Here is a 72,089-nt window from a genome sequence, read left to right as displayed (position 1 = left end):
GCAAGGCTTTATGTGATGTGCATTACCGAGAGGGCCCAGAGATACCTCTCCGACAATCAGAGTGACAAATCCTAATCTCGAAATACGCCAACCCAACATGTACCTTTGGAGACACCTGTAGAGCACCTTTATAATCACCCAGTTACGTTGTGACGTTTGGTAGCACACAAAGTGTTCCTCCGGCAAACGGGAGTTGCATAATCTCATAGTCATAGGAACATGTATAAGTCATGAAGAAAGCAATAGCAACATACAAAACGATCGGGTGCTAAGCTAATGGAATGGGTCATGTCAATCAGATCATTCACCTAATGATGTGATCCCGTTAATCAAATAACAACTCTTTGTCCATGGTTAGGAAAGATATCCATCTTTGATTAACGAGCTAGTCAAGTAGAGGCATACTAATGACACTCTGTTTTTCTATGTATTCACACATGTATTATGTTTCCGGTTAATACAATTCTAGCATGAATAATAAACATTTATCATGATATAAGGAAATAAACAATAACTTTATTATTGCCTCTAGGGCATATTTCCTTCAATACTTTCGTCCGCCCATATAAAGGGATAAGGATTCACCTTTTCATCCACGCCTTCTTCCTCCTTTGCTCATCCGTTTTCGCACACTCGAGCTCTAACGCCCAAGTCCGCACTTCCCACCTCAACCTTCTCCAGCCATGTCCGGAGGGGGAGGCAGGTGGATGGTCTCCTCCATCACGGAGGGAAACATCAAGAAGCTGAGGAGAGCCAGATACCTGCCCGACGACATCGCGCACCGGCTCCCAGATGAGGGGCAGCTCATTCCCACCCCCGGGCCCCATGAGAGGGTAGTGTTCCTTACCCATTTCCTCCGCGGACTGGGATTCCCTCTCCACCCATTCATTCGCGGGCTCATGTTCTACTACGGCCTGGATTTCCATGATCTGGCCCCGAACTTCATCCTCAACATCTCGACGTTTATCGTCGTGTGCGAGGCCTTCCTCCGCATCAAGCCCCACTTCGGCTTATGGCTGAAGACCTTCAATGTCAAGCCGAAGGTAGTGGGCGGCCGCCAGGCGGAGTGCGGAGGCGCCATGGTGGGCAAGATGCCCAACATTACATGGCTCGAGGGCTCCTTTGTGGAAACCATAAAGGGGTGGCAATCGGGGTGGTTCTACATCACCGAGCCGCGTGACCCTGCATGGGCCGCGGCCCCCGAGTTCCGATCTGGCATCCCCACGCGGCTCACCTCCTGGAAAGAGAAGGGCCTGTCCTGGGGTAGTTCAGGAGAGCTGACCGGACTCCAAACACGTATCCAAAATATGGTGAACAAGAAGCTCAAACTCGTCAACGTAGTCCAGGTCATGCTCATCCGCCGGATCCTCCCGTGTCAACAACGGGCCTTCAACTTGTGGGAGTTCGACCTGGCCCAGCACCAAACTCTGAACAGGCTCTTCGATACAACACACGAGGATGCCTGGAAGGTGCTTTTCAATGGCGCCGAGGTCCCCCCACCCATTACTGAGGATCGAGGATTCAGCGCGAAGCGCCAAGCCAGTGCGGTAAGCTGCTGTACCTCTTACAGGATACTTATTTTTCATAGATTGACTCCATGCGGGATCTAAACTCCCGTACCTTTGACAGGACTGGCAGGAGACGGCCGGACAAATCGACTGTCCGGCTCCTTTGCCCGAAGGCCCAGAAGACGCTCTTCTGACGAAGATGCTGACTTCGGCTCCTTATACGGTGCCGGAGAAAACCAAGAAGGCCAAGGGAACCCGAAAGAGTTCCCGACGGGGGAGACAAGAAAAGGAAGGTCGCCCCAACTGGGGAGGCCGAAGGGTCCAAGAAGGGGAAGACTCTCCTTCCGGACAGCTCTACCACCGCCGCCGACGGCGAAGACGAGTGGCTATCCAGGGCCAAGCCCCTGGGGAAGTCGTAAGTATTCGGATACCAGAGTAACTCATAGTATTCCTTTGTCGCACTACTTCACCTAACACTGAAATATGATTATGCAGGCCACCCCAAGCCCGTATTGATGTATCATCGGACGGCTCCCTGGGTTCGTCAGATATGGATAGCGATCCAGTCCCGACCGCCACCTCCCCTCATCCTGCGGACGACGCCGAGGTGCTGTCTCACGAGGCACCGGGTCAAGGGGAGACAGTCCCGGAGGCGCCTCAAGGTGGCCTCCCGGACTCCGAGAGCCGAGGGAACAAGCCCCCCTAGAGCTTCGAGTTCGGCACTCAGCCGAACCCCGCGCCGGAACCTCCAGTGGTTCCAGACTCGGGCAGGCGACCTCCTTCTAAGAGGGGCAGGACGCCTGTGCCGGTGACCTCTGTCCATCCAGAGGCGCCAGGCAATCTGCTGGAAGCGCTTCGCAGCGCTTCCATCGACAAGGAGCACCGTACTATCATGAGTGCGGTGATCTAGAAGGTTCAGTCCGCCAAGAGCGGATTGACTGAAGCCTATGCCAGCCTTCTAACAGGCTTTGAGGTAAGTGTTTAAAATATAGTAAAAATATTACCGCATAGACAGTAGCCCCTGATGCTCTGTTCGGTGTTCACAAAGAAAAGCCGAACAGAGGATCAAAAAATATCGCAGGAGTCTAATATGAGTATGTCAATATGCATATGCAGGCTTCACTGCTAGCGTCCGCCGCACTGACTGCGGAGGTCGCCGTACTGAAGCAGGACCTTAAAGGGTCCCAGGACGAGCTCGACCTTGTCAAGAGGTAGCTCGAGGAGAACAAAGGTAAGTAGTACCTAGTCTGCGGATATGTATAAAAAGAGTGCGATTGCAAAATGATAGGATCATCGTGAATTTGCCAGGGGCCACGACCGAAGTGGCGACCCTAAAGCAAGCGCTCTCCGAGGCTGAAGATAAAGCGGCCAAGGAGCGCACTGAGCGAGAAAAGCAAGAGGCTCGGGTGGGCGAGGTGAAGCAAGAGCTCCAGGCTCTCGTGACGAAGCACGAGGCGTTGGAGCTTGACTCGAAGACGCAAGAGTCTGAGCTTGCCGCGGCCCTCGAGAGCGCAAAAAGTGCCAAGGCCGAAGCCCAAAAGGCCCTCCAGGAGATCGACGCAATGAAGAAGATAGCGGTGGGTAAGGCATTCTATGTGCAAAGCAAGCATGTAAAAGTAAATTACCGATTACTTACCCGAATTCGGAGCTCTCCGGGAGCATTCGCAGATTTGGCCCGCAACGTGTTGGATGCCGCACAGTTTTACCAGGCCGAGGAGGGAAGCTCAACGGAGAAGCTGTTCTGGTCTCAGTATACTGGGACCGAACACCCGATGCCTCTGAGCGACCAGCTAAAGCAGTCGGTCGAGCTGCACAAGGCGGCCGAACAGGCCATGAAGGGCTTTATAGTCCGGATGTGGCCTGGCGACACCCTTCCGAACAGCTACTTCGGCCTGGTGAGGCGGCTCATGGATGCCTGCCCACGGCTGGAGGTCGTCAAGCGGTCCGTCTGCATCGAAGGTGCACGCCAGGCTTTCGCCCGTGTGAAGGTGCAGTGGGCCAAGCTAGACGCCATGAAGCTGATCAAGGAAGGGCCGCCGCAGGGCAAGGAGCATCGCACCCCCGAAATTTATTATGAGGGTGTCCTGAAGGGTGCCCGTCTTGTAGCGGACGAATGTTCAAAGGATGTAATATTTGAGTAAACTTGCTCGTGTGATCCTGTATGATGAAAACTTGTTTCTTATGCGCTATGAAACGCTTGTGTGAATTTAAAATATTACCTTCTGTTTGGCCGCTTATCCAATCTGAGAGATGGCTAGTCCTCGGCTTCTGCCCCCATGCCACGAGTGCTGGGGTGTTCGGGATAAACTTGATCACTCTTGTTCCCATGTTTGGGTCCTTCGAGGGAGGTGCTCAGCACAACGAATAAGGCAACCAGACTAATAATGCTTTATCACTCTCACTTAGCCATAGAATCCTATAATTTTAAATTTCGGCGAAGCCCCTGGTATTCGGAAGGCCAAATTCGGGCGTGATACACGCCTTTAAGCCGGACAGGGCCGGCCCCTCACTCTAAGCGGCATAAGTCTTTAGGGACTCGAAAACCTCGCCGAACAGCGACCAGTCTCTCGCCTTATCATGACAGTCAGTTTTAGCTTTCTCTACTGAGGTGCTCAGCCCAGCAGAACCGGGGCACAATCACAGTAGTTCTCCTAGCGCTACCTTAGCCGATAGAGCGGAACGTAAGGTACCAAAACATAGGAGCCGGGCAAACCCAACATTTGACCAAAGACATGATTCAGAGCTGATGCATATAATGCTATAAGTTTGGGGTGCCGCACTTGTGAAAGTGTTCGGACTTTTCACACCATATTGTGGGGTACATAAGCCCCTGGTGTATTGGCCGTACCAAAGTGTACGGTTGCAAGGCGTCATTGATGAACACACACACACACATATATATATAACAAGAATTGCAATAATAATCATAATGTTATGCATTGATTATTCAGAAAGGTGCGTTTAAAGCAGAATGATATAGATGGTGCGATAGGCAAAGAGTAGGACTATGTCCCTTCCAAGGGCAAGCTGAGGAATAGTATTAAATCAAATATTTCACTCGTTAATGTAATCCACCTGGGAATTCCGTGGTGTGACGTAGCTTTCTGCCTCCTTGGTTGCTGCATCATGTGTTCGACAATAGTGCTGCCGGACAGGGTTTCCAGAGATTAAGGTCCTGAAAAAGAGAAGAATAACCAAACAGGAAGCCCCTAGTGCGGTTTAAGCCGCGTCTTGGTGTGTGCCGCAGTTGTGCCCCCCTCCCCACCTGTGCCCATGGCATTTTTAATGCGTAATTATGTACGCGTGGCACGAGTTTCGCCGTTTGGCTGAGACTGGGGTGGGGGCCGCATTGCTACTCGAGTTCAGATCATGCGAGGCGGTCTAGTTGCCGATTGCTTCGAGCGCGCTTGAAGATGTCCGGGTCTTGAAATGCCGAACTGGTGGATTGCCTTAAGAGGCTGCTTTGCGCTTCTGCTGCGAGGGCCGCGGTGTGCTCCTCTGTTTGGAGAGAGCGCTCTGTGTTTCCATTGACTGTAATAACCCCGCTAGGTCTTGGCATCTTGAGCTTGAGGTATGCATAATGCGGTACCACATTGAATCTCGCAAATGCGGTTCGCCCGAGCAGTGCATGATAACCACTACGAAACGGGACTATATCGAAGATTAACTCTTCGCTTCGGAAGTTATTCGGGGATCTGAAGACCACTTCCAGTGTAATTGAGCCTGTGCAATGGGCCTCTACGCCTGGAATGACGCCCTTAAAGGTCGTTTTTGTGGGTTTGATCCTTGAGGGATCTATACCCATTTTGCGCACTGTGTCCTGATAAAGCAGGTTCAGGCTGCTGCCACCATCCATAAGGACTCGAGTGAGGTGAAATCCGTCAATGATTGGGTCCAGAACCAGTGCGGCGAATCCGCCATGACGGATACCAGTGGGATGGTCCCTGTGATCGAAAGTTATCAGATAGGAGGACCATGGGTTGAACTTTGGGGTGACTGGCTCCAACGCATATACGTCCCTGAGCGCACGCTTCCGCTCCCTTTTGGGAATGTGGGTTGCGTATATCATGTTCACCGTCCGCACTTGTGGGGGAAACCTCTTCTGTCCTCCGGTGTGTGGCTGTCGGGGCTCCTCCTCGTCATCATTATGTGGCCCCTTGTCCTTGTTTTCGGCAATTAACTTGCTGGCCTGCTTGAACACCCAACAATCCCTGTTGGTGTGATTGGCTGGCTTATCTGGGGTGTCGTGTATTTGACACGAGCGATCGAGTATACGGTCCAAGCTGAACGGGCCCGGCGTACTTTGTTTGAATGACTTTTTCCGCTGACCGGGTTTAGAGCCTTTGAATCCGGCATTGACTGCCGTATCCTCGATATTATTGCTGTTAATGCGGGCGCTTATGTTTGTTGCGACGTGACCTGCTATTGCCGTCCTTGGTATCCAAAGTACCATGGTCCTTTGATATGTTATTACTGCGAGCCAACCAGCTGTCTTCTCCCGCACAAAAGCGGGTCATGAGTGTTGTGAGGGCTGCCATAGATTTCGGCTTTTCCTGACCAAGGTGCTGGGCTAGCCATTCGTCATGGATGTTTTGTTTGAAAGCCGCTAGGGCCTCTACATCCGGACAGTCGACGATTTGATTTTTCTTTCTTAGGAACCGAGTCCAGAATTGCCTGGCCGATTCTTCTGGCTGCTGAATTATGTGGCTCAAGTCATCGGCATCTGGTGGCCGCACATAAGTGCCCTGAAAGTTGTCGAGGAATGCGGCTTCCAGATCTTCCCAACAGCTGATGGACTCTGCTGGCAAGCTGTTAATCCAATGCCGCGCTGGTCCCTTCAGCTTTAGTGGTAGGTATTTGATGGCGTGTAAGTCATCACCGCGGGCCATGTGGATATGGAGGAGGAAATCCTCGATCCATACCACGGGATCTGTTGTGCTGTCGTATGATTCAATATTTACAGGTTTGAAACCTTCTGGGATTTGATGATCCATTACTTCGTCTGTGAAGCATAAGGGATGTGCAGCGCCTCTGTATTGGGCTATATCGCGACGCAACTCGAATGGGTCTTGCCCGCTGTGTTCGGCCCGGCCAGATTTACTTTTACTGTATCCGGCGTGACATTTATCGTCTCGCATAGTGGCGCGCCCTCGTGATCCATAGATCGATCTTGCATGCTTTGCTTTGTCCTCCAATATGTCTCGCAGGTCTGGCGCATCTCCCCATGCCTTTTTATTTGAATGGCGTTGGGGTGCAGGCTGAGTTTTTGGCTGGAATGCCTCTCTATCGCGGCCACGAGGTGGCCGATCAGCCACGTCATACGCTTCTTCCTCCTGCCGGGGTAGCAACCTGCTTTTTGGGTAACTCTTGGAGGGGCGCTCGAGTTTATATTCCTCGGCCGCGAGGACTTCAGTTCATCTGTCAGCTAGCAGATCTTGATGAGCTTGAAGCTGCTGCTGCTTTTTCTTAAGGCTATTTGCCGTGGCTATAAGCCGGCGTTTGAAGCGCTCTTGTTCGACGGGATCCTCTGGTATGGCGAATTCGTCGTCGCCGAGGCTTGCCTCGTCTTCAGAGGGGGGCATGTAATTATCATCCTCCGCCTCTCCATCTGCCGCTCTCTTAGGAGGGCTGGCTCCTCCATCCTCCTGCTCTAAATCTTGCTGGAGGGGATTGTTGTTGTCTTCGGCACTATCCGAAGTGTTATTATCTCTTGTGCCGGTATCACCACTTTTGCATTGGCGGGACTTAGAGCGGCGCCGCTGACGTTGGCGCTTGGGTTGCTTCTTGGAGGGGTCATCCTCCGGTATCTCGTCGCCCTTGCCTTCTTTGGGTGTATCCACCATGTATATATCATATGATGAGGTGGTTGTCCAGTGCCCTGTGGGTAGTGGTTCCTCTTTGTCTCCCGCATCGTCGTCCATACCGTCGATGTCTTCAGAGTCGAAGTCGAGCATGTCGGTTAAGTCATCGACAATGGCTACTAAGTGGGTGGTGGGTGGGCCACGAATTTCTTCGTCGTCCGCATCCTAGTCCTGCCGGACATAGTTCGGCCAGGATCCTTCTGACAAGGAGAGAGACCTTAATGAGTTCAGTATGTTGCCAAAGGACGAGTGCTGAAAAATATCCGTGGAGGTAAACTCCATGATCGGCGCCCAATCGGATTCGATAGGAACGGGCGCAGGCGGCTCGGAGTCCGTGGCTGGAGAAGGATCCGACAGTTTAACAACACGGCTCTTGTGCAAGGTAAGGTCGATGTTTGGCTCGATCGCCGCTGAGGGTAAGGCCTCCGTGGCGGGGTCCATCCACCCATCCATGGAAGGCGCAACTGGCTCCGAATTGAGGGTCAGAGCGACTGCCTGTGCGATCTCCTGAACACTGTCCGAAGGTAGAGCTAAATCGTACTCAACGTGACCGCGTGACGCACAAGGCAGAGGCTCGAATCCGTCGAAGATCAAGTCTCCACGGATATCGACCGTGTAGTTTAAGCTTCCAAACCTGACCTGGTGGCCAGGGGCGTAACTTTCAATCTGCTCCAGATGGCCAAGCAAATTGGCCCGCAGTGCAAAGCCGCCGAACACGAAGATCTATCCGGGGAGAAAAGTCTCACCCTGGACTGTATCGCTGTCGATGATAGTAGGAGCCATCAAGCCTGACGGTGACGACACACAGGAACTCTCAATGAAAGCACCAATGTCGGTGTCAAAACCGGCGGATCTCGGGTAGGGAGTCCCGAACTGTGCGTCTAAGGCGGATGGTAACAGGAGGCAGGGAACACGATGTTTTACCCAGGTTCGGGCCCTCTTGATGGAGGTAAAACCCTGCGTCCTGCTTGATTAATATTGATGATATGGGTAGTACAAGAGTAGATCTACCACGAGATCAGAGAGGCTAAACCCTAGAAGCTAGCCTATGGTATGATTGTATGTTGTAGTTGTTGTGTCCTACGGACTAAAACCCTCCGGTTTATATAGACACCGGAGAGGGTTAGGGTTACACAAGGTCGGTTACAAAGGAGGAGATACACATATCCGTATTGCCTAGCTTACCTTCCACGCCAAGTAGAGTCCCATCCGGACACGAGACGAAGTCTTCAATCTTGTATCTTCATAGTCTAACAGTCCGACCAATGGAGATAGTCCAGCTGTCCGGAGACCCCCTAATCCAGGACTCCCTCAGACCTCCACCTCTGAGTTCAAATCCGGGCCTCCAATGCGGCTCACATCGTGGATCAAAAAGGGCCTGGACTGAGTGATGTCTGACGAGGTGATGACGCTGCAGAAGCGGGTCAAGAGTATGATAAATAAGGATACCAGTCTTGCCGATGTGATCCAGGTGATGCCTTTTCGCCGGATTCTCCCCTGCCAGCGCCGGACTGGCCATATGTGGGAGTTCAATCTGGCTCGCCCTCAGACCCTGCAGCAATTCTTTGGCATGATGCACGAAGAGATCTGGAAGCTGCTTTTCAAGGCCCAGAAGTCATGATCGGGAACGACTGAAGACCTCGGCCTCGACTACGCTCATCCAGCTACTCCAGTAAGTTTTCAGATTTCCGAACATAACCCCAACTTGTAGATCCAAGGAGTATGCTAAGCCTTCCCCTCATTCTTTAGGGCTGGACGAAGAAGGCGGAGCGAATCCAGTGTCCGGCTCCGAAGACCCAGCTATTCCTCTACTAATGAAGATGCTGGTTCCGGTGCCATACCAGGCGCCACAGAAGAAGGCCAAGAAGAAGGGCGAGGAGGCCAGAAGTGACCTTCGCCGTAAAGGTACTTCGGACATGGTGTCCGAAGATATCGAAGCTCTCTCCTCCCATGAGGGAGATGAAGACGAAGAGGAGGAGGAGGAGGAGGGCAGTTCTCCCCTTAAGGGAGGAGAGAAGAAAAGGGCGGCGCTAGTAGACCTAGAGGCGGAGGCGTCCAAGAAGGGGAAGATCCCCCTTTCGGACGATTCGGATTCGGACACCGAAGTCATCCCCGAGCGGCGCCTCAGGCCGAAGCCCCCATCCGAATCATAAGTATTCAAAGATACTTTACATATATCTGGCTTTTTACAAATTGTAGGATAACATATCATTTACGTATTTCAGTCCAGCCCGTGATCTCCCCCAACAATCATCGTCTTCGGGGAACTCGTTGGCGCCGGAGATGATGGAGAGAGAAACGCCTCCGCAGGCCTCTCCACCACATGCCGCAGATGACACTGAGGTGTTGTCCCAAAGGACCTCCCCAGGCCAGGGAGATGTGTGGGAGACCACTGAAACGACACTAGAGGGTAATGCCTCGGCTGCTGAAAACATGGGGGCGCAGCCCCCATGGAAACTGATGACGGGAGCCTAGATCTGTCCGCCCCCCTAGCCGAATCTAACTCCAGAGACCCTCGGGGCTCCGGAGTCGAGCGAGCAGCCCCCTTTAAGAGAGGGGTAGTGCGGACTCCACCGGCGACCTCTAACAATCCGGAGGTGCCGGATACATTGAGGGAAGCACTTCAATGTGCTTCTGTTGTGGAAGAGCACCGTACCTTGATGGGTACGGTAGTTGAGAAGGTTCAGTCTGCCAAAAGTGGACTGAATGAAGCTTTCACTAGCCTGTTAATAGGCTTTGAGGTATGTGATATAATATACTTAGCCATTTTTCTTATTGGAAGAATATGACTGTATATAGATAGCAGCCCCTGAGACTCTGTTCGGCTCTTTGGAAGGTGGAGCCAGACAGAGGATCAAATATTCGCCGGGGATAACGTGTTTATCTGTTGTGATACATAGGCATCACTGTTGGCACTTCAGCCAAGGATGCTGAAGTTTCCAAACTCCAGCGAAAATTGAAGCTGGCTGATGATGAGATCGACCATATTAACAAGCGGTTCGAGGAGGCCCAAGGTGTGCTTTTAAAAGACCCGTTATAAGCTAAATTATAATACGAACTCAGAGTTCAAGCTCATGCGCTGCTATGTATATGTTTATAGGCAACGCGACCGAGGTCGAGGCCCTCAAGAATGTCCTTGCCGGAGCCTAGGAGGAGGTGAGGACAAGCAAAGCGGCTGCAAACAAAGCGGTTGCGGATGTGGAGGCCGAAAAGGTCGCCCGCCATGAAAGTGCAACTATCCTTGGGTGGTTTTGGTAATTACTAATAACATATAGCTCATTGAACTAATGCTATTTTAAGATGATCATTTCAGAATGTTCAATGTTGGCATGGCATGGATTAGGAATGTGGATCCCTCAAAATGCTAAGGAGACATATTGGCTCAAGCTCAAGACTCCACATTTCCATTTTAGTGATCCAAGATCACATTGAGTCCATAGGAAAAGCCAATACTATTAAAAGGGGATGAGGTGTTGCTTAATTGCTTGCTTGCTCAAAATGCTTAGTGATATGCTCCAAAAGCCCTCAACCACTTTCTCATATCCACATATGTCCCAAACCAAAACTCAAACTCGGCCCTACCGATTTGATCTATCTGGTGCCACCGAGTTCACTTGACATAGCCACTGCCAGAAACCGTAGTCACTTCGGTCTCACCGATAGGGATCTCGGTCTCACCGATATGGTATTGCAAACTCTTTGTTTCCCTTCGTAACGTTTCGGTCCAACCAAGATGAGCGATCAGTCCCACCAAGTTCGCAATGCACACTCTCTGTTTCCCTTTAGTAACAACTTGGTCTAACCGAAATGAGCGAATCGGTCCCACCGAGTTTGCCTGACCAACTCTCTATTTGCCTATTACAGAAATCGGTCCTACCGAGTTTATGTGATCGGTCTCACTAAGATTACGTTATGCCCTAACCCTAATGAAATCGGTCCTACCGAGTTGACATGTCGGTCCCACCGAAAATCCTAACGTTCACATTTTGAACTAAATCAGTGTGACCGAGTTTCATGATTCGGTCCCACCGAGTTTGGTGATTTGTGTGTAATGGTTAGATTTTGTGTGGAGGCTATATATACCCCTCCACCCTTCCTTCTTAGTAAGGAGAGCCATCAGAACGTGCCTACACTTCCAACATACATTCTCTAAGAGAGAACCACCTATTCATGTGTTGAGACCAAGATATTCCATTCCAACCATATGAATCTTGATCTCTAGCCTTCCCCAAGTTGCTTTCCACTCAAATCATCTTTTCCACCAAATCCAAATCTGTGTGAGAGAGAGTTGAGTGTTGGGGAGACTATCATTTGAAGCACAAGAGCAAGGAGTTCATCATCAACACACCATCTATTACCTTTTGGAGAGTGGTGTCTCCTAGATTGGTTAGGTGTTACTTCAGAGCCTCCGACAAGATTGTGGAGTTGAACCAAGGAGTTTGTATGAGCAAGGAGATCGCCTACTTCGTGAAGATCTACCCTAGTGAGGCAAGTCCTTCGTGGGTGATGGCCATGGTGGGATAGACAAGGCTGCTTCTTCGTGGACTGAGGGAGTCCAGGATTACGGGGTCCTCAGGCGTCCGGGCTATTTGATATGGGTCGGACTGATGGGTCGTGGAGATACAAGATAGAAGACTTTCCCCGTGTCCGGATGGGACTCTCCTTGGCGTGGACGGCAAGCTTAGCGTGCGGATACGAAGATTCCTTTCTTTGTAAACCGAGCATGTACAAACCCTTGCCCCCTCCGGTGTCTATATAAACCAGAGGGTTTAGTCCGTAGAGGAGAGGATAGTCATAATCATACAAGCTAGACAATTAGGGTTTAGCCATTATGATCTCGTGGTAGATCAACTCTTGTAACCCCTATATTCATCAAAGTCAATCAAGCAGGACGTAGGGTATTACCTCCATCAAGAGGGCTCGAACCTGGGTAAACATCGTGTCCCCTGTCTCCTGTTACCTTCGATCCTTAGACGCACAGTTCGGGACCCCCTACCCGAGATCTGCTGGTTTTGACACTGACATTGTTGCTTTCATTAAGAGTTCCACTATGTTGTCGTCGAAAGGCTCAATGGCTCCATCAATCATCTACAACAACGCTGCCGCAAAGGAGATTTTCCTCCCCGTCCAGATCTTTGTATTCGGCGGCTTCGCACTGCGGGCTAACTCGGTTGGCCATCTGGAGCAGATCGACAGCTATGCCCCTGGTCACCAGGCCAGTTTTGGAAATCTTAACTATGTCGTGGATATCCGAGGAAACTTGATCTTACAAGGGCTCGCGGCCTCAACCACTGCTCCGGCCTCAGATGCAGAGCGCGTCATCAGGTCCGAAGACGGGAGTCTATAGCCCACCGGACTCTCTGCGGCCTTAGAGCTCAACACCGGAAAACCGGTGAGAGTAGCGTCTCCGGCAACCATTGCAAAGCTGAACTCTTCTCCGGACACTAATTCTGAACCCAGGAGGCCCGCGTCATGTGAGCTCGGCCCACAAACTTCCGACCCCGTCCGAACCCTGCTCTTAAACGAGGCTCTGGACTTAATGCGATCCCTCATCATCACAGAGGAACCGCTTCTGAATTACGCCCAGCCCGGACTAGGGGCTGGAAATAGGGAATTTTACTTCCCACCCACCACCCACTTTATAACCACTATCGAGGACCTAGCCGAATGCTTGATTATGCCTCCGAAGACATCGACGGTATGTACAACGATACCAGAGAGGGGTGATAACCCACAAGTATAGGGGATCGCAACCGTTTTCGAGGGTAGAGTATTCAACCCAAATTTATTGATTCGACACAAGGGGAGCCAAAGAATATTCTCAAGTATTAACAGTTGAGTTATCAATTCAACTGCACCTAAAAGACTTAGTATCTGCAGCAGAGTGTTTAGTAGCAAGGTAATATGATAGTAGCGGTAACGGTAGCAAAAGTAACAGTAGCAGTTTTGTAGTGATTATAACAGTGGCAACGATAAAGTAACTAAGAAGAGATCAATATGTGAAAATCTTGTAGGCATTGGATCAGTGATGGATAATTATGTCGGATGCGATTCCTCATGCAATAGTTATAACCTAGGGTGACACAGAACTAGCTCCAGTTCATCAATGTAATGTAGGCATGTATTCCGAATATAGTCATACATGCTTATGGAAAATAACTTGCATGACATCTATTGTCCTACCCTCCCGTGGCAGCGGGGTCCTATTGGAAACTAAGGGATATTAAGGCCTCCTTTTAATAGAGTACCGGACCAAAGCATTAACACTTAGTGAATACATGAACTCCTCAAACTACGGTCATCACCGGTAAGTATCCCGATTATTGTCACTTCGGGGTTAACGGATCATAACACATAATAGGTGACTATAGACTTGCAAGAGAGGATCAAGAACTCACATATATTCATGAAAACATAATAGGTTTAGATATGAAATCATGGCACTCGGTCCCTAGTGACAAGCATTAAGCATAGCAAAGTCATAGCAACATCAATCTCAGAACATAATGGATACTAGGGATCAAACCCTAACAAAACTAACTTGATTGCATGATAAATCTCATCCAACCCATCACCGTCCAGCAAGCATACGATGGAATTACTCATGCACGGCGGTGAGCATCATGAAATTGGTGATGGAGGAAGGTTGATGATGACGATGGCGACGGATTCCCCTCTCCGGAGCCCCGAACGGACTCCAGATCAGCCCTCCTGAGAGAGATTAGGGCTTGGCGGCGGTTCCGTATCGTAAAATGTGATGAATATTTCTCTCTAATTTTTCTCTCCCCGAACGTGAATATATAGAGTTGGAGTTGAGGTCGGTGGAGCTCCAGGGGCCCACGAGGCAGGGGGGCACGCCCAGGGAGGTAGGCGCGCCCCCACCCTCGTGGACAAGGTGTGGGCCCACTGGTGTTGATTCTTTCGCCAGTATTTTTTATATATTCCAAAAATATTCTCCATGAAGTTTCAGGTCATTTCTATAACTTTTATTTCTGCACAAAAATAACACCATGGAAATTCTGCTGAAACAGCGTCAGCCCGGGTTAGTTCTATTCAAATCATGCAAGTTAGAGTCCAAAACAAGGGCAAAAGTATTTGGAAAAGTAGATACGTTGGAGATGCATCAACTCCCCCAAGCTTAAACCTTTGCTTGTCCCCAAGCAATTCAGTTGACAGACTAAAAGTGATAAAGAAAAAAAAATTACAAACTCTGTTTGCTCTTGTTGTTGTAAATATGTAAAGCCAGCATTCAAGTTTTCAACAAAGATTATGAACTAACCATATTCACAATAACACTTAGGTCTCATGTTTACTCATATCAATGGCATAATCAACTAGCGAGCAATAATAATAAATCTTGGATGACAACACTTTCTCAAACAATCATAATATGATATAAGAAGATGGTATCTCACTAGCTCTTTCCGAGACCGCAAAACATAAATGCAGAGCACCTTTGAAGTTCAAGGACTAACTAAACATTGTAATTCATGGTAAAAGAGATCCAGTCATAGTCATACTCAATGTAAACTAATAATAATACATGCAAATGACAGCGGTGCTCTCCAACTGGTGCTTTTTAATAAGAGGATGATGACTCAACATAAAAGTAAATAGATAGGCCCTTCACAAAGGGAACTAGGGATTTGTAGAGGTGCCAGAGCTCGGTTTTGAAATAGAGATGAATAATATTTTGAGTGGTATACTTTCATTGTCAACATAACAACCGAGAGATCTCGATATCTTCCATGCTACACACATTATAGGCGGTTCCCAAGCAGAATGGTAAAGTTTATACCCCCTACCACCAACAAACATCAATCCATGGCTTGTTCGAACAACGGGTGCCTCCAACTTTCAACAATCCCGTGAGAGTTTTGTTTGCAATTAATTTAATTTGATTTGAGCATGGGACTGGGCATCCCGGTTACCATCCATTTTCTCGCGAGTGAGGAGCGGAGTCCACTCCACTTGAGAATAACCCGCCTAGCATGGAAGATATAGATAACCCTAGTTGATACATGAGCTATTCGAGCATACAAAACAGAATTTCATTTGAAGGTTTAGAGTTTGGCACATACAAATTTACTTGGAACGGCAGGTAGATACCGCATATAGGAAGGTATGGTGGACTCATATGGAATAACTTTTGGGGTTTATGGAAGTAGATGCACAAGCAGTATTCCCGCTTAGTACAAGTGAAGGCTAGAAAGAGACTGGGAAGCGACCAGCTAGAGAGCGACAATAGTCATGAACATGCATTAAAATTAATCAACACTGAATGCAAGCATGAGTAGGATATAATTCACCATGAACATGAATATCGTGGAGACTATGTTGATTTTGTTTCAACTACATGCATGAACATGTGCCAAGTCAAGCCGCTCGAATCGTTCAAAGGAGGATACCACCCTATCATACCATATCACAACCATTTTAATAGCATGTTAGCACGCAAGGTAAACCATTATAAACTCCTAGCCAATTAAGCATGGCATGAACAACTATAATCTCTAATTGTCATTGCAAACATGTTTAATTCATAATAGGCTGAATCAGGAACGATGAACTATTCATATTTACAAAAATAAGATAGGTCGAGTTCATACCAGCTTTTCTCATCTCAATCAGTCCATCATATATCGTCATTATTGCCTTTCACTTTCACAACCGAATAGTGTGGATAATAATAATAGTGCACGTGCATTGGACTAAGCTTGAAGCTGCAAGCATTCAATACAAGGGAGAAGGCAAGGTAATATGGGCTCTTGGTTAAATCAACAATAATGCATATGAGAGCCAATTCAACATTTTCATCATGGTCTTCTCCTCTCGACCCCCAAATAAAAGAAAAGAAACAAAACTATTTACACGGGAAAGCTCCCAACAAACAAAAGAAGAACGAGAAATATTTTGGGGTTTTCTTTTAATTATTACTACTACAGGCATGGAAAGTAAACTAGCTAAAAGCTACAACTATTTTTTTGGTTTTTCTTAAGGTTTTTCAAACACACAAGAAGAAAGCTTAAAAAGAAAATAAACTAGCATGGATAGTACAATGAAAAAGTATGAGCACCGACAACTGGCATGAGTGTGTGAACATGAATGTAATGTCGGTGAGAAATACGTACTCCCCCAAGCTTAGGCTTTTGGCCTAAGTTGGTCTATGCCCATGGATCAAAATGACCCTCTCCGGTGTGCGGAGGAGTGTTGTCTGGGTGCCACTAGTTAGCGATCTCCTCCGGGTTCCTCTGATAAACAGACTGTCGATAAGGGTCAAGTGGTGGTTCTGGCTCAGGTTCTGGAGCTGGTGTCAGGCTCCAGTATGCATAAACGGCCTACGGCAAAATGAGGTACGTGCCTGAAAATATGTTAAACAAAGAGGGCGCAGGCAAGGTAATAATCTCACAATATTTTTATCAAATATCAATCTATATTTAAGCATCTTCTTCTTATCCTTAACAATAAAATCATGTGCTACAATACTCTTATAATCTAGAAAAATAGGAGGCAACAACTTTTCTTCTTTCTCATAATGCCTAATAGGTATGTTAAAGTGTGCAGCAAGGTGTGAAGCAAAGATGCCTCCAAAGATGGGACCCTTCGCATGGTTCAGATTTAACCATTTAGCAATAATAGCACCTAAACTGAAAGTAGCATCACGAAACAAGGCATGGCGCAAAATAACAATATCAGGGGCACTAAGGTTTCCAATGTTCCCACGACCAATCAAGCATCTACTAGCAAATATTGCAAAGTAACATAGAACGGGAAAAATGTATGCTAGTAATTCTTGCATCGGAAACTTTCCTCGTTTCCCCTACAGCAATCATATCAATAAATCCTTCCACATCATTACGATGTGGTTCCTCTATGCTGCCCACAAAGGGTAACTTGCAAACCGCACAAAAATCATAAAGTGACATCTCCTTAAACTCATCATATAAATAAAAATCCACCGAAGGTGGCGATCTCCTAGCATGGAAATGAAAATTTTGCACAAAAAAATTAGTGAGTAGGAGATACTGTTCGCGCTGGTCGAGGAGGAAGTCGATGAGGCCCGCATTCTCAACCAAATAATAAAAGTCATCATGAATCCCGGCTGCTCTCAAGAATTCATCACAAGGCCATTCACACAGCCGAACCTCCGCAGTGCGAGGGAGATTATATTTGGGCTTCTTTCTTCACTTTGCTTATCCTCCGAGCTTCGGCTCGAAGAGCCCCTCAACAATCTCTTCATCATTTCCTCTGAAGAATTTCTGAAATTTTTAGTGACTCAAAATAAAAGTGAATCAAACTCAAAAAGATTGATAGCAACTACTCCCACAAGTTCCTAGAGGCCATATCATGCATTAAAACTAATTTTGACCACATAAATTTGACATGCAAGCTCAAGAACAGGGTCACCTAAGCAGCAAAAATTTGCAATGAATAAAGCACTAGAACAAAAACTAACTGGACCATTGGAGGAGTCACAAACCAAAGAACAATCCCCCAAAGCAGTTTTGTGAATGGAGCTTTGAGCTAGGAGATCAAAAATGGCAGCAAGATGAGCTAGAACTCAGGTTTGAGCTGGAGGAGGATTTTTTTCTGGAGGAAGACGAAGTGTGTGGGTGCAAGACTAAGTGGAGGGGGCCCATGTGGGATCCACGAGGTAGGGGGCGCGCCGCAGGCGGGTGGGCGCACCCTCCACCCTCGTGGGAACATGGTGGGTCCTCCTGGTGTGTTCTCAGCGCCAAATATTCTTAAATATTCTAGAAAAAATCATATTAATTTTTCAGGACATTTGGAGAACTTTTATTTTTGGGGTATTTTTTATTACAAGGATAATTCAGAAAACAGACAGAAGATACTGTTTTTGCTTTATTTAATCTAAATTACAGAAAGTAAAAAGAGGGTACAGAGAGTTGTCCTTCCTAACTTCATCCATCTCATGCTCATCAAAAGGAATCCACTAACAAGGTTGATCAAGTCTTGTTAACAAACTCTTTCCGAATAACATGAAACCAGAGAATTTTCGAATAACACTAGGTTACCTCAATGGGGATATGCACATCCCCAACAATAATAATATCATATTTCTTCTTGATAATCGAAAGAGGAAATTCAAAACCTCCAATAGTAATTGTTGGAATTTTTCCAATAGAATTGATACTGTGGACTTGAGGTTGTTTCCTCGGAAAGTGTACCGTATGCTCATTACCATTAACATGAAAAGTGACATTGCCTTTGTTGCAATCAATAACAGCCCCTGCAGTATTCAAAAAGGGTCTTCCAAGAATAATGGACATACTATCGTCCTCGGAAATATCAAGAATAACAAAGTCTGTTAAAATAGTAACGTTTGCAACCACAACAGGCACATCCTCACAAATACCGACAGGTATATCAGTTGATTTATTAGCCATTTGCAAAGATATTTCAGTAGGTGTCAACTTATTCAAATCAAGTCTACGATATAAAGAGAGAGGCATAACACTAACACCAACACCAAGATCACATAAAGCAGTTTTAACATAGTTTCTTTTAATGGAGCATGGTATAGTTGGTACTCCGGGATTTCCTAGTTTCTTTGGTTTTCCACCTTGAAAAGTATAATTAGCAAGCATGGTGGAAATTTCAGCTTTTGGTATCTTTTTTATTTGTAACAATATCTTTCATGTACTTAGCATAAGGATTCATTTTAAGCATATCAGTCAAACGCATACGCAAAAAGATAGGTCTAATCATTTCAGCAAAGCGCTCAAAATCCTCATCATCCTTTTTCTTGGATGGTTTAGGAGGAAAATGCATGGGTTTCTGAACCCATGGTTCTCTTTCTTTACCGTGCTTCCTAGCAACAAAGTCTCTCTTATCATAACGTTGATTCTTTGATTGTGGGTTATCAAGATCAACAGCAGGTTCAATCTCTACATCATTGTCATTGCTAGGTTGAGCATCAACATGAACATCATCATGAACATTATCACTAGGTTCATGTTCATTACCAGATTGTGTTTCAGCATCAGAAATAGAAATATCATTGGGATTCTCAGGTGTGTCAACAATAGGTTCACTAGAAGCATGCAAAGTCCTATCATTTTTCTTTTTCTTCTTCTTAGAAGAACTAGGTGCATCAATATTAATTATGTGAGAATCTTGCTTAATTCTCTTAGGGTGGCCCTTAGGATATAAAGGTTCGTGAGTCATTTTACCCCCTCTAGTCACAACTCTAACAACATTATCATTTCTCTTATTATTTAATTCATTGAGAAAATCATTCTGAGCTTTAAGTACTTGTTCTACTTGAGTGGTAACCATAGAAGCATGTTTACTAATAAGTTTAAGTTCACCTTTAAATCTAGACATATAATCACTCAAGTGTTCAATCATATAAGCATTACGTTTCAATTGTCTACCAACATAAGCATTGAAGTTTTCTTGTTTAACCATAAAGTCATCAAACTCATCCAAGCATTGGCTAGCAATTTTAGTAGACGGGATTTCACATTTATCAAATCTATAGAGAGAATTTACCTTTACTACCTATGTCGGGTTATCAAGACCATGTATTTCTTCAATAGATGGTAAATTCTTAACATCTTCAGCTTTAATAGATTTTTTCTTTCATAGATTTCTTTGCCTCTTGCATATCTTCAGGACTGAGAAATAGAATACCCCTTTTCTTCGGAGTTGGCTTAGGAGTTGGTTTAGGAAGTGTCCAATCATTTTCATTAATCAACATATTATTAGATAGCAATTCATCTTGATCAACAGTTCTTTCCCTGAAAACACAACCAACACAACTATCCAGGTGGTCTCTTGAAGCATCGGTTAGTCCATTATAAAAGATATCAAGTATTTCATTTTTCTTGAGAGGATGATTAGGCAAAGCATTAAGTAATCGGAGAAGCCTCCCCCAATCTTGTGGGAGACTCTCTTCTTCAATTTGCACAAAGTTATATATTTCCCTTAAGGCAGCGTGTTTCTTATGAGCGGAGAAATATTTAGCAGAGAAGTGATAAATCATATCCTGGGGACTACGCACACAACAAGGATCAAGGGAATTAAACCATGTTTTAGCATAACCCTTTAATTAGAACGGAAATAACTTAAGGATATAATAGTAGCGAGTTTTCTCATCATTAGTGAATGGGATGGCTATATCATTTAATTTAGTAAGATGTGCCACAACAGTTTCAGATTCATAGCCATAGAAAGGATCAGATTCAACCAAAGTAATTATCTCAGGATCTACAGAGAAATCATAACCCTTATCGGAAATACAGATAGGTGAAGTAGCAAAAGCAGGGTCATATTTCATTCTAGCATTCAAAGATTTTTCTTTAAGCTTAGCTAATAATTTCTTAAGATCATATTTATCATTGCAAACTAAAAAGTCTCTAGCAGTTTCTTCATCCATAACATAACCCTCAGGCACAACAGGCAATTCATATCTAGGGGGAGAATCTTCATCATCACTTTCATCAATATTGTCAGTTTCAATAATTTCATTCTCTCTAACCCTAGCAAGTTGTTCATCAAGAAATTCACCTAGTGGCACAATATTATCAAGCATAGAAGTAGTTTCATCATAAGTATCATGCAAAGAAGAAGTGGCATCATCAATAACATGTGACATATCAGAATGAATAGCAGGAGTAGGTGTCGCAAGTTTACTTATAACAGAAGGTGAATCAAGTGCAGAGCTAGATGGCAATGCCTTACCTCCCCTCGTAGTTGAGGGATAAATCTTGGTTCTTCCATCTTTCAAGTTCTTCATAGTGATCAATAGATATAAATCCCAAGTGGCTCAAAGAATAGAGCTATGCTCCCTGGCAATGGCACCAGAAAATAGTGTTGATAACCCACAAGTATAGGAGATCGCAACAGTTTTCGAGGGTAGAGTATTCAACCCAAATTTATTGATTCGACACAAGGGGATCCAAAGAATATTCTCAAGTATTAACATTTGAGTTGTCAATTCAACCGCACCTGAAAGACTTAATATCTGCAGCAGAGTATTTAGTAGCAAGGTAATATGATAGTACATGTAACAGTAGAAAAAGTAACAGTAGCAGTTTTGTAGTGATTGTAACAGTGGCAACAGTAAAGTAACTAAGCGGAGATCAATATGTGAAAAGCTCGTAGGCATTAGATCAGTGATGGATAATTATGTCGGATGCAATTCCTCATGCAACAGTTATAACCTAGGGTGACACAGAACTAGCTCCAGTTCATCAATGTAATGTAGGCATGTATTCCAAATATAGTCATACGTACTTATGGAAAAGAACTTGCATGACAGCTTTTGTCCCACCCTCCCGTGGCAGCGGGATCCTATTGGAAACTAAGGGATATTAAGGCCTCCTTTTAATAGAGTACCGGACCAAAGCATTAACACTTAGTGAATACACGAACTCCTCAAACTATGATCATCATTAGTAAGTATCCCGATTATTGTCACTTCAGGGTTAACGGATCATAACACATAATGACTATAGACTTGCAAGATAGGATCAAGAACTCACATATATTCATGAAAACATAATAGGTTCAGATATGAAATCATGGCACTTGGGCCCTAGTGACAAGCATTAAGCATAGCAAAGTCATAGCAACATCAATCTCAGAACATAATGGATACTAGGGATCAAACCCTAACAAAACTAACTCGATTACATGATAAATCTCATCCAACCCATCACCATCCAGCAAGCCTATGATGGAATTACTCATACACGGCGGTGAGCATCTTGAAATTGGTGATGGAGGAAGGTTGATGACGACGGATTCCCCTCTCCAGAGCCCCGAACGGACTCCAGATCAGCCCTCCCGAGAGAGATTAGGGCTTGGCGGCGGTTCCATATTGTAAAATGTGATGAATATTTCTCTCTGATTTCTTTCTCCCCGAACGTGAATATATAGAGTTGGAGTTGACGTCGGTGGAGCTCCAGGGGGCCCACGAGGCAGGGTGGCGCGCCCAGGGGGTAGGCGTGCCCCCACCCTCGTGGACAGGGTGTGGGCCCCTGGCCTTGATGAAAGTGCGTTATATCGACTAGAGGGGGGGTGAATAGGAATTTTTTATGAAATTCTTCACTGAGGAATTTGCTGGTGAGGAAATTCCTTAGCAAAGAACTACTAGCAGCGGAATAAGTACTCAAAAGTAAACACAACAGAATACAAGCATAGTCATCATGATGAAATGAAGACATGCACAGAGTACATGAAGCGTAATCACAGGATAACTCAGGATGAAGACAAACAGACTGAAGAAATTGAACTGAGGAAATTGAGAAAGTCTTCATTCAAAGTCTTCAAACACAGATATGAACAAACATACAACACAGTTATGAGGAAATGAAAGAGTTGAGGAAATAAAACCAGTAAGCTCAGCGAAGACAATGATTTGTTAGACCAGTTCCAACTGCTGCCTCAGTTGTATGTCTGGTTGGAGCGGCTGAGTATTTAAACTCGAGGACACACAGTCCCGGACACCCAGTCAAGGACAGTTAGTCAAAGACACCCAGTCCTCACCGTATTCTCCTTGAACTAAGGTCACACAGATCTCATCCAATCACTCGTGGTAAATCTTCAGGCGACTTCCAAACCTTCACAAACTTGGTCACTCGGCGATCCACTATTCCTCTTGGATGCTCTAGACCATGACGCCTAACCGTCTGGAAGAAGCACAGTCTTCAAAGGTAACAAGCGTCGGATCCACTCAGGATCAATCTCTTCAGTGATGCTCAATCACTTGGGGTTTGTAGGTGTTTGGGTTTTGGGTTTTTGGTTTTTCCTCACTTGATGATTTTCGCTCAAAGTCCTCGGAGGATGGGTTGCTCTCAAATGACAAGTGTCAGTTTCTCTCGGAGCAGCCAACCAGCTAGTGGTTGTAGGGGGCGGCTATTTATAGCCTAGGGAGCAGCCCGACATGATAAGACATAAATGCCCTTCAATGATATGACCGTTAGGTGGATAGATATTTGGACAGCTGGTGCATAGCACAGCAACGGTCGGAATTTTGAGTAGTAAAATCCTCAGGGCTATCATGTTCCTCACTGTGTAGGCAATCCGCACTGGCGAATTCCTAACTCCTCAGTCAGGACAAATTCCTCAGAGACCAGAAGAACTTCGTCTCTGTCACTGAAGAAATTGACTGAACTGTATGAGATTTCCAATGGCTTCACTCGAAGGGATTGGTAGGTGTAGGATTTTGAGTTGAGCATCACATGGAAATTTTTCCTTAGTATTTCCTCGACCCCCTTTAACAGTACGGTGTTTCCTATGACTCAAGAAAGAGAAAAACAAAACTATGAAAACGAAAGTCTTCAAGCTTCATATTTCTCGCATGAATATCAAGTCTTCACGGACACACCAATTTCTTCACTTTCAAAGTCTTCATGAAAGTCTTCAGAAATACCAAAATCTTCAGTCGAAGATATTCATTTTTAGGGGTCGACTTTTCCTATAAATATCAAACTCCTCATAGACTTATAGACCTGTGTACACTCACACACGCATTAGTCCCTTAACCTATAAGTCTTCAATACACCACAATCACTAAGGGGCACTAGATGCACTTACAATCTCCCCCTTTTTGGTGATTGATGACAATATAGGTTAAGTTTTCAACGGGGATAAACATATGAAGTGTAAATACTGATATTGAGGAATTTGATTGCAAGATATAGAAGAACTCCCCCTGAAGATGTGCATAGTGAGGAATTTGCTTTTGAAGCAATGCACACTTGAAGAGTTGAATCATGGAGATCTCCCCCTATATCTTGTAATTCATACATGTATTTAACATATAATATGAAGAATTTGAAATGCATGATGAAATATGGTGCCTGATGAAATTCAGCATGCATGCAATAATATTAACAAGGAATAAGCATGCAGAATAGTGCATCAAGAGTATCAGAGCACAGTGCATCAAAAGTATCAGAGCACCATCGGGTTTAAGATTACAACTCGATCCAATAAAGTTTCAGAAGAACGAGAGTTGTAACTTAGCAAAAAAAACGCCCATATAGTAGACCCGCTTGAAGACTAACTCATATTTCTCCCCCTTTGTCATCGAATGACCAAAAGGATCGAAAATGAGGACTAACGCCCCTGAAGATAATCATGTTGATGAAGGAGCGCCAGCGTTGTTGGGGTCGTTTGTTGATGTAGGGCCTGCCACAGTGTCGTCCAAATCTTCATGTTCATCAGTGTCGCACGATGAAGAATATGAGCTGGCCACCAAAGAAGGAACCTTGACCTTCTTGAATTTCTTTGGTGGAGGTGCAGACCAGTCAAAATCTTCATTAAGACCCATGTTCTTTAGATCTTCTTCACCATACAGATGTGACAGGATTGCCCAGGTGCGACCGAAGACTTGATGGAGGTAGTAGTGGTTTTTCTTCACTGCATTGTGTGTGGCAGTCATGTTGTGAAGAAGTGAACCAAACTGACGCTTAACCCATTTGTGATTTCGATCCACCTTCTGGTGAAGACTAAGCAGAAGTTCACGGTCAGTAATCATGCGCGGAGCAGTGGCTTGAGGAGTGGACTTAGGTGCATTGGCAGAGTCATGTGTGGCAGAGTCATCATTGGTGGAATAAGATGCAGCTTTGCGAAACTGACCATCCAATGGACGAATGCCTTCATCAATTACAGCTGGTGCCTTGCCCTTTCCATCAACTGAGGAATATGTCTGCTTGAGGACTTCAATTGGGGGCAAGTAGCTGAGATGATTCTGGAAATCAGCTTTGTAGTTGAGTGAAGACCTTGTCCTGAGGAATCTCATGATCCAAGGTGCATAAGGCTTCAGCTCAAACGGAGACAGTGCAACATTGGCCATAGTCCTCATGAAGAAATCGTGATAATTGACAGGAATGCCATGAACGATGTTGAATACCAGATTCTTCATGATGCCAACAATTTCCTCATCAGATGAGTCATGGCCTTTGATAGGACTGATTGTCCTCGTAAGAATACGATAGACAGTTCTGGGCATGTACAACAATTCCTTCACGAGGAATTTGGTTCTTGGTGCTTGACCTGGCTTCAAAGGTTTCATCAGCACCTGCATGTAATGATGTGTGAGCTCAGGTTCACTGTAGATGCAGCGAGCTTCTTCAAGGGGAGGACTGAGTGGTAGAGCACGAAGCAATTCAGAGGCTGGTGCAGTGTAGTGAGTGTTTTCAGACATCCAGTCCAGCACCCATGAATTCACATCTTCAGCATCTCCGGTGATGTGCAGCGTTGCATAGAATTGAAGAATCAGTTCTTCATTCCAATCGCAGATGTCAGAGCAAAAGTTGAGCAGCCCAGCATCGTGAAGAACACTGAGGACTGGTGCGAAGCACGGCAGAGATTCCATATCCACGTGAGGAATATGCTCATGGTAGAAAATCTTCTCCTTGTTGAACAACACTGAGGAATAGAAATTTGCTTGACTAGCAGTCCAGAAACGCCTCTTCCTAATGCGAGCAGAGTCATATGGGTTGTAATCTTCGAAGAATACGTGCTCGCCGAAGAAATCATCAGCCTTGAACTTTTGCTTGCGTGAGAATGGATCCTTTGGCTTCGGCAGAGGAGTGTCAGTGAGTTGCATCACGACTTCAGGAATCTCAATCGCAGGTTCTTCAGGCTGAGGAATTTCTGGTTCCTCCTCAGTGGCAGTCTGCGTAGTTGGTTGTGCAGCAGCAGTAGTTTCATCAGCGCTAGTGGCTGGAATTTCCTCATGGACAAATGCAGTGGGATGAGTTTCTTCAGAGCCCATGTGAACAGTTTGTGTGGGGGACTAAGGAATTTGTTGTAGAGGAGTGAACATTGGAGAGTTTGGATGCTGACTTTCTCAGAATTCATCACTGATTACGGGTGTGGAGCAGCCAATGTCCACATCTTCATATTCCATTTCTTCAACGCCATCCTCTTCAGCTGTGAACTAAGGCATAGGCGAGGAGATGATAGGTGTTGAAGGGATCGCATCCACTTCAATTTCTTCATCCAACGGTTCAGACGAAGCAGCAGAATGAGTTTCTTCATCAGATCCGCTGGGTATCACATATTCTTCATCAAAAGGAACAAGGTCCTTTGATGGCCTGGTTGAGATGGGAACATCATCAATCAGATGTGCAAATGAACTTGTCATAGGCTTGATTTTCTTCGGAGCTGAAGAATCTGAAGCAGCTGATGCTTTCCTTTTCTTCACTGCAGCACGCTCTGCAGCCTTGGTCTTCTTCACATCTGATGCAGATGGAAGGATTGGAGTTGAAGTTGGTGCAGGAGCAGCTGAGGAATCTGGTTGATTTTCTTCAGGCACAACTGATGCAGTTGCCCTGATTTCTTCAGTTTCTTCAGGCGCACCACAAGTGGATGCCCTGGCAATTTCTTCAGTGGCTGGAGTGCAGTCATCAGCCCTGGAACTCACATTTTCTTCAGTAGCCTAATTTTCATCAGCGGTGCTGGCATGTTCTTCAGTCGGCTGAGCAGATGCTTCAGCCTGAGGAATTTCCTGTTGCGTTGGGGAAGCAACATTTGAAGTGAACTGTTCAGTTATCTTTACAAATCTAACTTTGGCTCCTTGCCAATCAGCATGGTAGGCTTTGAAGTCATCGCTGAGGGTTTTGATTTCAGATTGGATTTTTACAAGTTCATCAGTTGTCATAGTGACAACGTTGTTCTTCAGAAATTTCTCCTTCTTGTACTGCGCTTTCTTGATCTGCCTGGCCTTCTCAAATTTCCACTTTTCTTCTTGAATAAAGTGGGTCAACATGTGACTTTGGCCAGGAGTCAGCTTGAAGTCAGGCAAGGGAGTGTTGGGGTCCTTGTGCCAATCATCAATGTAGTCGAGGATCAGCTTGGGATCCAAAAGCAGTGGCACCTCTGATCCTTTGGCTCTAGCGGCCCTGACTTGCCTGTCTCTGATGATTTCTGCAAGTTCATCATCATCAGCTTCGTCTTCATCAGACGGCACTTGGAAAGCGACTTGCTTCTTTTGAGGACTTGGGCGTGGACCTCGTCCAGCAGTGGCCTTTGTCTTCAGTAGTGAGGGGCCAGCTGAGGAACTTGGTGCAGCTGAGGAACTAGCTGAGACACCTGAGGCAATGGAGATGCCGGCAGTCCTTTGGCACGAAGCGAGATGCACAGGTGCTGAGGATTTGGTCGGAACAGCTGAAGGCTTCGGCGGAGGAGCTGAGGACTTTGGAGGAATAGGAGCAGCATGAGGAATTGGCCGTGAGGGCTTTGATGATTCTGGCCGTGAGGGCATTGCTGAGGAACTTGGCCTTGAGGGCATTGTTGGTGAAGCACTTGGCTTGCGCGCAGGCTTCTTTGACATAGCCTTCTTTGGCTTGACAGCAAAGGCCTCAGCAGAGGCAGCAGCAGCAGCAGCAGAGTCTTCATTAAATTTCCTCACTGCTTCTCTGGCTTGCTTAGCCAGCTTGGCTTGGCGCTTGGCCCATTCATTAGGATAGTCCTCACCTCGCTTGAGGCTTGTGGGATCAGCAATTTGGCTAGGTGCCAATGGAGCTCTTGGGCATGGAGGATTGAGTGCGAATTTCTTCATATACTTAGGAGTGACATATCTGTACTCCCTCCATTCTCTTGCCCATCTCCTCTCTATTTTCTGAATGCGCACTTTGCGCTCATTCTTGGTTTCCTTAGTAGGTGTGCAGTACCCAGCATATATGTCATCAGGGATCTCAAACGCTGTATTTACCTCAGGCCTCTTTCCTCCCTTCTGTGGCCTTTTACCATCAGCCATTTTCTTCAGTTGAGGAATTTGAACAATCGAATTCTCTGAAGAAGTATGCAACTTTTCTTCGAGGAATGCTGCAAATGAGTTAAGTTGATGAGAACCTAGTGATTCAGCAGCTGACATGTGTACCTGTGAACAGAGTATAGTTGCGAGGAATTTGGAGAGGTCATATGCGTTCTCAGAAGGTTTTTCAAAATGAACAGGTTTGAGGAATTTGACCAGATGAGTCTTGAAGATTTTCACTAAGCGTTCTTTGTCTTAGGTTCCAGAGTTGTATAGATCGAAGATCCACACAATTGAGGAATCTTGAAGAAAAATGATGCTTAGAGAAACGAATCAAGAATAGATGACTTGTGAGGTGTTTAGTGTGTGAAGATATGAAGAAAAACACCTTTGAAGATTTTGTAGATAATCAGTCAAATCAACGAGGGCAGTAAAAGTAACTTTTATTTACCCTGGATGAAGAACACGACGAACTGGAGTGAGGAGATGTGAAGTTTGTCTGTGCAGATCTTCCACGCCCTAACTTGGCGGAGGAAGACGGCTATGGCGACGGCGGAGTGAAGATGTCCGCGGTCGGCGCGAGTACGTCGGCGACGAGGTCGAGGCAGTGAAGCTCTTCCTCACCGGCGGCGATGAAGTAGCGGCGGCGCTAGGGTTTGAGAAGCTCGAGCTAGAGAGAGAGGTCGAGCGGAGTAAAATAAGTGAGGAAGGGAAGGAGGGGTATTTATAGCCATGGTGAAAAACTGCCCGCCCAAAGAAATTGGACGAACGTGCCCCTGACCCTTCTCATTCGCATGACATGTGTCACCCACGTAGTGAGAGGTGGAGATCGTGTTAGATCGTGGGTGAGTGGATAAGTGTATCGAGGGATGTGGAACGGTTTGAGCGGCAAAATCGAAAATTTCGATAAGATAGGTTTTAAAGTTCCGTTCGCAATTTCTTCAGCTGACAAGGACACAGTGAAGATTTTGAACGAGTTTCAAATAGAACGCACATGAAGAATTTGTGAACAGATTGGGTTGAGTATAGCATAGAGGGGAAGGGTCCGATCACATTCACTTAGCAGAAAACCAACTTGAAGAAATAGCAATAAGTGAATGCTATAGAGGACATAAACTCATATATATATATATATATATATATCCAATGAAGAAAAACGACGGAACCAGTGAAGACTATGCAAAGTTGAAGAATATGAATAATTTGAGGAATTTCAACTTTTGGTGGTGGCGTGACCCACCGTATAAGAATGATGATTTCAGACACCGCGTACAATTATCGTAGGGTTCTGAGAATCAAATTCTTCGTTAATTTCTTCACACTAAGAGTGTTATTCTTCATTGATTGAGGAAAAATGTTTCTTCATGTGTTGCACATCTAAGTCATCAATTTTGCATAAGTGTTAGGATGAGTGTCCTTTTCAAAGAACATTCGAAGATTCTAGGATATTTAGCTCACACCGCAACTTGCTAAATATCTTCTCATCCAAGGGCTTTGTGAAGATATTGGCTAGCTGTTCTTCAGTCTTCACATGCTCAATAGAAATGTCGCCCTTCAACACATGATCACGAAGAAAATGATGATGAATCTGAATGTGCTTTGTCTTCGAGTGCTGAACTGGGTTGTGAGCAATCTTGATGGCACTCTCATTGTCACAGAAGAGAGGTACATTCTCCATGTTGACACCGTAGTCCTTGAGAGTTTGCTTCATCCGTAGCAATTGGGCACAGCAAGAACCAGCGGCAATGTACTTAGCTTCAGCAGTAGATAGTGATACACAGTTCTGTTTCTTCGAGGACCAACAGACCAAAGATCGTCCGAGGAAATGACATGTACCAGATGTTGACTTGCGATCCACATGATCACCAGCATAGTCAGAGTTAGAATATCCAACAAGATCAAAAGCCGAGCCCTTGGGGTACCATAATCCAAGTGTTGGTGTGTGAGCTAGATATCGAAGAATATGCTTCACAGCCTTATGGTGTGATTCCTTCGGTGCAACTTGAAATCGGGCACACATGCAAACACTAAGCATTATATCTAGCCTAGATGCACATAAGTATAATAAGGAACCTATGATGGAGCGGTATACCTTACGATCGAAGTCAATACCATTTTCATCAGTGCGCAGATGGCCATTTGTGGGCATAGGAATTTTGACGCCTTTGCAATCTTGCATGCCGAATTTCCTCAGTACATCCTTGAGGTATTTCTCCTGAGATATGAATATGCCATTGTGTTGTTGACAAATTTGAAGACCTAAGAAGAATTTCAACTCTCCCATCCTAGACATTTGATATTCTTCACTCATCATATAGGCAAATTCATCACAAGCCCATGGGGCCTGCTTGAGGCCATAGAGGGCCTTGTTGAGTCTGAAGACTTTGTCAGGATTCTTTGGATCTTCAAAACCTGGGGGTTGAGCAACATACACTTCTTCCTCAAGCTTACCATTGAGGAATGCACTTTTCACATCCATTTGATATAGAGTGATATCATGATGGTTAGCATAAGCAAGTAATATGCGAATATCCTCAAGTCTAGCAACAGGTGCAAAAGTTTCATCGAAATCAATTCCTTCAACCTGTGTGTAGCCTTGAGCTAGAAGCCATGCCTTATTCCTCACCACAAGGCCATTTTCATCTTGCTTGTTGCGGTAGATCCACTTTGTGCCGATGATATTGTGCTTGCGAGGATCTGGAGGTTTGACCAGTTCCCAGACATTGTTGAGCTCAAACTGATGTAATTCTTCTTGCATGGCCGGAATCCACTCAGGCTCCAGAAATGCTTCATCTACCTTAGTGGGCTCTGTAATAGAGACAAAAGCATACTGCCCACAAAAGTTAGACAAATGTGAAGCTTTTGAGCATGTGAGAGGACCTGGCGCTTTGATGTCATTGATGATCTTTTCAAATTGCACTTCTTTTGCAATGCGAGGATGAGCTGGTTGTCGTTGAATAATTTGATCAGTGTTTTCTTCAGCACCATTTTCTTCAGCATTTTCTTCAGGTGCATTAGCTCGACATTCTTCATGTTCCGGAATGAATTCTTCAGCAGATTCTTCAGTAGGAATGACATCCTCAGTAGCCTTGAACTTGATAGTTTCCTCAGGTGCTGGTTCATATATCACAGTAGGTAGGTGCTCTCTTTGCGAGCCATTAGTTTCATCGAACCGAACATCTACAATTTCAACAACTTTGTGAAGAACATTGTTGAAGACTTTGTAGGTGTGCGAGTCCTTTCCGTAACCAAGCATAAAACCTTCATGTGCTTTCGGTGCAAATTTTGAGTTGTGATGAGGATCTCTAATCCAACATTTAGCACCGAAGACTTTGAAATAACTTACATTGGGTTTCTTATCAGTGGGGAGTTCATAGGCAGTCTTTTTGAAGAATTTATGAAGATATACTCTGTTGATGATGTGGCACGCAGTATCAATTGACTCAGTCCAGAAACGACGAGGCGTTTTGTATTCATCAAGTAAAAGAACTGATAAAGCAATATGAGGAAGTGAGAAATGAAAGTTCATTTCTTCATGATTAGCCTGCGTCCTATCAGGCATGCTCAGGTCTCCAGCAAATTCTTCAGACGATTACGTGCGTCTGGAGACCTGGCCCTGCAGAAGAGATTAGTTCTTTTTCTTCACCACCCACATCTGAAGGGGTGGGAAAGAGTTCATCATTCCACGAGCTCCATACGAGAAGGATGGCATAGAAGCCAATCCATTTCGTTTCACATAAGATGGGTTAGAGTAAGCATATGAGTAAGCAGAGAAATTCTTTGAGGACTTATGGACATAATGATTTTAAGAATAATGCACATATCCATAATCCTTAGATCTTCCTTGCAAAACAGACGGGTTAGCATGATGATGTTCATATGAGAACTTTGATCCATATGAGGAATTTGGTCCATATGAGGAATTTGATCTAGGGTTCCTATTCTTCACAGGTGGCGTCATGATGACATTCACCTGAAGATTTTCAAGGCATCTTTTGGGAACCCAGATTTTCTGCATAGGGGAGCCGTTCCTGCAGTTAGTGCCAACATATCTAGCAAATACTTCACCATTCTGACTTTTGAATAGCTTATAGTTGGAGTCAATTGACTCATCATCAGAATGAGAAGATTCACATGCAAATCCAGATAAGTTAGATGGATCAACTGGAGGTCGCTTTGCAGCAACCCATGTAGTTTTGGGGTACTGCTCAGGCTTCCAATATGTACCATCAGCATTGAGTTTCCTCTCAAAGGCGATACCCTCTTTCCTAGGGTTCCTGTTGAGGATCTGCTTTTTAAGCACATCACAAAGAGCCTGATGCCCTTTGTGGCTTTTGTACATGCCTGTCGTGTACAATTCCTTCAGCCCTGCATCGTCAGTGATACTGGCAATGTCCTCAGATGAGGAATTAGTGATGGCAGAGGCATGTGAAGAATTTGAAACATTAGCAGCATTTGAACATTCGGGTGAAGAATTAGCAGATTCACGTTCAATGCACTTCAAGCATGGAGGAACAAATTCTTCCTGAGATGCGCTGATTTGTTGAGCAAGTAATGAATCGCGCTCCTTCTGAAGATCTTCATAACTCACTCTTAGCTTCTCAAGGTCTTGCTTTCTTTGAAGAAATTCATAAGAAAGCTTCTCATGATTCGATAAGAGAGTGTTATGATGACTTTGAAGTTTGTCAAGCTTGGACTGAAGTCTTTGAAGATTTCCAGTCAAAGTTTCAATGCGATCCATTTCTTCACCCAACATATCATCACTTTTATTTAGCATGTTTTGAACCTTTTCTAAATCCCTTTGTTGTTTTATAGCAATCTTAGCAAGTTTAGAATAGCTGGGCTTAAGGTTTTCATCAAATTCATTCTCACTTGATTCAGAGGAGGTATATTTGAGTACCTTGGCACCCTTTGCCATGAAGCAATAGGTGGGAGCGTAGTAATCATCGCCTTCAGCAGCCTTGTTGGTGAGGTCATTTTCTTCAGTGTTGAAGATAGACTTGCTGACGAATGCAGTAGCGAGAGCTAGGCTCGCCACTCCAGATTCAGACTCCTCAGATGACTCCTCTTCCTCATTTTCTTCAGATTCAGCCTCAGAGTCCATTTCCTTGCCAATGAATGCCCTGGCCTTCTTGGAGCTGCTCTTCTTGTGATATGAAGGCTTTGAGGATTTTGATGATGAGGATTTTGTGGATTTCTTCTTTTTCTTTGCATCATCAAAACTGTAATCCTTGTATTTCTTCTTTGATTCCTTTTCCCACCGAGGACAATCTTGAATGAAATGTCTAGGTTTTTTGCACTTGTGACAGAGCCTATTCTTGTAGTCACTGGATGGGGAATCATTGCTCCTTGAGGATCTTCCAAGGTGACCACGTCTTGAGAACTTTTGGAACTTCTTCATGAGTAGAGCCAGATCATGGCTCAGTTCTTCAGGATCACCAAGGCTGCTACCAGAGTCTTCATCTTCGGACTCAGATACTGCCTTGGCCTTCAGTGCACGTGTTCTGCCATAGCTTGAACCATAGAGATCTCTCTTTTCAGCAAGTTAGAACTCATGAGTATTTAGCCTCTCGATAATATCAGCGAGATCAAGTGACTTGTAATCAACACGTTCTTGTATCATCAATGCCAGAGTGTCAAATGAGGAATCAAGCGATCTCAGCAATTTCTTCACCACCTCATGGTCGGTGATGTCAGTGGCACCAAGTGCTTGAAGCTTGTTTGAGATGTCAGTGAGGCAATCGAAGGTTTGTTGAACATTTTCATTGTCGAGTCTTTTGAAGCGGTTGAAGAGATTGCGAAGAACATCAACTCAACAGTCACGCTGAGTTGAGACTCCTTCATTCACTTTGGATAACCTGTCCCAGATAAGCTTCGCTGTTTCCAAAGCACTCACTCTGCCATACTGTCCTTTGCTCAGATGGCCACATATGATATTCTTTGCTTGAGAGTCGAGTTGCTTGAATATCTTCACATTGGCAGCATTCAGAGAAGGTGTGACTGAGGGAACACCATTTTCCACAACATACCAGAGATCGTTATCAATTGCTTCAAGATGCATTCGCATCTTATTCTTCCAGTAGGGGTAGTCCGTCCCATCGAAGGTAGGACACCCAGCAGAGACCTTGATCATACCCGCGGTTGACATAACTAAAACTCCAGGCGGTTAAACCAAAATCACACAGAACAAGGGAGTACCTTGCTCTGATACCAATTGAAAGTGCGTTATATCGACTAGAGGGGGGTGAATAGGCGATTTTTATGAAATTCTTCACTGAGGAATTTGCTGGTGAGGAAATTCCTTAGCGAAGAACTACTAGCAGCGGAATAAGTACTCAAAAGTAAACACAACAGAATACAAGCATAGTCATCATGATGAAATGAAGACAAGCACAGAGTACAGGAAGCGTAATCACATGATAACTTAGGATGAAGACAAACAGACTGAAGAAATTGAACTGAGGAAATTGAGAAAGTCTTCAGTCAAAGTCTTCAAACACGGATATGAACAAACATACATCACAGTTATGAGGAAATGAAAGAGTTGAGGAAATAAAACCAGTAAGCTCGATGAAGACAATGATTTGGTAGACCAGTTCCAACTGCTGTCTCAGTTGTACGTCTGGTTGGAGCGGCTGAGTATTTAAACTCGAGGACACACAGTCCCGGACACCCAGTCAAGGACACTTACTCCAAGACACCCAGTCCTCACCGTATTCTCCTTGAACTAAGGTCACACAGACCTCGTCCAATCACTCATGGTAAGTCTTCAGGCGACTTCCAAATCTTCACAAACTTGGTCACTCGACGATCCACTATCCTCTTGGATGCTCTAGACCATGACGCCTAACCGTCTGGAAGAAGCACAGTCTTCAAAGGTAACAAGCGTCGGATCCACTCAGGATCAATCTCTTCAGTTATGCTCAATCACTTGGGGTTTGTAGGTGTTTGGGTTTTGGGTTTTTGGTTTTTCCTCACTTGATGATTTTCGCTCAAAGTCCTCGGAGGATGGGTTGCTCTCAAATGACAAGTGTCAGTTTCTCTCGGAGCAGCCAACCAGCTAGTGGTTGTAGGGGGCGGCTATTTATAGCCTAGGGAGCAGCCCGACATGATAAGAAATAAATGCCCTTCAATGATATGACCATTAGGTGGATAGATATTTTGGGATAGCTGGCGCATAGCACAACAACGGTCGGAATTTTGAGTAGTAAAATCCTCAGGGCTATCATGTTCCTCACTGTGTAGGCAATCCGCACTGGCGAATTCCTAACTCCTTAGTCAAGACAAATTCCTCAGAGACCAGAAGAACTTCGTCTCTGTCACTGAAGAAATTGACTGAACTGTATGAGATTTCCAATGGCTTCAGTCGAAGGGATTGGTAAGTGTAGGATTTTGAGTTGAGCATCACATGCAAATTTTTCCTTAGTATTTCCTCGAACCCCTTTAACAGTACGGTGTTTCCTATGACTCAAGAAAGAGAAAAAAAAACTATGAAAACGAAAGTCTTCAAGCTTCATATTCCTCGCATGAATATCAAGTCTTCACGGACACACCAATTTCTTCACTTTCAAAGTCTTCATGAAAGTCTTGAGAAATACCAAAAACTTCGGTCGAAGATATTCATTTTTAGGGGTCGACTTTTCCTGTAAATATCAAACTCCTCATAGACTTATAGACCTGTGTACACTCACACACGCATTAGTCCCTTAACCTATAAGTCTTCAATACACCAAAATCACTAAGGGGCACTAGATGCACTTACGCTTGATTTTTTTGCCAGTATTTTTTATATATTCCAAAAATATTCTCCGTGAAGTTTCAGGTCATTCCGAGAACTTTTATTTCCGCACAAAAATAACACCATGGCAATTCTGCTGAAAACAATGTCAGTCTGGGTTAGTTCTATTCAAATCATGCAAGTTAGCACTACAAAAAAAGACACATCCGTGACATTTTGGGCCGAACAAATTTTTTTTCTGTCATACATATGACACTTCTATGACGATAATTGTGACAAAACCCGGTATCATCATAGATGTGGTGGGCTCCTACTTCTATGACAAAAAATCATGACAGAAAATGGGTTTTTCGTCTTGGGCGGGCCGAAGACGCAGCTGCATGACATTCTTTGGGCCGTCTGTCATGGTTTTGTCACGGCAGATGTCCTAGAGAAAGGACTTAGTCGTGGACCATCGCAACGGGTTAGCTTGAAGGGGTTAAAGCGGACACAAGGACGCAAGAGAGTTTATACTAGTTCGGCCCCTTCGATGAAGGTAAAAGCCTACGTATAGTTGTTATGGAATTGATGGGGTTTCGATGACTAGGGAGCAAACAAGCTTCGCCTATGTCTCGAGGTTTTGTCTGTTCTCCCTGAACCACCGCCGGGTCGTCCCCTTATATACACGGGTGACTCCCGTCGGCTTACAGAGTCCCAATACCGGCTCATAGATGTGTCCGGTTTGGTCTCTACTTATTCCTAACTTACAATATAGGTTAACTACTAACGCCGGTTTATGGCTACAAGCCTTGAACCGACCATGGGCCTTGAGCCCTCCTCTGTCTTCTTGGGCTTTAACATACTTAACTACTGACGAAGTTAACCCGGCCCAGATAGGCCGGTTTACGCCCAGTAGTAATATCCCAACATTAGGCCCCAGATTGATTTGAACGGGTTCATGTCAATCCTTTAATAAAAACTTCATCTTCAACATCTTTTTATAAATTGGTAAATCGCCATGATGTCATCTTCTCTGATTGCTGTAAACCGGAGTGACGTCACTTGTCATAATGAAGCTATCCATTATGCTTCTTTGTTTAATAGATCGGCGGAAATCGAGGCGACAACTCCGTTTTGTGGCCCCTTGATTGTCGCGCCTGACTCATGTTCTTTCGCCTTATAAATAGGACCGAAGGGTCATTTCTTTTCTCCTTCCGTGCCTTCTTCGTCTTCCTCGCGTCGCCAGCCTCGGAGCTCCGCCACCGCCGTCGACCTCTGCCTCATCCTTGGCCGCTGCATCAACCTGAGCGCACCAGAACATCGCGGCAACCTTCCGCATCTTCCTCAGCTCCGGTAAATCTTCTATCCTTTCCCCCGCAGATCTGGCCTAGGGTTTCACAGTTCTTCAGTGTTCATCGTCTGCATCTTGCTCATACGATAGATCTTTAGATGAATCCGCAAATCTTTACTCTGTGCAACGATAGTTGTTTGACCTTCGCCTTCACTTATGCATCTCAAACCATAGATCTATATGAACGTTTTGCTCATTGGTTCGGTACTGCTCCTTTGAACCTCTAAGCATTTATCTCTTTTCTGAACTTGCTTCAGATCCAATGCTGTAAAGAAATCTTGTGAAACCTGTTTCTGCGTACTTGTCCATCCGCAATCTCAGCTTTTCAATGCTTAGATCAGGCGGTTTAACCTTATAGAAAATTTTCCAAACCGGTATATGCCATTAGTCCCCTTGTTGAACCGCCAGATGTTGGTTGCTTCATGAAACTCTGGTTCAGATAGTTCTGTCTCCGGTTTAACAGTGCACATACCAACGTACCTTGATCAAATGCATTTTTGAACCGGGATCTTCTACCTTGCAGATTCCATCATGGCCAAGCAAGTATATGAGTGCAATTGGGTTCCTTCTCGCGTCACAGAGGATCAACTGGACGATTTAGTCCTGATTGGCGCTTTAGGCAGCAAAGATACCATCCATTGGAGGGCTCCTGGCAAAGAATGCCCTCCCACACCTCGAGAAGGAGAGGTTGTTGTTTTCGTAGATCACTTAGCCCGGGGCTTTAAGCCGCCCGGTTCTAAATTTTACCGGGATGTTTTAGCCGATTTCCAACTCCATCCGCAAGACACTGGCCCCAACTCTGTTACAAATATGTGTCACTTCCAAGTGCTCTGTGAGGTGTTCTTTCAAGAGGAGCCCACAGTGGAATTGTTCAGAGACCTTTTCCATCTAAACCGCCGTACTGAGTTTACTGATGGCTCTAATACAGAGTTGGGTGGCATGGCGATTCAGAAAAGGAAAGAGGTCACATACCCTCACGCCAAGCTGCACAGTCACCCCAAGGAGTGGAATCAGACATGGTTCTACTGCAAAGACACCTCCCCTGCTGGTGAGAATCCCTTGCCTGGCTTTCGTCCGGAGCGGCTCAGCAATACACACCCTTTTCCTCAAAGATTGACTGCCCAGGAGAGAAGCAAATATGCTCCCCAACTGTCAAAGCTCAGAGCCTTTATGGCCAACGGTTTAACAGGGGTTGATCTCGCTCGCTGTTGGATATCATGGAGCATACTGCCCCTTAGTCAGCGCTCCGGTTTGATGTGCGAGTATACTGACAGTGTTGATGACCCACTGCGACATTCAAAAATCCAGCTCTCCGATGAAGAAATCACAGAGGCTGTGAATAAGATGCTGAATGAACCGGAACACGTCTGCGCTAGAACCGGCCTGCTTCCCTTCTGTGCCACCAACAAACCGCCAGCTGTAAGACTTTGATTTTTCTCTTTGCTGAATCTGTTATTGATATGTCTGGTCATTGTTTAATATCAGTGTCTGCATAATCAGGGCAATGATCCGTTTTGGAGCAAAAAACTGCCGCAGGAGAAACCAGAAAAACCAGACAAACCGGAAAGAGCAACCCGGCAAAAGACTAAAGCTGTGAAGAAGACTGCCCACAGGAAAAGAACCACTGCATCTTCTAATCCGGCCCCTGATGATGATGTGGATAATCCGGACTTTGAGGTAGAGCTTGACTCACTTGGTTTATTTTTCATGCGTCTTATTGATGATGATATTTGTCAGGATGATGCCGAAGCCAGCCACGCGGATGTTGCAGAGGTAATTATTCTCTCTTCCGATTCAGAAACTTTGCCTTCACAAAAAATCCGCCAGGCAAACCGGAAAGTTAAATTTTCTCATCCTCTTGCTTATTTGGATCCTAAATTTCTTATGAAGACCCAACAACATGAAGCTCGTCGCACAACCCGGCACAGCGGCCAGGTAGTTACCTCCGCCGGTTTACCGAATAGTCCGGTTCGGAAACGCCATTCAAAGGTCTCTAATTTGCTTGTCAGTGCTTGTCCTAAAGCGGGCTGCTTTCGTCAACCTCTTAATCCGTCTGACTCCGATTACCAGGTTACTTCCCACTCATCTTCTGGCGAGTCATCGGCTACTCAGCTCCCACCGCTTAAAACGGTGCTTGGGTAAGCTATACTTATTGTGATGTTTGCAGTACATCGCCTTAGAACATATGCTGTATTTGATTTTATTATTCTTCTCAGGGCCAAACCTAGGCCAAGCAAGAAGGCCCGCCTGGACAAAGCGGCCGAAGAAGATGTCGTTCTTGAAGCAGACAAGACACCCAATGCTGAAGCGGCTATTCCTGAGGATATTCCCAACGATCCACCGCAGCAAGATGATGATCTTATTGCTGAAGAGAGACCTACTGATACCTCAGGTCCTATCCATCAGCCCACAGGTTCCATCCGGATTGAAAGCTCCACCGGTCCAGCAAAACCTACTGACAAGCCAACAGCTCCAGTGCAAACCGGCGGTACCAAGGATGATGAGGTTGTCATTACTGGCACTGGCCATACTGAGCCAAGCAATCCTGTCGCTTTATCCAAACATTCTGCCAAGGAAGAATTTGCTGCCTTTGGCAAAGGCAAGTGGAACGCTGATCTGACGACTTACGCTGCTCTGAACGCCCAAGATATCCATTCCGGCTATCTGAACCGGCTGTATACCAGTCGTGACTACGAAGCCGGTCTGGTTAATATGATGAAAGATAAATATGAGGTAACTTCCATATGCTCCTTCCTGCTTGTATGCTTCCATTCTTGCTGACTCTCCTAGCCCCCAAGGGCCGGTTTGAAATATTCTTTCAAACCGGGACTTAATAATATAAATCTTGATGCTTTGAAATTCGCTGATGTAGCCCCCAAGGGCCGGTTCAACTTAGCGTAGTTAAACCGGTACTTTAAGTAATTGAAACTGCCGCATCAGAATATATATGATCAAATAGCCATTAGCCCCCAAGTGCCAAGTTGAATACTTGTATTGATCTTGGGACTTTGTAAACAATTGAAAGATGAAGATCGAATATGCATTAGCCCCCAAGTGCTAAGCGCATAACTTGTTATGTGGTTGGTACTTGAATCCTTCTACCGATTTGTTGAAGCATATATCTGTATGCATGCAGGCGGAGCTGAAGACGAAAGAAAACCAAGTCATCGATCTTCAAGAAAACCTGAAAACCCAACAGGCTGAAACCTCCAAAGCAAAAGAGGAATTGGCCAGCGCTTTAAGCACCATGGAACAACTTAAGGAAAACTTCAAGAAGAAACGGGCGGATTGGGCCACTGAAAAGTCCGCTTTGATCAAACGAGCAGAGGATGCCGAGGCTGCACTAAAACCAGTGACGAATGAATTGACCAGCATAAAGCGGCACGTTCATGCCATGACCACTACTATCTTTGGTAAGCCAGCTTGGCTTCTGAATTGGCTCTGCCTTCTTAAAGAGTTGCCGGTTTGTTAACCCTTTATGGTATTTCAAGGACACGCATTGGTCACTTGGGGTCAGATGTGCGGAAGAAATTGAAAGCCGCCTATACATTGGTTGAACAATTGTATACTGGTGCCCAGCGGATCATCTGTACCGCTTCTCATAACAAACCGGCACCCACTTTGATTCAAGATACTCTGATGAAGATGTCAGTGCTTCTTGCCCGGGTTGAAGAGCTGAAGAAATCTGCTGCTTGAACCGGTGCAATCAATGCCTTAATCCGGGCAAAAGCCTGGGTGCCGGATTTTGATCCTATTGAAGCGGCTCAGGGCTATCCCAGCTTGAAGGAAGACGGGTCAGAATTTGGTGAAGTAGATCGACGAGGAATAAACCGGGAGGTATGTCCACTAGCTTGTCAGTTGGCTGAGGAAGCAGACTTGTCTCATTATCAAGCGCAATATGATAGTCAGAACAAGCGAATAGCTGCACCAATCCATGAATCGGAAAATCTGATCCCTCCAATCCGTAAGCATACTTACGCTCCCGATATTGACCCGTCATTGTTGATCCATGATGAAGCTGTTTTTCAAGCATTAATGGGAATCGATTGGACAACTGTGGATTTCTAGCCACTGGGTAGAGAAACGGAGGCTGAAGCGGCGCAGGATGACCCACAACCATCAGGCTAGGCTGGTGACCAAGCTTGAACCGGAAGCCGGTTTTAAAACTGCCTCTCCTTTGTGAAAAACAATTATATTATTATGGGCACCATGTTGCCTTGTAATAGGCTAGCTGATACCTTTGATGTTGATATGCCTTCGTGCATAACTTGTTCTTCCTGTGGTAATGAACTTTCCAAAATACTTTCTAAAATGATAAATTCGTCAAGTGCCACCGCGGTTGTACCGTCAGGCAGAATATGATGTCTGTATATATGAAATCAAAACATCCAAAACAAAATTTTAAGTATATGATCAAATTTTTAAGATACATAATACCTGCCATCGTTGAGTGTGAAGTTGGCTTGGCCAATCTTGAAGCGGAGTTTTGCAAACCCACACTGTTGGAGGAGATAACAGCTCCTGTATATATATATGACGCTGGTTTACCATATAAACAGTGCCGGGTTATAATAAACACCGTGTTACTCCATAAGAGGATGTTAACAACAAGGATCAAACCGGGCAAATAGTCTCCGGATTGACGTGAACTGTGTTCCGTTAATTGATTGGTTAAAAAACTTTGTCGGTTTAAAAAACGCAATAAAAAGCAAAAAAACCCCTTCAAAGAAAAGTGTGAAGCAAAAACAATGACAAAACCGTTTGCCAAAAAAGGTTTATTTAAGCTGATCAAATGGCGCCCACCGTGGGGCCGTCGCACGATGGTTTCCGGTTCTTGGAGGGTCGCTTTGAAGGACTCGAGGGCTACGCTGTAGGCTAGATGACTAAGAGTCATCGCGGTAAGCTCTACATCGACGACACAGGCTGGGGCCCCGAGGCCGGCTCAATTGAGTACGGGTACCGGGTACCCTTTGGTAGCATTCACGTTTTCATTGGCAAGATCGGTGAACCGGGCCCTGAGCCGGACATCTGCACCGACCTCGTCGAGACGGCTCAGCGTGCGCGATCCGCCCGGGTTAAACCGGCCATGAAGCGTGCCTTCGTGGGAGTCATCCATGGAGGAAGTTATGAGGACGGATCGGAATTTCGCGGCGCGACCGTCGTTTGTTCCGGTGACGAATCTTCAACCGGAGAAACCGAATTCTCTTTATCAGCTACAAGATGGCCGGACTGGGAGTTGTTCCGATGGCGATAGTATGCCGGACCCCTCAGATCTGCCCAACCGGGTTGGAATATTCATGGCCGAAACACAAGCAGCGCTTCATTCTTCGACAGCTGTCGTGGTTTTGTCATGGCAGATGTCCCAGAGAAAGGACTTAGTCGTGGAGCCATCGCGACGGGTTAGCTTGAAGGGGTTAAAGCGGACACAAGGACGCAAGAGAGTTTATACTAGTTTGGCCCCTTCGATGAAGGTAAAAGCCTACGTCTAGTTGTTATGGAATTGATGGGGTTTCAATTACTAGGGAGCAAACAAGCTTCGCCTATGTCTCGAGTTGTTGTCTGTTCTCCCTGAACCGCCGCCGGGTCGTCCCCTTATATACACGGGTGACTCCCGTCGGCTTACGGAGTCCCAATACCGGCTCATAGATGTGTCCGGTTTGGTCTCTACTTATTCCTAACTTACAATACAGGTTAACTACTAATGCCGGTTTACGGCTACAGGCCTTGAACCGACCATGGGCCTTGAGCCCTCCTCTGTCATCTTGGGCTTTAACATACTTAACTACTGACAAAGTTAACCCGGCCCAGATAGGCCGGTTTACGCCCAGTAGTAATATCCCCAACACCGTCCATGACGGAAAAACCCGTGGTAGAAGCGAGGGGGGGGGAATTTTGGGCAGTTCCCGATTACGGTGGGAGGTCAGGGGCCGAGCGATGCTCGTTTCTCTCGTACACGTACGCGCGCGTGTGTGAGGCATTGGCTCTAACTGAACCCGAGCGAGGCGCTGGGCTCTAACTGAACCCGAGCGATTGCACTGCGGGCTACACGTTACTGAACCCGAGTGATCGATCGATGGCTGTTAACTGAACCCGATCGAGCGATTCCTTTGCTACTGCTGGTAACTGAAGACGATCGATGCTGCCTCTGGGATGAACAGTGAGCGTTGCGGGGGGGGGGGGTTGGGGTTGGATGAACAGTGAGTGGTGGCGTTGCCTCTGGGTGAACAAGACCCCGTGGTGTGGTGGAGGGCTGGATAAACAGTAGACGGTGGAGGGGTGCCCGTGGAGGGGTGGTTGAACAGGACCCCGTGGTGTGGAGGGCTGGATGAACAGTAGACGGTGGAGGGGTGCCCGTGGAGGGGTGGTTGAATAGTAGCCGGTGGAGTAGCGCGCGGTGGAGGCTGGATGATCAGGAGCCTGTGGAGGCTGGAGGAGGTCGACGGTAGCCCGTGGAGGCTGGAGGAGGTTGACGATGGAGATGAACAATATCCCGTGGAGTCCCGTTTTGTGGTACGCCGCACCCCTCCCGATGAACAGGACCCCCGTTTCGACCGTAGCGCTCCAACACAAGTCTGTTTCGTCCGTTTTGCGGTACGCCACACCCCTCCCGATCAACAGGACCCCGTTTCGATCGTAGGAGGTCCGTTTCCTCTGTTTTGTGGTACGCCAGACCCCTCCCGATCAACAGGACCCCGTTCCGAACGTAGGAGGTCCGTTTCCTCCGTTGTGTGGTACGCCAGGCCTCGTTTCCATCGCCTGTTCCGTCCAAGCCCTCCCGATGAACACGACCACGCATTCTGTTCCGACCCAGCCGGTTGGCTCCCACGCGTTCCGTTACCTCCTGATGAACACGACACATTCCGTTGCCTCCCCATGAACACGACACACTCCGTTGCCTCCCCATGAACACGACGGCGATGTTGTTTCTCCGTTCCGACCCAACCATGTACACGAGCCCTGGCCGTATGTATGCACGAGTAGGCGTTCGAGACCCCGCCCGTATGTACACATACGTGGCCGTATTTTCTCTCTTGCACCCTAGCCGTTGTACGTACGTGTACATGCTACGTGCGCGCCTCTACTACGACACGTATGCGCATCTACTACTACATGTGCGCGCCTCTACATCCACCAGTATATATGTACGTACACGTTCGCGACCAGAATGACAACGCTACATACGCTTCGACCAGGTGGGTCCCGACTGTCAGGCACTTCCTTGCCTGCGAAGATGTAGCTGGTGGGTCCTAGCAGTCAGGGGGGCGAATCATTTTTTTACCCGGACGCACTTCCTTGCGTGCAAAGATGTAGCTGGTGGGTCCCAGCAGTCAGGGGAAAACGTTTTTTTTCGCGAAATACAGTGGCCCGTCCGGTGGGTCCCAGCTGTCAGGTGGAGGAATCATTATTTTCCGCGTAATAAGGAGGCACTTCCTTGCTGCGGCTGTGGACCCAGGTGTCAGCCTCTCCACGTACAGTCCACGTCCGATGGAAGTCTTTCCTTGACCATGTTGACCACACCGCGCCGAGAGCACCAGGGAGGTGGACGACGGTGATGCCTAGGAAGGGGATGATGGGGAGCCGGGGAAGACGCGGCAGTGGAAGCCCGCGCGAGAGGAGTATGAGAGTTCACTGGTTCGGCTGCAGTGTGAGGCTGCCGTCGCCGCAGGGCCTGGCCAGCGATGGGAATAGTAGGGGCGGTGAGGCCTCCGCAGCAGCACAGCTGACCACGGGAGGCAGGAGCATGCGGCAAGACCGGCGCTGCTTTGGGCGGCTGGAGCAAGAAGACCAGAGGTTGAAGAAGCACTACGGCCGTTGGATGGACATCGTACGGTCACTGGAGCTTGACTCGTTTATATTGACTAAGTTGACAAAGCCCTCCATCCCCGTCAACTTAGTAGGCCCACAAGTCAGCCTCCCACCAAGGTGGGTCCTAGGTAGCAGGGGGTATTCATTTTTTTGTGCGTAATAAGGAGGCACTTTCGGTGGGTCCGAGCTGACAGCAGGGGGAATGTTTTTTTCGCGAAATACGGTGGCCCTCGGGTGGGTCCCAGCAGTCAGGGGCAAACGTTTTTTTTTGCGAAATACTGGTGGGCGTCCTGTGGGTCCCTGCTGTCAGGTGGAGGAATAATTATTTTCCGCGTAATAAGGAGGCACTTCCTTGCGGCTGCCATGGACCCAGTTGTCAGCCTCTCCACGTACAGTATTCTTCCGATGGAATTCGGTCATTGACCACATTGACCACGCCGCACCGAGAGCACCACGGCGGTGGACGATGACGAGGGCTAGGAAGGGGACGACGCGGAGCCGGGGAAGACGCGGCAGTGGATGCCCATGCGGAGAGGAGTACGAGGGTTCACTGGTTCGGCCGCGCTGCCGTCGCCGCAGAATAACAGGGGGTGTGGGTGAGTGGAGTGGAGGGATGGCCTGGCCAGCGGTGGGAGTAGTATGGGGCGGTGAGGCCTCCGCGGCAGCACAGCCGGGCACAGGAGGCAGGAGCAGGCGGCACGACCGGCGCTGCTTTGGGCGGCTGGAGCAAGAAGACCAGAGGTTGAAGAAGCACTACGACCATTGGATGGACATCGTACGGTCAGTCGAGTTAGAATCATGCATATTGACTAAGTTGACAAAGCCCTTCGTCCCCGTCAACTTAGTAGGCCCACTATACTGGGTCCCAGCTAGCTAGCAGGGGGAGTATTCATTTTTTGTGCGTAATAAGGAGGCACTTCCTTGCGTGCAAAGATATAGCTGGTGGGTCCGAGCTGTCAGCGGTTGTAACGTTTTTTCACGAAATACAGAGGCCCTTTCGATGGGTCCCAGATGTCAGGTGGAGGAATCATTATTTTGCGCGCAGTAAGGAGGCATTTCCTTGCGTGCGGCCGTGGACCCAGCTGTCAGCCTCTCCACGTACAGTCCACTTCAGATGCATGTCGGTCGTTGACCACGTTGACCACGCCATGCCGAGAGCACCAGGGCGGTGGACGACGGCGAGGCCTAGGAAGGGAACGACACGGAGGCAGGGAAGACTCGGCAGTTGTTTTTGTTTCCCACGCGGAGGGGAGTACGACTGTACGTGGGTTTACTGGTTCGTCTGCCGTCGCCGGAGAATAACAGCAGGTGTGGGTGAGTAGAGGGATGGCTAGGCCAGCGATGGGAGTACGGTGGGGCGGTGAGGCCTGCGCGGCAGCCCAACCGGCCGCGGGGAGGAGGGAGCAGGCAGTGTCGCCGGCGCTTGTTTGAGCGGCTGGAGCAGGAAGAGTAGAGATTGAAGAAGCACGACGGCCGTTGGATGGACATCCAACAGTATACATGCCATATGTGGAAAGCCTCAAATCTGTGGAAAACAGCATACAACCCATCTGCCATTATTTCAAATAATTTACAGCCCATTTGCTAATTCTTACGGGTTTTTTGGAGCCCATATTCTTTTTATTAGCATTATAGCCCATATTGTGGCCACGGTTAAAAAATTATACGAAATTCTGCATATGTCGGTGCGGTCTGAACTGTTTTTAATCCCGAAATTTCAAGTCACATTTAGACTGATTTTAAAAATAAATGCATATCAATATAAAATCCAATAAATTGTCCACGCATAAAAATCAATGCAATTCAAAATCTTGAAATGAAAAATATATATTTGAAACTAATTGCCGGTTTGATGTGTTTTAAAAATGTACAACCCATTTCTCATTACTGATAGGCCATTTTCTCGGCCAGCCAAATGAAGCTCTCCTCCTCTTGAAAGATTTGCAGCCCAACAGGCCTGATAAAGCGACTTAGTTGACAAATCACAAAAAAACTGGGCTAGCCATTTTCAGAAATAAAAAAAACTACTGGGTTGGTCTGTGGTAAACATAAAAGAAAAGGCTGTCTAGATAGGCCAGAGTGTCCCGCACAGCCCAGTTGACACCCTGCTCCCGTCTCAAAAACAAATTAGATAAATGCCACTCCAATTATGGCGATTCATAAAAATGCCACTGCAATTTCCAAACTTTGAAAAATGCCACTACATTTTTTGCAAACTTTGAAAAACGCCACTGCAGTTTGCAAACTTTGAAAAACGCCACTCCAGAATTCGAAAAATGCCACTAGAAATGGCATGAAATAGCATTTTTCAAAGTTTGGAAATTGCAGTGGCATTTCTCGGATACACCAAATTTGGAGTGGCATTTATCAAATTAACCCAAAACAAAAATAACTGGGCGAGCTGCTGGGTCCCTGGTGTCAGCCGCTCGTTGTGCAATTCTCTCGTTTATTGACTACGTTGACAATGGCATGTGACCCAGATGTCAGAAATCCACTAGGAGGAGCCATTTTTTTATTGGTTTGAAATAAGGAGGCACTTGCTTGCGTACTGCCATGACCTTGGCGGGTCCCTGTTGTCATCCTCTCCATGTACAATCATCTCCTGATTGTGTACGCATTAACTTGCTAGGCCCACAAGTCAGCCTCTAAACCCATGGAGGACAAATACAACCCATTTAAAAAAATAACAGCCCATTCCATACGTTCAAACGGAAAGTTCAACATTCAGAGCAAAGTAACAGGTCTGATCCACATATAGAGTACCGAACTTCCACGTTGACAACCATCATAGCCAAGTTAACTATCTACTCCCACTAATACTCTAGTAGCGTACAAGTACTAACTTACTCTTAGCTAACTAGACGATGTCGGCCGCCATCTATGGTACATGCTAAACGCCGGCACCGGCGTCGTGTGCCTCGCCTCGGACTTGCAAGAGGTGCGATAGGGTGCGTTGCTCGCGTGCGTTGGCCCTTTCCATGCCGGCGTGGTCCACCGAAGCTTCGGCTTCCAAGCGGGAAACCCACTTGACGAGTTGGTAGTAAAAATCGGCGTTGCGAACGTGTGCGTGCCCGACAGCCTCCAGGGCTATTTGTCGGGCGCCAGCCTCCACGTAGTCGGCCCAGTTGCGGGCTCTCTGCTCGTGACTCGAAGCGTCGGTGCGCTGCTGCTCCATGTCCCGCTGGCGGCGTAAATCGGCGATACGCTGCTCCTCCGCCAGGCGGTCGCGCTCCAAGAACTCCTGCTCCTCCACCATGCGGTCGCGCTCCAACAACTCCTTGATCTCCGCATTGCCATCTAAAGACAGATAGAATGCCTCCTCCCTCCGTCTGCCTTCCGGTGAAAATCTGAACACTAGTTCCGGCGGTGACCGCCTCCGGCGTCGCCTACCGCGGACGGGTGGGGGCATGGCAGACGTGGCGAGTGACGTCGGGCCGGTGGGGGCTTATGAGGATATGGCGAGTTGGGTCACGGTGGCACCGGAGAAGGCAGGGAAGCAGTACTTATAGGAGGAAGGTAGCGCGACGGTCATCAAAATTCAATGCATAATGGCTTAGCACGCTAGCTTGCCGTGGAAAACTAGAGAAACTGAAATTATGACTGTGTCGTCCCGTCCCATCTGGGTCGCACGCCGGCATGGCGGTCAAACGAGTGCTCTCGAGTCAACTCCCTCCTTGTCAATAATGATTCCACGGATTTAAAAAGCCCAGAAAAATTAAAGCGTATCTTTTTTCGCATCAGTTAGCTGCCTTAATTACGGCCGGCTGCATGCAGGCACTTAGAATCGCTTGCACGCAGTACGCGAAGCAGCATGCAACGAGTCGCAGCCGAGGGCACACATGCAACCACTTAAATCGCTGGAATTAATTAGTCTTAAACTTCTGCATGTCGTTAATTATTGCCATGCCTTGGTCTTGCTGCTTTGCTCACGGAATTAATTAGGCTTAAACTTCTTCAGAGGTAGGCATTTTTATCCATGTAGGATCGATAGTGTAGCTTGTCAGTTTCTTCAGAGGTAGGCATTTTTACTCAAAAAACTGCCACTTCGCATCTTGCATCGCAAATAAAACTGCCAGGAGCGCATTTGTAGGCTAGCTAGTGATCGATCAGTAACTTGTAAACACTGAGCGAATAGAAATAAGTAACCATTAATGCATCTCAATGATTCACAGATCATATACAAAAATGTAGCTCCAAAAGTGTTGGGGATATTACCGCTAGGCGTAAGCCGGCACATCTGGGCCGGGTCAACTTCATCAGTAATTCAAGAGTACTAAAGCCCAAGAAGACAGACAAGGGCCTAAGGCCCGTGATCGGTTTTAGATTTGTAGCCATAAACCGGCATTTGTATATAAACTTGTATTGTAAGTTAGGAATAGGGAGAGACCAACCCGGATACGAATATGGACCGGTGTTGGGACTCTGTGAACCGACGGGCTTCACCCGTGTATATAAGGGGACGACCCGGTGGCGGTTCAAAGAGAGACAACAACTCGAGACATAGGCGAAGCTTGTTTTGCTCCCTAGTCATCGAAACCCCATCAATTCCATCACAACTAGACGTAGGCTTTACCTTCATCGAAGGGGCCGAACTAGTATAAACTCTCTTGCGTCCCCGTGTCCGCTTTAACCCCTTCAAGCTAACCCGTCGTGATGGCTCCACGACTAAGTCCTTTCTCTAGGACATCTGCCGTGACAATTCCATGACAGTTGGCGCCCACCGTGGGGCTATCGCACGATGGTTTCAAGTTCTTGGAGGGCTGCTTTGAAGGACTCGAGGGCTACGCTGTAGGCCGGATGACTAAGAGTCGTCGCGGCAAGCTCTACATCGACGACGCAGGCTGGGGCCCCGAGGCCGGCTCAGTTGAGTACGGGTACCGGGTCCCCTTTGGTGGCATTCACGTTTTCATTGGCAAGATTGGTGAATCGGGCCCTGAGCCGGACATCTGCACCGACCTCATCGAGACGGCTCAGCGTGCGCGATCCGCCCGGGTTAAACCGGCCTTTAAGCGTGCCTTCGTGGGGGTCATCCATGGAGGAAGTTATGAGGATGGGTCGGAATCTCGCGGCGAGACCGTCGTTTGTTCCGATGATGAGTCATCGACCGAAGAAACCGAATCTCTTTATCAGCTACAAGACGGTCGGATTGGGGGCTGTTTCGATGGCGACAGTATTCCGGACCCCTCTGATCTGCCCAACCGGGTTGGAATATTCATGACTGGCACACAAGCAGCTTTTCATTCTTCGACCGTTGCGGCAACAACCTCCGGTTCAACAGCGGCGACGGCTGCCAGGGCAGGAGGCCCTGTGCGCCCGCCGGCTCAAGTTCTATCATAGCTATTTGATGCATTGGCTGTGCTTATGGAGGAGGCTAATCTGGCGGATCAGGGCGTTCACAACGCTGAGATTGCAAAAGTGAAGGAACAGATCACCCAGGCCAAGGCAGATCTGGCAGCTGAGGACACCAGGATGGCCACGGAGCGGGCCGCTTTAGACACACAAGCCTACAGGATCATGTTGGACCAGAGCGCGTCGCAGGAAGTCATGAGGAGGAAGTACCGATCTTGTTTGCCTCCGGTTTTCGAGGCCAGAGACCTCTTCAACACTCCAGGAGTAGGAACCGGCGATCCGCTGGAGGGAAACTGGGCGGAGGCTCCCGGGACCGGTGCACCGGTTCATCCTCGTCAGATGGACCCACCTCGTCAAAACACCATTATACCTCAGGCTATTTTAACACCTCCAGGTCACTACTCCAACCCGATGGACAATCTCGTCACCGCTGCTGCACGAGTGGAGGCCATTCCAATTGAAGGTGATTCGCCGCAGGCAGTAGAGACGCAACGGGTAAAGGAGCTTCTGAGGACAGCTTTGGTCCAACAGGAAGTGTACTCGTACAGCCGCGACCGGATCCACTCGACCGCCCGTCCAAGCCGGAGCTATAGCAGACATATGGATGAACCGACAGTGTCGAGTAATGAACGACGTGGAGCACCCCGTGGCAACAACCCGGCGGACGGTGCTGATAACGCTCAAGAAGTGGTGGACCGGGCTCGAGCACACAGGGACGCCGAGTTAGCCGCACAGCATCAGGCTCGGCAGCTCACGCCGGTTCGTCCAACTATCTCGATCGAACCTGGTGTTACTTCTAGTTCTTTAGGGGTGCCTTGCCTTATCCCCGCTTTACGCAATGTGCGCCTGCCCAAGGATTTCAAAGGCCCGTGCAAGGTACCAAATTACACGGCGGATCAACCTCCAGAGACATGGGTGGAGAGCTATGAGATGGCCATGGAGATGCTTGATGTGGATGACACGGCGTGTGCGAAATACTTCACCGGTAAATTCTATCAGTTCATGGGCCCAATTACGAGCCCGATTTATCAGCAATTTCAAGGATACATGTAAACAGCCTATGTCGATAGTGGACTTAGCTGCCTGCGTACAGGAGGAAGGAGAGTCAATGACTCATTGGGTGCACCGGGTTTCACAAGTGTTGCATTCATCAGATCGCATCAACGCTGACACCGCAGTATTAACCCTAGAAGGCAACTGCCGGTTTGGGCCCCTAAAGCTGAAGTTGGGACGGATGAAGCGTCATTGCACTGACATGGGGACCCTCATGGCCGCTTTGGTGAAATATGCTGATTCTGATAGTACCAAGGATCCCGAATCTGATGATGACAAGACAGGGAAGGGAAAGAGGAACAGCAACTCCAAAGGTCAGCAGCATCACTAGACAGGCAATGGTGGTGGAGGCAAGCGTAAAGCGGATGGTAACATGGACTTTGTGGCTAATACCAACGCACAGGGCAATGGCCAGCGACGCAAGGGTAAACCGAAAAATCGTAATGGGGCGCCCAACCCTAACCCAGACCGCCTAAACTATCTGCTAAGCCAGCCTTGTCCAAGACATGGGACGAAGGAGGCGCCAGCAAACCACCTTTGGAAGGATTGCTTTATTATGCAGGAGTTCAAGAATTCTAATAATTTCCGGTATGACCACGAATCTGGCGGTGGCTCAGGATCCGGGCCGGGTTACGGTGGAGGAAGTTCCGGTTCAGGATTTAATGGTAATCCGGGCGGACATAATGGTCAAAATAGTCAGAACAACCAGGGTGGTTACAACCAACAGCAGCAACAGTCAGGTTACCAGAGCAACCCAAAGCAGTTGAGTAGTGGGTAGTACCATGTCTTCACCACTAGCTTGGACAAGCGAGACCGGAAGATTCAGAGGCGGGCGGTCAACTCTGTTGATCCGGCCATACCCCGTTATCTACGTTGGTCTGAACAGCCAATCATATGGAGCAGGGAGGATCACCCTCCCCAGGTCGATAATCCGGGTCAGTTGGCTCTGGTGGTGGCGCCTCAGGTGGGAGGTTACAAGTTCACCAAGGTGCTCATGGATGGAGGGAGCAGCATTAATATCTTGTACTACGAGAACTTCCATCGTATGGGACTAACAGATAAAAATCTCAAACCGTCCAATACGGTGTTCCACGGGGTAGTACCTAGCAAATCAGCATATCCTGTTGGTAAGATAGCTTTGGAGGTGGCCTTTGGGGATGATCATGATTCCAGGTCGGAGACATTGACGTTTGAAGTGGTGAAAATCGAAAGTCCATATCACGCCCTGTTTGGGCGAGCGGCCTATGCCAAGTTTATGGCACAGCCCTGTTATGTGTATTTGCAGCTCAAGATGCCGGGTCACAAGGGGACAATAACGGTTCACGGAAGCCGCAAAAATCGATTTGGAGTGCGAGGAAGGAGAGGCGGCCTATGCAGAGTCGGTTTGTGCCACCGAGGAGCTGAGGTATTATAAGGACCATGTTGATCCGGCACACATGACGCCATTAAAGAAGCCAACTACGGCACATGATCCGGCCCTGAAGTTCAAATCGGCAGCAGAAACTAAGTTTGTTGACTTTGTACCTGGCGATTCGTCCAAGCAGTTCAACATCAGTGCCAACTTGGATCCGAAATAGGAAAGCGCGCTCATCGAGGTCATCCGTGAGAATTAGGAAATTTTTGCATGGAAGCCCTCTGACATGCCAGGTGTACCGAGGGAAATCGCTGAGCACACCCTTAATGTGGATCCTAAATACAAACCGGTGAAACAGTTCCTCCGCCAGTTTAACGAAGAAAGACGCAAGGCGATTGGAGAAGAGGTAGCTAGGCTCTTAGCAGCTGGTTTTATTATTGAAGTTTTTCACCCTGAGTGGCTTGCCAATCCGGTGCTGGTCCTTAAGAAAAACGGCACCTGGCGTATGTGTGTGGATTACACAGATCTTAACAAGGCTTGTCCAGCAGATCTTTTTGCCCTCCCCCGTATTGATCAAATTATTGATGCTACGGCGGGTTGTGAGCGTTTAAGTTTTTTGGATGCATATTCTGGCTATCATCAGATCAAAATGGCAGTTAAGGACTAGGAGAAGACGGTGTTCATAACTCCCTTTGGAGCCTTCTGCTACGTATCTATGCCCTTTGGGCTCAAGAGTGCCCGGGCCACTTATCAATGGTGTGTGCAAAATTGTCTTCACAAGCAGATCGGCCGTAATGTACATGCTTACGTGGATGATATCGTGGTTAAATCCAGAGAGAAGGAGACTATGATTGATGATTTGAAGGAAACCTTTGATAACCTGAGGACATACAAGATGATGCTTAATCCGGACAAGTGTGTCTTTGGCGAACCGGCGGGCAAGTTGTTGGGTTTTCTGGTGTCCAATAGGGGAATTGAGGCCAATCTGGAGAAGATCACAGCCATCACCTCCCTGGCTAAACCAAAGTGTATCAATGATGTTCAACGCCTGGCAGGCCGGATTGCCGCGTTAAGCCGGTTTATCAGTCGTCTTGGTGAGAAGGCAATCCCTTTGTATCATATGTTGAAGAAGACGAATCAGTTTGTTTGGAGTTCCGCGGCTGATGAAGCATTTGAGGACTTAAAGCGGCAGTTGGCCAATCTGCCTGTGCTCGCCGCTCCCATTGACAAGGAGCCGTTACTGCTATATGTTGGTGCTAATGCTCGGGCAGTCAGTGTGGCTATTGTGGTGGAGCGAAAGGAGGCAGGTAAGGAGCATCCGGTTCAACTTCCGGTCTACTATATCAGCGAGGTACTCATTGAGTCCAAGCAAAGGTATCCGCATTGGCAGAAGCTGGTGTATGGAGTTTTTATGGCGAGCCGGAAGCTTAAGCTCTGCTCTTGTGGGGGATATCATCCAGAACCGGGAAGCAACTGGCCGGATTGCCAAGTGGGCTATAGAGCTTGGGCCGCACGGTTTGAGGTATGTGCCTCGGACGGCGGTTAAATCTCAAGCACTTGTTGATTTCATCAATAATTGGACGGAAATGCAAGCACCTGAAGAAAAGCCGGATCACACATATTGGACCATCCATTTTGACGGATCCAGGCAATTGGAAGGCTCGGGGGCTGGAGTCATATTAACTTCCCCACGAGGTGATAAGTTTTGTTATGTTCTCCGCTTAATGTTCCCTTGTACTAACAATGCAGCTGAGTATGAAGCCTTGCTCCATGGTCTCTGGATGGCTAAGGAGATGAATCTAAGTCGAGTTAAGTGCTTCGGTGACTCGGACCTTGTGGCTCAGCAAGTGTCTGGTACTTGGGACTCCAAGGACCCACTCATGGCAGCATATCGTCGTGAGGTGGATATTGTTGCAGGTCATTTTAAGGGTTATCAGGTGGACCACGTGGACCGGCGGAAAAATGAAGCAGCGGACGCCTTAAGCCGGCTGGGCTCTCAGCGCAAACCGGTCCCGCCTAATGTTTTTCTAGATGTGCTGCACAACCCGTCGGTCAAGATCCCTGGTGAAGTGGATTTGGCTATTCCTGATCCGGAGGCTCAATTGGTGGCAGCTCTTCATGTTATTCCGGATTGGACGCTTCCTTACCTGGCGTACAAGAACCGGGGCGAGTTACGAGAGGATGAGACTCTGGCCCGATAGATAATCCGGCGATCCAAGTCCATGACTATTATCAACGGCGAGTTGCATCATTGCAGTGTGTCAGGAGCATTTCAACACTGTGTGTCTCCTGAAGAAGGCCGTGAAATTTTGCGTGAGATCCACGAAGGAGATTGTGGTCACCATGTCGGTTCAAAGTCTCTGGTGGCTAAAGCATTTCGCCATGGCTTCTATTGGTTAACTGCTCATGCTGATGCGGAGGATTTGGTCAGACGATGTGATGGTTGCCAAAGGTTTTCAAGACATGCTCATGTACCGGCTCAAGAATTGAGAATGATTCCAATTACTTGGCCGTTTGCGACTTGGGGGCTGGATATGGTGGGGCCTTTCAAAAGGTCCAAAGATAAGAAGACCCACCTCCTGGTGGCGGTTGACAAGTTTACAAAGTGGGTGGAGGCAGAACCTGTTAGTAAGTGTGATGCGGCCACGGCGGTTTAGTTCATCGAAAAAGTGATTTTCCGGTTTGGCTTTCCACACTGTATCATCACAGATAATGGTACCAATTTGTCCAAAGGTGCCATGAAGGAGTTCTGCGAACGGGAGCGCATCCGGCTCGATGTTTCATCAGTGGCACACCCACAGTCCAATGGTCAAGCAGAAAGAGCTAATCAAGAGATCTTGAGAGGCATCAAGCCCCGGCTCATGGTTCCTTTGCAGAGAACGCCGGGTTGTTGGGTAGAGGAATTACCATCTGTGTTATGGAGCATCAATACAACACCCAATAGGTCAACAGGATACACACCGTTCTTCATGGTTTATGGAGCGGAGGCGGTTCTCCCCAGTGATATCCGTCATGATTCACCTCGTGTGACGGCTTATATTGAAGCGGACAACAAGACAACACGGCAAGATGCTTTGGACCGGTTGGATGAAGAGCGTGACATAGCAGCCGCCCGATCGGCGATTTACCAACAGGATCTTCGTTGTTATCACAGTCGCCGAGTCAGAACCAGAACCTTCCAGGAAGGAGATTTGGTGCTTCGGCTCATCCAAGATCAGACTAATATGCATAAGTTATCCCCACCTTGGGAGGGGCCTTTTGTGGTCAGCAAGAATCTGCACAACGGGTCATACTATCTGATCGATATTCGAGAGCATAAGGACTCACGTACATCAGAGGAGGAGACCAACAGGTCGTGGAACATAGCTCATCTTCGGCCTTATTATACCTGAGCCATTGGTTCTACTTATGTACATATTACAATGATGTATATATTATGATTAAATATACTAAACCGGGACCTCAGCTAAAGCGGGGTATCTGTTCTTTTAAATCATGTGTGGTTACACGGAGTTGTTCTAAAGCGGCCTCCGGTTTACCCCTTGAGTTCGCTTTTTAAAAGCATCATGTTATATCACTTGGAGGATTGGTCGTGTCCAAACCAATACCATACCTCTTGATAGGCGAGAGCCACCAGATCACTTGGGGACTTGGTCACGTGTGAACCAGTCATGCCTCTTGATCGGCCTAAGGCCACAGAATCACTTGGGGGCTTGGTCGAACCCGAACCATTGCCATGCCACTTGGTCGGCATAAATGCCACGGTTTCATTTGGGGACCTAGCTGACTAGAACCATAGTTACACCTAACGGGAGCTTGGTCGTGTTCGGCCATGGTAATGCCATTTGATCAGCTCAAATAAACCTTTTTTGCAAACGGTTGTGTCATTGCTTTTGCTTCGCACTTTTCTTTGCAAGATACCTTTTTTTTCTTTTTTTGCGTTTTCTTTTAAACCGACAAAGTTTTCAACCAATCAATTGACGGAACACAGTTCACGTCAATCCGGAGACTATTTTCCTGGTTTGATCCTTGTTGTTAACATCCTCTTATGGAGTAACACGGTGTTTATTATAACCCGACACAGTTTACATGGTAAACCAACATCATATATATACAGGAGCTGTTATCTCCTCCAACAGTGTGGGTTTGCAAAACTCCGCTTCAAGATTGGCCAAGCCAACTTCACGCTCAACGATGGCAGGTATTATGTATCTCAAAAATTTGGTCATATAATTAAAAAAAATTGGATGTTTTGACTTCATATATGCAGACATCATATTCTGCCTGACGGTACAACCGCGGTGGTATTTTAAGATTTTTTATTACAAAAAGTACTTTGGAAAGTTCATCACCCAAAGGAAGAGCAGGTTGCAGTAATTATGCACGGAGGCATATCAACATCAAAAGTATCAGCTGGCCTATTACAAGGCAACATGGTGCCCACAATAAGATCATTGTTTTAAACCGGCTTCCGGTTCAAGCTTGGCCACTAGCCTGGCCTGATGGTTGTGGGTCATCCCGCACCGCTTCAGCTCCAGTTTCTCTACCCAGCAGCTGGAAATCAATAGTTGTCTAGTCGATTCCCATTAGTGCTCGAAAGACAGCTTCATCATGGATCAGCAATGATGGTTCAATATCGGGAGCATAAGTATGCTTACGGATTGGAGGGATAAGATTTTCCGCTTCATGAATTGGTGCAGCTACTCGCTTGTTTTGATTGTCATAATGAGCTTGATAGTGAGACAAGTCTGCTTCTTCAGCCAATTGACAAGCCAGCGGACGCACCTCCCGGTTTATTGCTCGCAGATCCGCTTCACCAAATTCTGACCCATCTTCCTTCAGGCTGGGATAGCCCTGAGCCACTTCAATATGATCAAAATCTGGCACCCAAGCTTTAGCCTGGATTAAGGCGTTGATCGTGCCGGTTCGGGCAGCAGATTTCTTCAGTTCTTCAACCAGAGCAGGAAGCACCGACAGTTTCTGCAGAGTGTCCTGAATTAAAGTGGGCGCCGGTTTGTTGGGGGATGTAGTACAGATGATCCGCTGTGCACCAGTATACAGTTGTTCAATCAGTGTATAGGTGGCCTTCAACTTCTTCCGCACATCTGACCCCAGATGACCAATGCGTGTCCCTGCAGTGTCAAAAAGGATTAACAAACTGGTAGCTCTATAAGACGGTTGAGGCAATCTAGAAATTAAACCAGCTTACCAAAGATAGCACTGGTCATGGCATGCACATGTCGCTTTATGCTGGCCAATTTGTCTGCCACCGGTTTAAGTGCAGCCTCAGCATCTTGTGCTCGCTTGGTTAAAGCGGATTTTTCAGTAATCCAATCCGCCCGTTCTTTCTTAAAGCCCTCCTTGAGCTGTTCCATGGCGCTTAAAGCGCTGGTTAACTCCTCTTTGGCTTTGGAGGTTTCAGCTTGTTGGGATTTCACATTTTCTTGGAGATCGGCGACTTGGCTTTCTTTCGTCTTCAGCTCAGCCAGCAGGCAGATAGTTATACGATTCAGGAAAACGGTACAAGGATTAAAGTACCAACCACATAACAAGTTATGCACTTGGTACTTGGGGACTAATGCATATTTGATCTTCATTTTTCAATTGCTTATAAAGTCCCAAGATCAATACAAGTATTCAACTTGGCACTTGGGGGCTAATGGCTATTCGCTCGTACGTATTCTGATGCGGTAATCTCAATTATTTAAAGTCCCGGTTTAACTATGCTAAGTTGAACCGGCCCTTGGGGGCTACATCAGCGAATTTCAAAACATTATGATTTATATTAGTAAGTCCCGGTTTGAAAGAAGATTACAAACCGGCCCTTGGGGGCTAGGAGAGGCAGCAAGAATTGAAGCATACAAACAGGAAAGAGCATATGGAAGTTACCTCATATTTATCTTTCATCATGTTAACCAGACTAACTTCATAGTCACGGCTGGTATACAGCCGGTTCAGGTAGCCGGAATGGATATCTTGGGCGTTCAGAGCAGCATAAGTCGCCAGATCAGAACTCCACTTGCCTTTGCCAAAGGCAAAAACTTCTTCCTTGGCAGAGTGTTTGGACAAGGCGACAGGATTGTTTGGATCTGTATGGCCAGTGCCAGTAATGACAACCTCATCATCCTTGGTATCGCCGGTTTGCACTGGGGTTGTTGGCTTGTCAGTAGGTTTTGTTGGACCGGTGGATGTCTCATTCCGGATAGAGCTTGTGGGCTGATTGACAGGACTTGAGGTATCAATAGGTGTGTCTTCAGCAATAAGATCGTCGTCTTGCTGTGGTGGATCATTTGGTATATCCTCAAGAATAGCCGCTTCAAGATCTGGTGTCTTGCCCGGTTCAAGGACGGTATCTTCTTCGGCCGCTTTTTCTAGGCGAGCCTTCTTGCTTGGCCTAGGTTTGGCCCTGAAAGGAATAACAAAATCAAATACAGCATATGTTCCAAGGCGATGTGCTGCAAATATTATGATAAATATAGCATACCCAAGCACCGTTTTGAGCGGTGGCAGTTGAGTAGCTGATGACTCGCCAGAGGATGAGTGGGAAGTAACCTGGTAATCGGAGTCAGATGGATTAAGAGGTTGACGAAAGCAGCCCGCTTTAGGACAAGCACTGACAAACAAATTAGAGACCTCTGAACGGCGTTTCCGAACCGGACTGTTCGGTAAACCGGTGGAGGTAACTACCTGGCCGCTATGCCGAGTTGTGCGACGAGCTTCGTGCTGTTGGGTCTTCATAAGAAATTGGGGATCCAAATAAGCAAGAGGATGAGAAAATTTAACTTTCCGATTTGCCTGACAGATTTTTAGTGAAGGCAAAGGTTCTAAATCGGAAGAGAGAATAATTACCTCTACAGCATCAGCATGGCTGGCTTCGGCATGATCCTGACAAATATCATCATCAATAAGACGCATGAAGAATAAGCCAAGTGAGTCAAGCCCTACCTCAAGGTCCGGATTATCCATGTCATCATAAGGGGCCGGGTTAGAGGATGCAGTAGTTCTTTTCCTGTGGGCAGTCTTCTTCACAGCTTTAGTCTTTTGCCGGGTTGCTCTTTCCGGTTTAGCTGGTTTTTCTGGTTTTTCCTGCGGCAGTTTTTTGCTCCAAAACGGATTATTGCCCTGGTTACACAAACGCTGATATTAAACAATGACCAGATATATAAATAGCAGATTTAGCAAAAAGAAAAGTCAAATTCTTACAGCTGGTGGTTTGTTGGTGGCATAGAAGGGAAGCAGGCCGGTTTTAGCACAGATGTGTCCCGGTTCATTCAGCATTTTATTCACAGCCTCTGTGATTTCTTCATTGGTGAGCTGGATGTTGGAATGTCGCAGTGGGTCATCAACATTGCCAGTATACTCACACATCAAACCGGAGCGTTGGCTAAGGGGCAGTACGCTCCATGATATCCAACAACGGGCGAGGTCAACCCCTATTAAACCGTTGGCCATAAAGGCTCTGAGCTTCGATAATTGAGGAGCATATTTGCTTCTCTCCTGGGCAGTCAACCTTTGTGGAAAGGGGTGTGTATTGCTGAGCCGCTCCGGACGAAAGCCAGGCAAGGGATTTTCACCAGCAGGGGAGGTGTCTTTGCAATAGAACCATGTTTGATTCCATTCTTTGGGGGTGGCTGTGCAGTTTGGCGTGAGGTTATGTGACTTCGTTCCTTTTCTGAATCGCCACGCCACCCAACTCCGTATTGGAACCGTCAGTAAATTCAGTATGGCGGTTTAGATGGAAACAGTCTCTGAACAATTCCACTGTGGGCTCCTCTTGAAAGAACGCCTCACAGAGCACTTGGAAATGACACATGTTTGTAACCGAGTTGGGGCTAGTATCTTGTGGATGGAGTTGAAAATCGGCTAACACGTCCCGGTAAAATTTAGAACCGGGCGGTTTAAAGCCCCGGGCTAAGTGATCTACGAAAACAACAACCTCTCCTTCTTGAGGTGTGGGAGGACATTCGTTGCCAGGAGCCCTCCAATGGATGGTATCTTTACTGCCTAAGGCGCCGATCAGAACTAAATCATTCAATTCAGCCTCTGTGACGCGAGAAGGAACCCAGTTGCACTCATATACTTGCTTGGCCATGATGAAATCTACAAGGTAGATAATCCCGGTTCAAAAAATGTTACATCGGAGACAGATCTATCTAAACCGGAGTTTTATGAAGCAACAACAACTGGCGGTTCAACAAGGGGACTAATGGTATATACCGGTTTGGCAATTTTTTCTACAAAGTTAAACTGCCTGGTCTAAACATTGAAGCAGATGAGTAAGTTTACAGAAACAGATTTCACAAGACTTCTCTACAGCAACGGATCTGAAGCAAGTTCAGAAAGGAAGGAAAATATTCAAGGTTCAAAAAAAAGAACAGTATTGAATCAATTGGCAGAGATACATATAGATCTATGGTCTTGAGGCATGAAACTGAAGGCGGATGCTAAAACCTACCGCTACACAGAGCAAGGATTCACAGATGCATCTAGGAGCTATCATATGAACACGGAACAGGCGATGAACACTAGAAGAACATGAAACCCTAGAACAGATCTGTATTGAGAAGAGCAGAAAGCTTACCAGGGTTGAGGAAGACGCGGAAGGTCGCCGCGGTGCTCTGGTGCATTCAGGTTGATGCAGCGGCCAAGGTTGGTGCAGAAGTTGACAGCGGCGGCGGAGCTCCGAGGATGGTGACGCGAGGAAGACGAAGAAGAAAGGCACGAAGGGGAGAAAGGAAATGACCTTTCGATCCTATTTATAAGGCAAAAGGACATGTGTTAGGCGCGACAATCAAGGGGCCACGAAACGGAGCTGTCGCCTCGATTTCTGCAGATATATTAATCAAGGAAGCATAATGGATAAGATTCGTTATGACAGGTGACGTCACTCCGGTTTACAGCAATCAGAGAAGATGACATCATGGCGGTTTACCAATTTATGAGAAGATGTTGAAGATGAAGTTTTGCTAAAGGATTGACATGAACCCGTTCAAATCAATCTGGGGCCTAATGTTGGGGATATTACCGCTGGGCGTAAACCGGCACATCTGGGCTGGGTCAACTTCATTCAAGAGTACTAAAGCCCAAGAAGATAGACAAGGGCCTAAGGCCCGTGATCGGTTTTAGATTTGTAGCCATAAACCGGCATTTGTATATAAACTTGTATTGTAAGTTAGGAATAGGGAGAGACCAACCCGGATACGAATATGGACCGGTGTTGGGACTCTGTGAACCGACGGGCGTCACCCGTGTATAAAAGGGGACGACCCGGCGGCGGTTCAAAGAGAGACAACAACTCGAGACATAGGCGAAGCTTGTTTTGCTCCCTAGTCATCGAAACCCCATCAATTCCATCACAACTAGATGTAGGATTTACCTTCATCAAAGGGGCCGAACTAGTATAAACTCTCTTGTGTCCCTGTGTCCGCTTTAACCCCTTCAAGCTAACCCGTCGCGATGGCTCCATGACTAAGTCCTTTCTCTAGGACATCTGCCATGACAATTCCACGGCAAAAAGCAAAGATCATCCACTTCAGATCTTGCGTCGCAACTAAAACTAACTAGTACGATTCCCATACATAAGATCAACATGTTAATGCATCTCAATGATTCACAGATCATATACAAATATGTAGCTCCAAAAGCAGAGATCTAGAAAAAACATCTGTTCTTCCTACTAACATGGATGCTTCTCTTGGCCAACATTCAGTACAGACTGAAATACAAATTTGTTTGTGAAGTCTACAATTCCTCTTGCAAACGTAAGTGGTTTCACCAACAGCTGGAACCATGGGAATGAACCACATATGATGGAGGAACATTCACTGCAATATGATTTGGTCTTCTCTCGATCACACCGTGAGACTATTTTCGGAATACAAACTTTAACCTAGGCAAAATGATACCCATTGTATAATCAGACCAAAGCAATGAAGCACCTAGTGTTGGCCAATAAATAGTACAATACTACTTTTCTGCAGTCCATGAATTACTATCCAATCTTTCTGTGTCTATTTTCAAATGGCACTACATGCAGTGACTATACTATTCTCTTGTGCAGTTCAACCAAAATTGCGGACACTTTGTTTGTTTGCCAAATAGCAACGGGTAGACATCTCTGTCTGCACAAATATCAAGCAACTAGTAAATATATACCACACCTTGTATTTTTGGTTTAAACATGTCTCTTCCGCTTAGCATCTGTCATGTTCTGCACTGGACAATCTGATACAGTTATGTTTTGCCCTGGACAATTTCATACTGAATTGATTTGCTGGCTCAGAGCAGAAATATAGCGCCTATTCTTCATCAGACCAAGGATATCCATGTTCGCAGTGATGGAAGAGGTGAAATCAATACAACCGAAATTGAGCATCCAATCATTGAATCCTGTCCTGCACCTCCAATGTAGGTCCACCCTGCCGATAAATTCACATGCAAACCACTAGTATTACTATCTAATGACACTACAATAAGAGTAGCAAGATAGTAGCAAACCATGTACCTTCGTAATGAACAGCTCATAGTGCCACCAATTGGATATAGAGGTTTGGAAAAAAACGTGCTCCTAATGTTGAACCAGTTGGACTTTTTGTGCAGTTCCACTAAAATCGAGCATCCCTGTTTGCATAGATATTGAAAGTGTGATTACTCCAAAAGTGGCACTAGTTGAAGCATAGACTCACAAATATAAGCATTCCAATTTCTTAATGGGAAAAGGTAGCAAGACTGTTTCTAACCACCTGTTTGAAGGAATAAATAGAGCAACAACGGCTGATGTCAGGAAGGCATACATAGTTTTTTCTAAAAAACTGAGCCATTCTTGACCTTTCCTCTTCTTTTAAGCAAATTTTGTGTAGTTCTACTAAAATAAAATGCCATCACCGCCTTGACAATTCAGTGACATTGTACAAAAGGAAATGACTTAACATTACATCATGATGTCAGGTATGTAGTCGACAAGCAATAGAGACAAACATACAGACCTCTTCCGATAACATAATGAACATTAATTTTAACAAAGGTGTGACTAGCTTTACCGGGATAATTTGAGTGAACTCTACACCCTTTGTTCCTTAATATAAGACGTTTTCGCGGTTCAATTTAAAGTACCCAAACGTCTAGTATTTAGAAAAATAAGTAGTAGTTTTCTTGAGCACATATCTGGGAAAGCTTGCAACACTTTATTTATGTCCATAAGCTAATGCAACACCATTCGAATACTACAAAATATACACTAATCCAGTGGCTAGTGCAACAGTAGAGTAGTTAGTTTATTACAGGGTACAGTACAATGGTTTTACTGAACAGATTTCAATAAACTCTAGCACTGGAAGGTTTCTATAAGAATTAACAATACAAAATGTAAAGGTAACAAGTTTCACCATTGGTATACTAGCTGTGCATGAGCATTAAACCAAATACAAAAGTCTGAAGGTAACTAGCATTATTAACTAATGACGGTATAAAAAAATTGCAAACCATGTACCTCCAAGGTAAATATCATTTCGAACTTAGGGGGACCTTAAAAATTGCTATCCCAATCTTGATAATAGATCAAACAAAAAAACTTGATCGAACGAATCAAGAGAACAGCCGGAGGAGGAGGTGCCCACTCTTGACCTTTCCTCTTGTCTTCATAATTGTCTGTGCAGTTTAACCAAAATAAAATGACATCAGTGCCTTGTCATTTTGGTGACACTGTACAAAAAATTAACTTATCTCATGAAAGTGAGGTATGTAATCTATAAGCATTAACAGTGCAAAACTCTGAAGGTAGTAACAAGTTTCATCGTTGGTATACTGGCTGTGCAACAGCATTAGAATGCCTTAGCTGAAAATCTTTAATACATCCACAATCAACAGCTAACCCTGAAATAATCCAGTGACATTAAATGGCATTGCTTAAATTTATCGGTGGCATTAGACTGAGAGCGGCATTAGTTAAATGTGGCATCACTTTAGCAGTAGCATTGCTTGACTTGACTGATGGCGTTATACTAACAGCAAAAAAAGTGGCAATAAGAGCATGGGAGGCCCATTCGGATAGTGGGCGCACTAGTACGATGTACCTCCACGGACGCAGAGTGGTGAGGGAGGTATGGTTTGCCAGAGCAACAAATATCCAGGCAGCATACGTGGATTACGTCCCATTTTTGCTCTCTTTAGCCACCTTTTTCCTATGCGAGGACAACAAACCGATCGACCTGGTCATTCTCTATTGCGTTGTCATGCCTTTCTATCCTCCTTCAACCAAGAGACACAAGACTCGTTCCTTAGCTACTGATTTTCCCCTTTTCAACCTAGATGCGGGTTCGATGCCTACTCTCTTGGACAATACAGTATCCCTTCCTTTCCTTATTCAATCCAGACATGGATTAGTCTGCATGAAGTAGGGTTTCCTTTAATAGTGCAAATTATGGTTTTTGTCTGCGTGGCCAGCAGAGCAGAGGATAGCAAATTGGGAAGATGGTGGAGTGGAAAAAGATCCATATGCAACAACGTGGCAGATGGGGCAATAGAACAAGGTTATGGTTCGAAAAGAGGTAGCATACCTGAGGGTCAGTGGGAAGTGGCTTCGCTCATGGTCGTCGTCCTTCGCACACACTACGACAGCGAGCTTGGGAACGGAGGCCATCCTGTGCGGGCGCTAGGTCTGAGAGGACGACCTTGTCGTCAGTGCGTGACCTCGCTCGCCGACGACGAGTGTGTCAACGCTGCACATCCTTTTCTTCCCCGGCGGATCTGTGACCTTCGGTGAGGAGGGAGAGAGGGGCCGTCTTTTTTAGATCTGGAGAGAGGGTGGTAGTGTGAGAAGCAAGTGGGCAGCCCTTAGCAAGAAAGCGCTCAAGCTCCAGCCTATATATCTTTTTTATACTACTAGTACTGGAGGTGGAGTAGTGGTAGAGTAGTTTATATTTTCTCTACGTACAATACCAGTTAGTCGTGCTTCAAAACTGATCGGCACGCCATTAAAAATAAAGGTCGATAAATAATGCGGCACCTCGGGCCAACGCGTCCAGATCGCATTTTGCACGAGAAATTACACACCATGTTTCGTTGACATGTGGTCCCGTTCCAACATATCAGTGAGATGACGGCGAGTAGTAGGAGTATTTTCGAACGGACGTGTAGGCCGGGGCGCCTCTTCGTGAACCATGGCAAACTCGCAACCGTCCACCGACTCTTTGCCTTTCCCTCTCGATTTGGAACTGCTGTCGCACGCTCTTCCTCTCCCTCCTCCATTTTCCTTCAGCCCTTCACCCTTTCTTCTGCCATTGTTCGATCGTCTTCTCTATGGAGGGAACAGGCCGGCAACGACCCCGTTATTCTTGCCCCGATCTGAAAGATGACGTGGTGGAGGAACTCATTGATCGGTGCGACGTCATCACCTCGGCTAGCATGGCAGGTTCGTTCAAGCCCATTCTCAACTCAACTAATAACATCATTACAAAGAACCCAAGAGTCAAGGAGCAGTTTGATCTTCCCTATCTTCTTCGCCGTGACCCTGATGACTGGCGCCGGCACGACGGAGGCCTCGCCATGTGCCAGTTGATGCCGCTTGATAATGATACGTATGATGTTAAGATGCCATCGCTTGAGGGCAAGGCTTGGGCGGGCGCAAATGGAGATTGGGTTGTTTACATTGGGTCCAACTGCGAGTGCAAACTTGTGAATGTCTACACTCGTGACCGGGTTCCACATCCAAAAATCTCAGCACACTGCCCAGAGGTTGAGCACACCGGTATTGTACGCACGTTCAAATACGCTCATGTTAACTGTCTTCTATGGAAGATAGCAATTTGTCGAGTTCCCAACCGCTCTTGGAATTACAACAACTATCAAGTTGTTGCTATCTTCGACAAGCTTGTTGCCGTCCTTTGTGGTTCGACTCGATGGACATTGCTCAAAAATCAGTTTCTGTACACGGATGAGTACTATGATGCAATTCAATACGAGGGCCTTGTGTTTGCTGCCACCACTAGTGGCACTGTTTTTGCATGGGATCCTCATAGTTTCGGTACGCTTGTCTTCCACCGTAATTATAATTGTTTCATCCACATGCATGCGGGTTAGCAAGTTTCCCTTTACTAATTAACCTTCTTCTTGTGTTTCCAAGGTCCTGTGAACATCCCACCACCTATACTTGAAAATTTTTATAACCAAGGGGGAGATGAAGATGGTGATGATCACGAGCATGAGGACGAGCAGCGCCCATATACTCTGTGGCGCCTGGCAACTAATTCTGATGGATCACCTCTTCTTGTGTGTATACAGCCCACTGATGATGTTACTGCTAAGGAAGCAGGTGTAGTCTCCCGTGGTCGCACTCTCTGGACCTATTCCAACACCCGTTGCATGGTATTCTGGATGGATACTAGTGTGCTAGCGCCAACTCCTTCTCCCTGGTACAGAATTGATAGTCTTGGATAAAACTCGCTCTTCCTTGGACAAAACTATCCAATGATGGTGAAAGGCGATCGAACTGCTGTTGACTCAACGTTAACAGTACCATTTATGAGAAGCAACTGTGTCTATACCTCAGACATTTGGGTGGTTCCCTACCCTGGTACTGATATAGTAGGCCGCTTCAGCCTGGATGATCAGTCCTGCATTGGTTTCCAGATCGACAATCGATGGCCCGTCCCAGAGAATCACTTGTGGTTCAAAGCAAGCGTTTCCAACGCTGAGGAATGATTGAGTTGAAGTTCATTTCATTGCTTGTTATTTGTTGTGTGGTGAAAAATTAGTATTTATAATGTATCCTCGTTGTCGAAGTGGGTTGATGACCTGTTGTATGTAATAAAATGATATGCCTGTGATAAACTTACTAAATTTATGAATGGCTTTCGAGTCGCTTCTCTAAATTTGTACTAGCTTCACATGCTTCGCGCGTCGGGTGGGTGTTTTTACTGTAGCCATATGTTAATGTGTTCGTTATACGTAACCAGCACCTCGAATCCTCGATACTAGTACTATATAGTAGGAATAAGTAGTAGTAGTAGTAGGGTGGCATGGACCAGAACAAGCATTTCACGTCCAGGAGTACGACACACGCCACCACCACGACATCCATCTGACACCATATTATTTCTTGGAGTCCGTGCTAGAGCAATCTCTTCAACCTCGTCGTTTCTCTAACTTCAGCCATCGCGCGGCGGGCGAGGTGGGGGTTTGCCGATAGTCGGTTTCCTTAACTGCAGTCGCACTTGTAAGGCCAACTCCAACGCACGACCCCAAATGGACCTCCGTTTTGCACGAACTCCAATGATAATTTTGACTAGAAAAGCAAGACCAAAGAAAACAAGAACCACAAGAATACATTTTACTACTCCTGTAAGTTGGATTAGTGCCTTCTTGATGCATTCATTGTTGATCTGCGGAGGCTCGATCTTGCGTGCTTCTTTCTTCTTCGAGTGTAAAGAAGTAGACGTTGCTTCCTTGCATCTAGTCTCATGTCTAGCCTCTATTCTAGTAGGAGTATCAACAAGTGCACTAATCTCATCTCTAGCCTTTGTGCTAGCTAAAAGTGATAGAACATCTACTAAATTGCGCTCTATCAATATATGGATGTACTCTTCTTCCCAATACAAAAACTTGCATTCATTCTACTCCCTCCGTTGCACAATACATGTCTTCTATTTGTCAAAATATATATGTATCTAGACATTTTTTAGTATATAGGTACATCCATTTTTGGACAAATGGAAGTCAAGTATTTTGGAACGGAGGGAGTACACAATAAAAATTTTAAGTTAGCACAACTAGTCTAATCTGAGAGAACAACCGAAGATTTGGTCGGGTTCTTCCTCCTTTTGCCGACACGTGGGACATCCAGCATCCAGGTCGTGTCATGAAAGAAAATAGAGTGGTAGTTGAAGCCACGAGATGTGCATCTTGGGTTAAACTGTAAATAGAATCTTACTACTCTTGAGTAACTCCAAAAGCGGCCACCTAAGATCTTTATTGGATTTGTTTTTCATCACCAGCACGTCGAGGTGAAAGATGTGCAGGTTCAGTGGGTCCTCTTGCGTTTTCACTGACATGTGGGGCCGCATGTGAGCAAACAGATGATGGGCTCCGCGCGTCCGCTGGCTGGCTGAGAAGAGAGATAGAGGAGGGTTGAGCACGGACTGCAGATTTTTTTGAGGGAGCAGGAAATTTGTTCTATGTACCTCGATATAGGCTCGATATAGTGGGGTGGCATGGGCAGCATTCACGTCTAGCAGTACGGCACACGCCACCCACACGAGTCCCATCCGACACCAATTTTCTTGGAGTCCGTGCTACAACCATCTCTTCTCCCTCCTGTTTTCTCAGCCATCATGCGGTGGGTGGGGTGGGGGTTTGCTGATAGTCGGTTTGCTCAACTGCGGTCCCATTTGTAAGTGAAAATGCAACACCGCACGCATTCCTGCTTGAGCGGCGTGCCGGACCAACCGTGTGGGGGTGCGACGCGAACACGACAGGCTTTTCCTTTTGAACTCGTAACTTGTAAAATTTGGTTCTGCTCCATGGCACGACCGATAGATAGAAAATAACGAGTTTGCCTAGAGTAATGAGAAGTTTGGTTCTGGCGCCGTTCATGCATGGAGTACGTACGAAAATTATGAAGTTGATGCGAAAGGTAAGATAATTACTGTAGTATCATATACTACATGGATTTGACGGAAAGATAAAAATACATACAGATCCATCAATGACATCCTCACGCCCTAGTGCACCGGGTCACCAACCGACATGTGAGGAGCAGCGGCATTGGCGGCGAGCTCAACGTGCTTTGGAACAGTGCCGTCCAAGGTTGCCCTGCGGTCCAAGAAGGCCAGCGTCCTATCGTCCTCCTCTTGCATGTAGTAGTCCTTGTGGACAATTTGCGCGTAGACGTGGGTGATTATGTCGATGGTGTCTTACTGCGCTAGGCGCTGCGCGGCGAGCGCGACCTCGAGGTGGACATTCTCCGGCGCGACGGCGGGCAGTCGCAGGGCCACCAGTGCGTCGAAGAGGTTGTCACCATAGTGGCCGTTGAGGGTGGCGGGCATCGCAGAGCCTGGGATCGTCGGCTGGAGGCTTACGTCAAAGTCGTCCACAAGCTTCTTGACGACGGTGAACTTGTCGAGGAAACCGACGAGGACCTCGTCGAACAAGGAGACGAAGCTGTCGTCCAAGCGGCCCCTCGCCCTGGCGGCTCAAGCGATACTACCTGGAGATGTTCCTCGGTGCCGGGCCACAGGCCGGCGTCGTGGACCATCTGGCATAGCCGACTGATGCTCGCGCTCATCGCCTCCATGGGTCTAGCTTAGCTTCTAGTCAACTGATCTTGCGATTTGAGTGATCACTCTTGCCCTTGGTTAGCGTGCGTAGGTGCATAGGATTTCGTACTACTCCTCCGCCCTCTACTGCACCTGCCTTTGGTTGTATGATAGGTGGGCTAGCCACCCCCTAGGCCCACGTGTCATTCACCCAAAGGCAGTTGCCGTAAGTCAATAAAGCTGCATCCCCCACCGTGCCGGTGCAGTATAGTCATCTCACCAGACCTCTAGTTGGGGCCAAACGAGAGAAGTTTGATGTTTACTGGTTTATGGTCCTGTGGGAGTCCTGGATTAGGGGGTCTCCAGAAAGCCGGACTATCTCCATTGGCCGGACTGTTAGACTATGAAGATACAGGATTGAAGACTTCGTCTTGTGTCCGGATGGGACTCTACTTGGCGTGGAAGGCAAGCTAGGCAATACAGATATGTGTATCTCCTCCTTTGTAACCGACCTTGTGTAACCCTAACCTCTCCGGTGTCTATATAAACCGTAGGGTTTTAGTCCGTAGGACAACATACAATCATACCATAGGATAGCTTCTAGGGTTTAGCCTCTCCGATCTCATGTTAGATCTACTCTTGTACTACCCATATCATCAATATTAATCAAGCAGGACGTAGGGTTTTACCTCCATCAAGAGGGCCCGAACCTGGGTAAAACATTGTGTCCCCTGCCTCCTATTACCATCCGCCTTAGACACACAGTTCGGGACCCCCTACCCGAGATCCGCTGGTTTTGACATCGACATTGGTGCTTTCATTGAGAGTTCCTCTGTGTCGTCGCCGTTAGGCTTGATGGCTCCTACTATCATCGATGGCGATGCAGTCCAATGTGAGACTTTTCTCCCGGGACAGATCTTCGTGTACGGCGGCTTTGCACTGCGGGCCAGTTCACTTGGCCATCTTGAGCAGATTGAAAGTTACGCCCCTGGCCACCAGGTCAGGTTTGGAAGCTTAAACTACACGGCCGATATCCGTGGAGACTTGATCTTCGACGGATCCGAGCCTCTGCCTTGTGCGTCACGCGGTCACAATGAGTATGACTTAGCTCTACCATCGGTCAGTGTTAAGGAGATCGCACCGGCAGCCGCTCCGACCCTCAATTCGGAGCCAACTGTGCCTTCCGCAGACGGGTGGATGGACCCCGCCACGGAGGCCTTACCCTCAGCGGCGATCGAGCCGAACATCGAATTTACCTTACACGAGAGCCGTGTTGTTAAACTACCGGATACTTCTCTGGCCACGGACTCCGAATTGCCTGCACCCGTTTCGATCGAATCTGGTTGGGCGCCAATCATGGAATTTACCTCCGCGGACATCTTTCAACACTCGCCCTTTAGCGATATACTGAATTCATTAAAGTCTCTCTCCTTGTGAGGAGAATCCTGGCCGAACTATGCCCGGCAGGATTGGGATGCGGATGACGAAGAAATTCGTCGCCCACCCACCACCCACTTAATAGCCACTGCCGATGACTTAACCGACATGCTCGACTCCGACTCCGAAGACATCGACGGTATGGACGACGATGCAGGAGACGAACAGGAACCACTGCCCTCAGGGCACTAGACGCCCACTTCACCACATGACGTAGACATGGTGGACACACCAAAAGAAAACGACGACGAGGAACGGAAGGATGCAATGAAGGGTTGTCCCCTCGAGAAGCAGTCAAAGCGGCGGCGTAAGCGCCGCCCCAAATCCCGCCTCAGTAGAAACAACGATCATACAGACCAAGCGTTAGAGCAGGGTGAACCATTGCCGAACCACGGCAACATGGAGGATCAAACTGAACAACCCGATTCTGTCAAAGATAATAGTCCGGATGACATAACACCGGACAGACACCTGGAGCAACAGAATGCTCATCAAAGGCTTGTTGCCACCGCGAGGAGTCTAAAAAAGCAGAAGCAAAGGCTCAAGGCTGCGCAAGACACACTCCAAATCAAATGGAGCAAAGTACTCCACACAGCAACAAAGTATGGCGGTAATCGCCCCACCAAGAGCTACCCGAAGCGGAAGTTGCTACCTGAATTTGACGAGG

The sequence above is a fragment of the Triticum aestivum genome, chromosome 3A (assembly GCF_018294505.1).
Source record: "Triticum aestivum cultivar Chinese Spring chromosome 3A, IWGSC CS RefSeq v2.1, whole genome shotgun sequence".
Taxonomy (NCBI): Eukaryota; Viridiplantae; Streptophyta; class Magnoliopsida; order Poales; family Poaceae; genus Triticum; species Triticum aestivum.
Note: the sequence above shows the minus strand (reverse complement) of the source record.